General features: G+C 42.7%; 3 protein-coding genes, 1 long non-coding RNA gene and 2 other non-coding genes across 6 annotated transcripts; 5 read left to right on the top strand and 1 right to left on the bottom strand.

The window, feature by feature from the left end:
* Positions 1-17,167: 17,167 nt before the first annotated feature.
* On the top strand, positions 17,168-17,327 carry LOC120970212 (U1 spliceosomal RNA). Its single transcript, XR_005764943.2, has one exon. It is a non-coding gene; the product is annotated as a U1 spliceosomal RNA (small nuclear RNA).
* Positions 17,328-18,515: 1,188 nt separating this feature from the next.
* LOC109761754 (uncharacterized) lies at positions 18,516-20,325 on the top strand. Its single transcript, XM_020320578.4, has 2 exons — positions 18,516-18,934; positions 20,004-20,325. Exons 1-2 carry the CDS (start codon positions 18,619-18,621, stop codon positions 20,045-20,047), a joined length of 360 nt encoding a protein of 119 aa, XP_020176167.1. The 5' UTR covers positions 18,516-18,618; the 3' UTR covers positions 20,048-20,325.
* Positions 20,326-20,825: 500 nt separating this feature from the next.
* On the bottom strand, positions 20,826-20,898 carry TRNAA-AGC (transfer RNA alanine (anticodon AGC)). Its single transcript has one exon. It is a non-coding gene; the product is annotated as a tRNA-Ala (tRNA).
* A 4,383-nt stretch (positions 20,899-25,281) lies between these two features.
* Positions 25,282-30,362, top strand: LOC109761749 (methylcrotonoyl-CoA carboxylase beta chain, mitochondrial). The gene is made up of 10 exons (XM_020320573.4): positions 25,282-25,619; positions 25,700-25,819; positions 26,452-26,886; positions 26,960-27,050; positions 27,522-27,754; positions 27,842-28,006; positions 28,885-28,959; positions 29,288-29,419; positions 29,937-29,993; positions 30,071-30,362. The coding sequence occupies exons 1-10, from the start codon at positions 25,434-25,436 to the stop codon at positions 30,272-30,274; spliced, it is 1,698 nt and encodes a 565-aa protein (XP_020176162.1). The 5' UTR covers positions 25,282-25,433; the 3' UTR covers positions 30,275-30,362.
* Positions 30,363-33,508: 3,146 nt separating this feature from the next.
* LOC109761758 (cysteine synthase) lies at positions 33,509-36,093 on the top strand. The gene is made up of 7 exons (XM_020320581.4): positions 33,509-33,794; positions 33,894-34,021; positions 34,335-34,537; positions 34,704-34,829; positions 34,922-35,080; positions 35,469-35,662; positions 35,751-36,093. Exons 1-7 carry the CDS (start codon positions 33,540-33,542, stop codon positions 35,874-35,876), a joined length of 1,191 nt encoding a protein of 396 aa, XP_020176170.1. The 5' UTR covers positions 33,509-33,539; the 3' UTR covers positions 35,877-36,093.
* A 21,745-nt stretch (positions 36,094-57,838) lies between these two features.
* Positions 57,839-59,872, top strand: LOC120968842 (uncharacterized). The gene is made up of 2 exons (XR_005763193.2): positions 57,839-58,067; positions 58,181-59,872. It is a non-coding gene; the product is annotated as an uncharacterized lncRNA (long non-coding RNA).
* Positions 59,873-72,089: the final 12,217 nt, after the last annotated feature.

Genomic DNA, 72,089 nt, shown 5'->3' on the forward strand with positions numbered 1-72,089 from the left:
CTGCAAAATATTAGTCTCTTCTTGGACAGCGGAGTAGTCCTCAATATATGGTTCAATATCGGAATTGAATTCATAATTCTCATAGCAATATTTAAGGATAGCTAAATTTTCAAGTCTATAAACAGCATCATAAAGATTTTCAAACTCTTTAAACATATATTCAATTTCACAAGCACCCATAAAAGCAACAAATTCTTCTATTTGTTCCACATCATAGTAATCATATATACCATTAGCATAAGAAGATAAGGTTTTATTATCATTAAATTTGCATGAAAAGGGAAGGTGTGGAGACTTCATCCTAGAGCAACAAGTATAATCATATCTCAAGCATAGTGCCTAGCATACCACTTCAACATATGACTTTGATCCCATAATAGTTTCCCTTTTTGAGTCAAGCGATAATCCCTAAAGTATTCACGTTGATCCAATGTGTCTCCCATTACATAATTGAATGGGGTTTTCTCAGGATTATCAAAGTAGTACATAATATCTTTCACATAATGAGCATCGAGGGTTTTAGGAGGTTCCCCATCTCCATGAGTAGCAAGTACACCTAATTTTTTTTTATATTTCGTGTTCCATATCCATAACTAAAGATAAAGAACAACTAAGAACAGCAAATAAAAATTACTTAGTGATAAAGCAAACAAGCACACACGAGAATATTTACCCCACGCTATGACTCCCCGGCAACGGCGCCAGAAAAAGGTCTTGATAACCCACAAGTATAGGGGATCAATTGTAGCCTCTTTCGATAAGTAAGAGTGTCTAACCCAACGAGGAGCTAAAGGTAGACCAAATATTGCCTCAAGTTCTATCGACCACCGATACAACTCTACGCACGCTTAACGTTCGCTTTACCTAGAACAAGTATGAAACTAGAAGTACTTTGTAGGTGTTTTTGGATAGGTTTGCAAGATAATAAAGAGCGCATAAATAAAAAGTAGAGGTTGTTTAGACAAAGACACAACTAAGTTAGTTTTAGTAGAGAGCTTTTTGTCACGAGAAAGTTATTTGTCCCTAGGCAATCGATAACTGGACCGGTAATCATTATTGCAATTTTATTTGAGGGAGAGGCATAAGCTAACATACTTTCTCTACTTGGATCATATGCACTTATGATTGGAACTCTAGCAAGCATCCGCAACTACTAAAGATCATTAAGGTAAAACCCAACCATAGCATTAAAGCGTCAAGTCCTCTTTATCCCATACGCAACAACCCCCTTACTCGGGTTTGTGTTTCAGTCACTCACGCAACCCACTATAAGCGAATCATGAACGTATTGCAACACCCTACAGCGGGAATCCCTCACGCTTGCGCGACACGGAGAGCACCATAGGACAGCACCAATAATAAAACATGCAACTCAAACCAATCTTGATCATCAAATAACCCATAGGACAAAACGGATCTACTCAAACATCATAGGATAGCCATACATCATTTGGAAATAATATATAGCGTTGAGCACCATGTTTAAGTAGAGATTACAGCGGGTAAGAGAGAGGTTACACCGCTGCATAGAGGGGGGAAGAGTTGGTGATGATGGCGGTGAAGTTGTTGGTGAAGATTGCAGTGATGATGATGGCCCCCGGTGGCACTTCGGTGCCACCGGAAGCAAGGGAGAGAGAGCCCCCCTCCTTCTTCTTCTTCCTTGACCTCCTCCCTAGATGGGAGAAGGGTTTCCCCTCTGGTCCTTGGTCTCCATGGCATGGGAGGGGCGAGAGCCCCTCCGAGATTGGATCTGTCTCTCTGTCTCTCTCTGTTTCTGCGTTATGCCCGGCTGCCCTTTCACCGTTTCGTATATATATGAAGATCCGTAACTCCGATTGGACTGAAATCTTCGCCGTGATTTTTTTCCTAAAAATTAGCTTTCTTGCGGCCGAAGAAGGGCATTAACCGCCTTACGGGGGGCCCACGAGGGTCAGGGGCGCGCCCCCCTGCCTCGTGCCTCCCTCGGGCACCGTCTCGCGTGGATTTTCCTTCCCATATTCTCCGAATATTCCAAAAATAATCTCCGTCCGTTTTTATCCCGTTTGGACTCCGTTTGATATGGATATTCTGCGAAACAAAAACATGCAACAAATAGGAACTGGCACTGGGCACTGGATCAATATGTTAGTCCCCAAAAATAGTATAAAAATTTGCCAAAAATATATGAAAGTTATAGAATATTGGCATGGAACAATCAAAAATTATAGATACGACGGAGATGTATCACCCGAGACAAGGATATGTTTCGTTAGCTAGCTGAAAACGACGGCCCTCGAAAGTATGTCACTTTTGGTGATAACTCTAAGGGTAAGGTGGTTGGCCTTGGTAAGGTGGCCATCTCACATGATAGCCCCATACAAAATGTTATGCTCGTTGAATCTCTTGGCTATAATTTACTTTCCGTGTCTAGACTAGCTGATTTTGGCTTCAATGTCCTATTTACTGAAGTAGATTGCCAAGTGTTTCAAAGAGATAATCACAATATGGTCTTTACCGGTATACGTAGAGGTGATCTATACATTGTTGATTTCATTAAAAATGCTCAACCTAGAAATTACTTAATTGCTAAATCTTCTAAAGGTTGGTTGTGGCATAGAAGGTTAGGTCATGTGGGCATGCGAAATCTTGATAAGCTTATTAAAGGTGATCATATCCTTGGAGTGAAAGATGTTATATTTGACAAGGATAGATTGTGCAGTGCTTATCAAGCAGGAAAACAAGTTGGAGGAAGCCACCCTGTGAATAACATCATGACCACGAGAAGACCGCTCGAGCTACTTCATATGGATCTCTTTGGTCCAAACGCCTATAGAAGTCTCGGTGGAAACTCGTTTGATTTAGTCATAGTCGATGATTTTTCAAGATTTACATGTGGGTTCTTTCTTGATGATCAATCATAGGTCCAAAAGATCTTCAAGAACTTCTCTAGGAAGGCCCGAAATCAATTTGAAGTGAAGATCAAGAAGGTTCGCAACGACAACGGAACGGAGTTCAAGAACGCAAATGTGGATACCTTTCTTGACGAAGAAGGGATTTCACATGAGTTCTCAGCTACGTACACACCTCAGCAAAATGGAGTTGTTGAGAGGAAGAATCGGACTCTTATTGAGATGGCAAGAACGATGCTTGATGAGTACAAGATGCCAAAACACTTTTGGGCGGAAGCGGTTGAGACAGCTTGTCATGCAACAAATCTTTATATCTTCACAAGCTACTCGGCAAGACGGCATACAAGCTTCTCGCCGGTAACAAACCCCGAGTTGGATACTTTCGAGTATTCGGCTCAAAGTGCTATATTCTTGATAAGCATCGTCATTCTAAATTTGCACCTAAATCTCATGAGGGTTTCCTACTTGGTTATGGCTCAAACTCCCACACTTACCATGTTTACAACAACTAGCGGGGTAACCCGCGCATTTGCGCGGCTAGTCTCAATATATCTTGTTTAATTTAATACTTTTTGTCTTTAAGATATTTTCAATCAAATCCCGGGATATCAGATGAGCCTTTCTCACTTGGGGTGGAAAGTGGACGTGGAATGCCATCACCTAGTTAGAATATTCTTGTTTGTTGTACAACCAAGGCTTGTTTAAAGTTCCCCCACACAAAAAAGGCTTGTTTAAAGTTTGCTTTAAAAAGGGAATTATCGGTGCCGAAAAGTTCTAAGTGAATCCATGTTTTACGGTTGGCCTTCATTTGGATAAATCGAAGTAAGACATGTTTTAAATTTAGCTATCTATGTTACAAATCAGCTTCATATTTATTTAGATTTCATATCTCAATCTATCAAGGAGACTTGAACATTTCCGTGGTAATATATGTTATTTTGTTATATGTATTTTCATAAACTTATTATGTTCATTTTGATACGTCCATGGACCATCTATATACTTTTATTATTTTTATTTTCTACTTTTATCGGGCTCAGCCAATTATTTAGCCTCTCACCAATTTAACCTATCGCAATATCAACAGTAATATATCATCATAAATCTAGACTATACATCTTGATGAAACTTGATTGTACTTTGGTGGGAATCATATGCTTCTAGCGAGGAGCTTAATTACACACAAAATAGAGGATTGTAGTCTTTATTGTGCAAGCGAAACCATATAGTTTCACATTATTTTCTAGTTTCTTTCTTTAATCATACTTATTTATCCATCGGCATATATATTCAAATTAAAGAGTTGAGAATTTTTTGGTGACAAAGGAATATTAACATTGGTGGCTTATATCTGAACTTAATTTTGTGTTCCTCGACCCATCTCTGCATTTGTTATATTGTAGTTGTATTTATAGTTGATGCAAGATCCACTCTTAGATGCATGCTTCCGCACATGATCACCTTACTAATTTGGTCAATTTCTTGACCGTCAAAGACAATATGATTATTGGTGTACGTATATTCATCCAAACTTGCTATAATAGTATTTCACTCACTTTCGATATAGTTTGTCTATTTAGCGTCTACATATTGTGAAGCACAGTCAACATGACTCATTATAATTGAAATAATTTCTTGCTTCAAACCTCCATTATTGTACCCACAAAATAATTTCCCTTTCTCGCATAATGCTCACTTACACATGTAATATGTTGGCATCGGTATTTTTTTACCGGAATATCTTTCATATGATATGTACGCGGTCCTTGAAAAATAATTTTTTTTCTCAAATGACAACTTCTCCTATCGCTTCACACCATTTTGAACTCCACTATTGACAATTGATTAATGCATGCACCCACTCATATCTATTGTACTCTCATTAACTACCCTTCTTACTGTGGAATCAACATATTGACAATTATTGATGAATGCTGATTCTTTATCAGAGGTATATTAAGTTAAGAAATTTATGCCCACACTACATATCATATGCTGTCGATTTAAAGATTCATAATTCTATTTTACATTTCAATTTATATCCACTTTCAGATACGAATCTAACAACATTAACTAATTTTGGACTTCTTATAAGTATATTTTTGACTTGATATGAAAGTCATACAAATTATTATCCTAGTTCAATTTATTTTGCATCGTTTACATTATTTAGTTTTTGCTTTTATACAACCACCAAATAATAGGTTTATCTCCCAATTATATTCATTCCGGTATTATTTCAAACATTTTTTCTGATATTTAAAAAATGTTCCTATATTTTGAAAATAAATTTGATGTCATATCATATTAAAGTCAAGAATGTTTTGTTCACCGATAGCACATCTGTCGGAATTTGTCATAGTGAATCCACTAGAAACAATTTGGACCTGTGATAGAGCAAAACCAAAGAAGAAATGGAAAAAAAATCGCTGCATTTTTTTATTCTAAACGAACTCTTTTTTGCTAATATCATCAGTGAGCCAGCGTACGCAACAAAGATGGATCGAAATAGCGCATTTATTAGGGAAATATGGAATACATTACTTTTAATTTTTTCAAAGAATACATTACTTTTATTAGGAAAATATACTTCGTATACAAACCGGACTGTTTTCCTCTAGCTATGTAGACGTACTGGACATTGATTTAGGTACGTGTAGCGTACCTGTTTACAAACCGGACTGTTTTCCTATTAGAATCCAAATCGTACTTCAGCCTAAAAAAAAGAATCCAAATCGTACTTGATTACTTCTTCCTTCCTTTCATGTACAACACACGTGATGTTTCATTATAAAGTCCTCGTGCACGGGATGGTTGTTGCACTTTTTCACCACTGACCCATGTACGTGATAGATTACTAGCACAAATGCCCGGAAAAAAAATGCCTCAATCTTAAAAAGATGGTTCAAGTCCCCACGCAGGTATACGCCCACCATTTGAACACAGCGGAGAAGCACTAATAGCATAAACTGTGAATATGAAATATTAGTAAAGCTTAATTTCCCTGTTCAAGTTTAATAGTGCCAAAAAAAGAGTTACAAAGGCATGCATTGTTTTGTACATGGATTGATAGCTACACAGTATCTACTGCTAGTGTGGATTTTCTAGCTTGAATTGTACCCTTCCTGCATAGAATAAGAGATTTTTACTATGCCAAATCTCATTTCATGACATTAATAACAAAATTTCAAATATGAAAACATTATCCTACTGTAACAATTTTAAATTAAATTGATGAAATCTAACAGGCTAATATTTCTTTTAGGTGAGACCCTATATTCATTTTTTTCTTAGGAATATTCAAAATCTCATTGTTAGTTTATTTAATTTTCTAAAACAAAGTTTTATTTTTTATATGATCTTCCTTGGTCATTGTACCTGAAATATGACTATGTTTGTAGGAAATATAAAACAAAAGCTTAAATGTTAGTTAATTTTATTTTATTTAGAAATATGAGCATACATGTTTTGATTGTTTGCACCTGATTATATTTTTTGGAAAGATGTTTTGATTGTTTGCACATAATATTATTTTTTGGTAACAAAAAAAGCCTCAAATGCGTAGTTAATTTTGTCATCCGCATGAGGCAATTTTTTGAGCGTCTGTGAGTTTTATACAGTTTTTTGGTGTGTGTTTGCGTCGGCTTCCATCGCAATCAGCATATGTCCATGTCCCTGCGCCCACTCGTAGTAGTTGGCAATTGCTAACGCAAATGATGGTATGTGTGCATGGCGTGGTAGTCTTGGCGCGCACTCGCCGCCGGCCTGACAGATTGATCATGGGGTATTCTTATTCCTATCCTTTTGAAGCCAGTGTTCATTTTTTGAGAAATGGTCCGTGCGATGCAACGGGATAAAAATTCTGTCAAAAGCTGCACAGTGCCTTGGTTCCAGAGAATTGGATCTAGGGCTTTTAATCTTTGACGAATCTAGTATTTGAGAGAATTGATCAAAATGTAATGGCATCAAATAGCAAGGCCCGTGGTTGCAACGGTAGAAAATATTGACATGTATATAATTTTTTAAATAAATTTTGAAACGAGGCAAAAGATTTGCCGTTTCATTAATTAAGAGAGAGTTGTAACAGAGTTTGAGGACAACAGCCATACAATGGCAAAGATAAAGCAACTACTCACGGTGTAGAATTACATCAAGCCCTTTGGCACCTGCCAAAGCCCACAGGGCCGCCTCATCCAAGATTTTTTCCACGAGAATCATCAAAGGCGCGGAAGCGTTCCGGAAGACCCTAGCATTCCTCTCCTTACAAAGTTCCCAAGAGATAAGCATAAGGAGGGAGGCCATCCCTTTTCTGTTAGGCGAGCGTGTAAACACAATCTCAGTCCACCAATGCCTGACACTTTGCATAGCCGCCCAGTCAGTTGTGACAATATTGCTCAGTCTGGTCCTCGTCTTTACCACATTCCAAACTGCAACCGAGAATCGGCATTGGAATAGGAGATGCGCCGCTGACTCCTGGACTTGGCTACAAAGGGGACACAAACCGCAGTTTGGCCACCCTCTCCGTTGTAGCCTATCTGCCGTCCACACTCTGTTGTGAATGATCAACCAAGCGAAGAACTTGCATTTTGGTGTAGCCTAGACTTTCCAAACGGTCTTTAGAAGTGGTGTGGAGGTGCGCCCCTCGAACTGTAGCGAATAGGCCGATGAAGTGGAGTAGATACCGCGCTCTGTAAGTTTCCAAATGATCGTGTCATTCGTGGCTTGATCTAAGGTTATCCCATCCAACTTCTCCCAAAGGATGGTAAACTCCTGTATGTGCCCGGCGGAAATGCTATTTGCCATGTCAACTTGCGAAATCCATAGATCATCAGTGAGGGCCTTCCTGACAGAACAATCTTTCTTTTTGGAGATCTCAAAGATTTTAGGGGCGATGTCCATCGGCCTGAGACCATCAAGCCAGGGGACATCCAGAAGCAAGCCTTGTCTTCATTTCCAACCATGACCCTCGTTGCTGCCGCGAAAAGGTCCCTGTCAGCCTCGGTGCAAGGGGTGCATAACCCAACCCACGGCTTTGGCTGCTCCGCCCACTCGTTCCAAAGCCACCTCAAGCGAAGGGCAGTGGCAAATTTGTCAAGGCTTAGGACGCCCAGATCGCCCATAGCTTTAGGACTGCAAACTCTGTCCCAATTTATTTTACACTTGCCACCAGTGACTTTGTCGCAACTGGCCCAAAGGATGTATATAATTTTGTGGGAGTTGTATTTTCATCAACACTTTGGTTGTAGGTTCCGCACACGTCATCACACTTACTACTTCCTCTATCCATTATTTATTATTAGGTTGGGAGTAATTTAATATGCTAGTGCATAATAATCCCAAGGGCGCTACAAATATACTATTATGCACATCCTGTAAACCTATTTTAATTATAGTTGACACCACAATGATATCTCTTTGGCCAGTGCTAGGCGCCATCCGAATGTAGGAAGAAAAAAACAGAAAAACAGGGTCTGCATTCTGATCAGTCTCCCTGTAGCTGTTTTAATCGCTATCCACTTCACACACTTGTCATTTCGCATTTATCCTCATGCGCCTCGTCGCTGCAGCCAGGTCGCCGACACCGATGACCATTGCTACAACCCCTGTCGCAGTCGGCTCGCCGTTACCCGCCACGGGCATGGTAATTTCTTGGGACTTGGGAGTCTATATTTTAATTATGGCGAAATATTAATCAGTTTTATGTCAGTTTTATCTTCTCAAGAGCAAGCAGCGTATAGTTTGTACACTAAACGTTTTGACATTCAGCATGTATGTACTACAGTTTCACAAGGGCCATAACACCCAATGCATTGCGTTCGATGGACTATCTTGGTCTGTTCTCGCGGATGAGTTGCAACCAATCCCATTTTAATTCAGTGCTTAGGTATTTTATCGGTGATTAAAACATTTAGTACTACCGGTGCATAAAACCTGAGCTTTTGTATTTTGAAGGAAAAGAAGGCTAGTATGGGCCTGCTAATTCCCATCAACCAGACGTGCAGCAGGAACCACGGGCCTCGTGCCTTCGTGACGCGGACGCGCCGTTTCTCGACTCCGGTCCCTCCCCCGCCGGTGATCTGCGCCCTTGGTCATCCCCGCGCCGTTTCTCAACTCCGGTCCCTCCCCCGCCGGTGATCTGCACCAGCAGCAGCACGACCCCACCGGTGTGCAGCTCACCCCTGCTCTTGTCCCTCCCCTTGTGACCCGGTCTCCTCTCTTCCCTCCTATCTTTCCTCACCCTTTCAGCATGCCCATTGATTCCTTGTTTGACCAACTCTTTCAACGCTGCTTGTTGCTGTCAACTCGTAAACATATTTAAACTGGTGAGATTGAGTACAGGAGGACGATGTGGGACTATCTATTAACCAGAACCTTCTCCCTTTTCACAAGTTTAACAAACACCCGGCAGAAATCGCAGCGGACAGAGAAAAAACATAGTCGGGCCGAATCCTACAGAACTGGGCGTGCACACGACGTGGTTCCCCTGATTAGTACCACCTCGTGGAGTATATTTTAAATTCAAACCGAAAGCGTAAATTCACAGGAAGAAAGCGTATTGTGACGGTGAACCCAAGGAGTCAATCCGTGCTTTATTATATATTATTTGTATGTAAGGTTTACATCTTAAAATCTCAACCGTTTATATCCAAAGATAATGGTTGAGATAATTTAATCTATGTGGATGAACGTGATGACTTATTTGTCTCTTGTCTTAATTATATAATAGATAGATTTCACCTGAAAGGTTGAAGAGACGGTAGATGTGAAGTTTGATGAATCTAACGGCTCGTAAGTAGAGCACTTGCCAATTGATGTAGGAGACAAAGACCCTTCGGAAGCAATCCAAGACTTGCCTATTAGCAAGATTCGTCCAACAGAGGTGAAGGAGAGTACCTCGTCCGTCCAAGTGGAAGCTTCTACCTCACGACAAGGTGAACCAAGAGTTGACACGGAGGCATCCACAAGTGGGACACGCCAAGATGAAGAAAACGAGGAAGTACACCAAGATGAACCTCATCAACCTCCTTCTCCACCTCGACAAGAGAACGAGAACGTCAACAACGAAGAAGGCCAAGAGGAAGAACAAGATGATGAAGAAGATGTTCCACCCCGACCCAAACAAAAGCTCTCACAAGTTAGAGCAAGAGTTTCACGAGACCATCCCGTCGAACAAATCTTCAATGATATCCAAACCGGGAGAATCACTCGCTCTAGAACTCGTTTGGCTAATTTTTGTGAACATTATTCATTCATCTCTAGCATTGAACCTATGAAGGTTGAATAAGCATTGGAAGATCCGGATTGGATAAATGCCATGCACGAAGAGCTACACAACTTTGGGAGGAACCAAGTGTTGACATTGGTTGAGAAGCCCGACAACAACCACAACATCATTGGTACCAAATTGGTGTTTTGCAACAAGCAAGATGAAGATGGACAAGTCATTCGCAACAAAGCACGTCTCGTCGCCCAAGGCTACACTCAAGTTGAAGGTATGGACTATGGTGAGACATATGCCCCCATTGCTAGACTTGAGTCCATCCGCATCGTACTTGCTTATGCAAATCACCATGATATTACCTTGTACCAAATGGACATTAAAAGTGCTTTTCTAAATGGTGAAATTGAGGAGGAAGTATATGTTAAACAACCTCCCGGCCTTGTTAATCCTAAAAAACCCGGCCATGTTTACAAACTTCACAAAGCTCTCTATGGTCTTAAACAAGCTCCTAGAGCGTGGTATAAATGTTTAACCAAGTTCCTTATTGAAAAAGGCTTTGAGATTGGAAAGATAGATTCCACTTTTTTTACTAAAAGGGTTAATGGAGAATTATTTGTGTACCAAATTTATGTTGATGATATCATATTTGGTTCGACTAACCCTCATTTTAGTGAAAAGTTTGGAAGGCTAATGTCGAAGAAGTTTGAGATGTCTATGATGTGTGAACTCAAGTTCTTTCTTGGTTTGCAAATCAAGCAAACTAAGGAGGGAACCTTTGTTTCTCAAACAAAGTATACCAAGGACTTATTCAAGAAGTTCAACATGCAAGAAAGCAAAGGTATGAAAACACCCATGCCTACTAGTGGACATCTTGACTTGACCAAGGATGGCAAATCGGTTGACCAAAAGGTTTACCGCTCTATGATTGATTCATTGTTATATCTATGTGCCTCTCGTCCCGATATTATGCTAAGTGTGTGCATGTGTGCACGATATCAAGCGGCCCTCAAAGAATGTCATTTAAGGCTGTGAAAAGGATAGTGAGATACTTAATTCATACACCAAATTTTGGCATTTGGTATCCTAAGAGGTCCTCTTTTGATCTTGTTGGCTACTCCGACTCGGACTATGCTGGTGACAAGGTTGATAGAAAGTCCACTTCGGATACTTGTCAATTTCTTGGTAGATCACTTGTGTCTTGGTCCTCCAAGAAACAAAACTCGGTATCCTTATCCACCGCCGAAGCGGAATACATTGCCGCTGGTTCATGTTGTGCTCAATACTTTGGATGACCCAAACTCTTAAAGATTATGGGATCTATGTGAAACATGTTCCATTGCTTTATGACAAGAGAGTGCTATTAAGATTGCTCATAATCCCGTGCAACATTCTCGAACTAAGCATATTGAAGTTCGTCATCATTTCATTCGAGATCATGTTGCTAAAGGAGATATTGATCTTAAGCATGTTCGTACCGATAAGCAATTGGCGGATATATTCACCAAACCGCTTGATGAGAAAGTATTTTGCCGTTTGAGAGGTGAATTGAACATTATTGATGCCTCAAACTTGGAGTAGAAACTCCATTTGGATACATGCAAGGCATGAGCCTTTGACTAATCCCTGATATTTCTCTTATGATGATGATCATATGTCTTGGATATTTCTCTTATTGTTGCTGAACTATGATTTGTTTGAACTACGCAGGTTCCCAGGGGAATTTAGGAGCTCAAATTTCAGTGATGTCAAGGTATATTATCTACTCCTACTTCATGTTTGTACCGTGATTTTGTTTTTTCATTTATACACATGTTGTTGTGATGGTTTATTATGCATCAATGCTCTGAATAATTGAAAGCACAAGTGCTCCCTGGGTGATTTTGGTAATTAATGCCAACATATCTCTTGTTGGACTAATACTTTTATCAAGTATATTTCAGATGAGTTCAACAGTGGAGTGGCATGGACAAGAGGATGTGGAACCCCTTCAATATGCTAAGGACAAAGATTGGCTAAAGCTCAAGGCTACTCATTTTCATTTTAGTGATCCAAGATCACATTGAGTCCATAGGAAAGCCAATACTATTAAAAGGGGATGAGGTGTTGCTTAATGGCTTGCTTGCTCAAAGTGCTTAGTGATATGCTCCAAAGCCCTCAACCACCTTCTCATATCCACATATGTCCCAAACCTAAAGTCAAACTCGGCCCCACCGATTTAATCTATCCGGCGCCACCGAGTTCACTTGACATAGCCACTGCCAGAAACCCTAATCAGTTCGGTCTCACCGATGTGATCTCAGTCTCACCGAGATGGGCTTGCAAACTCTCTGTTGCCTGTTGCAATTATCTCGGTCTCACCGAGATATGCAGTCGGTCCCACCGAGTTTGCTTGACCAGCTTTGTTTTGCTTATTACCAAAATCGGTCTCACCGAGTTTGTGTAATCGGTCAAACCGAGTTGAGGTTTTACCCTAACCCTAGCACATCGGTCCCACCGAGTTGATCATATCGGTCCCACCAAAAACTCTAACGTTCACATTTTGAACCAAATCGGTCTAACCGAGTTTCTCGATTCGGTCCCACCGAGTTTGGTGAATTGTGTGTAAAGACTAGATTTTGTGTGGAGGTTATATATACCCCTCCACCCTTCCTCCATTCGTGGAGAGAGCCATCAGAACGTGCCTACACTTCCAGGCAGCATTCATTTTCTGAGAGAGAACCACCTACTCATGTGTTGAGACCAAGATATTCCAATCCAACCACAAGAATCTTGATCTCTAGCCTTCCCCAAGTTGCTTTCCACTCAAATCATCTTTCCACCAAATCTAAATATGTGAGAGAGAGTTGAGTGTTGGGGAGACTATCATTTGAAGCACAAGAGCATGGAGTTCATCATCAACACACCATCTATTACCATTTGGAGAGTGGCGTCTCCTAGATTGGTTAGGTGTCACTTGGGAGCCACCGTCAAGATTGTGGAGTTGAACCAAGGAGTTTGTACGGGCAAGGAGATCGCCTACTTCGTGAAGATCTACCCTAGTGAGCCAAGTCCTTCGTGGGCGATGGCCATGATGGGATATACAAGGTTGCTTCTTCGTGGACCCTTCGTGGGTGGAGCCCTCCGTGGACTCGCGCAACTGTTACTCTTCGTGGATTGAAGTCTCCATCAACGTGGATGTACGATAGCACCACCTATCGGAACCACGCCAAAAATCTTCGTGTCTCCAATTGCGTTTGCACACTCCAATCTCATCCCTTTACTTTCTTGCAACTTGCATGCTTTACTTTCCGCTGCTCATATACTCTTGCCATGCTTGCTTGGAATGTATTGTGAATGTTTAAACTTGTGCTAAAACTCCACCTTAACTTGAAGAATTTAAAAATTGCTAATTTTCTTTGTTGAGGATCTAATCACCCCCCCTCTAGACACCTCTTCTTCGATCCTTTCAATAATTCATGGATAAATGGTGTGTGCATTGTAGCTTTTTTCATCATGTCCCAACAAGAGTTGGTTGCCTACATTACTGAAGAGAACAAAAGAAGAAAAAGAAAGAGGATATTGTTGACGAAGCAGTATTTTGAAATATCATGTCTAGCATTTTCTTATCTTAGTTCTCAGAGGGCACCGAGGAAACTCGGATGCTTCGATGATGATGAGGAAAAGGTTGCATATCGGAAGTATATATTGAAACAAACTTACGAGGGGTCCGAGACAACTTGCTATGATAAGCTACACTTAACTAAAAGAAACTTCCATGATCTTTGTGCTATCTTGCGTGAGAAGTGTGGTCTCAAAGATAGCACGTTTGTGATAGTAGAAGAAAATTTTGCTATGTTCTTACAAGTTGTTGGACATGGACATAAAATGAGGATGTTGGGTGGCACGTACCAGCATTCTGTAGAGACTATTAGTAGGCATTTCTCTAGTGTGTTACTAGCCATCCTCTCTCTAACTGGGGAGTTTATAAAGCTTCCCGATCCTTCTATCACCCCTCTTGATGATTACAAGTGAAAGTGGTTTCCTAATGCACTTGGAGCACTAGATGGGTGTCATATTCCGGTGTTTGTTAATGCTGCTGACAAAGGGAGGTATAGGAATAGGCACCAAGATATCGCCACTAACATGCTAGGTGTGGTTGATTGGAACATGAAATTTCTCTATGTTCTACCTGGTTGGGAGGGTTCAGCATCGGACTCGAGAGTGCTAAAAATGAGAATCGATCGCGAAGATGAATTTGTTGTACCATAGGGTATGACTCTTTCTCTTTGTGTTTCATTTCTCATATTTAGTTGTTAGCTAACTTACATACTTGTCAATAGGAAAGTACTATCTTGTTTATGCTGGCTGTACCAATGGACCTGGATTTCTATCTCCATTCAGACCCACTCGGTACCACTTGAAAGAGTGGGTTGCAAGTCAACAACAACCCCAAAATGAAAGAGAGTTGTATAACTTGCACCATGCTCATGCTAGAAATGTTGTGGAGATAACCTTTGGCTTGTTGAAGAAAAAATGGGTCATCTTACGTTCTTGTTCTTTGACACAGAGGACCAAGTAACACATGTCCATTTGATTGTTCATATGGGCCATCCTGTGTTCCTTCTTTGACGATAAACTAAATATTTACAGATTTGTCTTATTAATGCGTGTTGTGTGTTACACAACTATGGAAGGGATAGGCAACATATGAGAGATAATTTGTTGCTTCCGGAAGTCAAAGCTGAGCTAGCGACTATGACTCCTGAACCTGCAGATGATGCTACTTTCATTAGAAGTGTCCAGCAAACAAATGCATGGTCTAATTTTAGGCAGCAATTTGCGGATGAGATGTATGATGAGTACCTTGTGGCGCATGGAGAACTAGAGATCGAGTAGATAAGTAGCGATGGATTAGATAGCTAGCTGATGGTGCCTTTTTTGTGCTAGCTTGGTGATGGTGCCATTTTTTGTGTGGGAGCATGCTGGCTGTGATGGTGCCTTGTGTGTGATATGTTGTAAATGCTTCATCTTTTGTTCGCACTAATATATATGTTTTACCTTACTCGTACTTGCTCTTTTGTTCTTACTTTTATGCACATTCATTTATTTTACTTGTAGAAGCATGGTCGAAACAAAAGGAAAAAAGGTAGAGTTTACCTTACATGGACTCCTGAGATGGACACTGCATTGTTGGCCGTCCTTGTTGAGAATAGCAACAATGGTGACCATGCTCAAAATGGTTGGAAGCCACATGTGTATAATGCTTGCATTAAGCATGTCAAGGATACATGTAATGTTGACATTACGAAGGAAAACATAACAGGAAGAATCAAAACATTTGACAAGCAGTATGAGATCATTACCAAGATGCTTGCTCAGAGTGGCTTTGGATGGGATTGGGTAAAGAACATGGTGTCGGTTGATAGTCACGAAGTGTGGTCTCAATATGTGGAGGTACTTAACACCAAACTTATTTTGTGGTTATTTTTGCAACTTCAATATCATCTCCAAATATTTGTGTGTTTTGTGTAGGCTAACAAGGACACACGTGCCTATAGGAACAAGGTAGTGCTCAATTGGGAGTCTATCAATACCATATATTCAAAAGATCATGCGACCGGTGCAGGTGCTAGGACAGGAGTTGAATGTGTTCAAGAACCACAAGACAACCCGTTGTTGGAGAAGCTCCTGAGGTGCCTTTAAGAGGCAACGCACTGGGGATGCTATCTTGTGCATGATGGGAAAGATGAAGATGTCTTTTGATGATGCTTTGAAGACAACCGAGCCACTTCCTATGCCAAAGGTGACTCCTCCAACAGAAATCCTTGCTGCACTAAAGAAGGTACCAGATTTGGAGGATAGTGATATGCTGAGAGCTTATGGAAAATTGATCGTCAATGAGCGTTTGTTTGAAGCACTCATGGCGCTACCCGAGGACTTAAGGAAGCCATGGCTCTTAACCTTTGATTGTTTGTTACTATCCTGTTTAGTTGATGGATGGACTACTATGTACTTTGTTGTTTGCGAACTGTCTATTTGTGCTATGTGTAAGAGACATAAAACTATCCACTTTTGCTATGTGTAAGAGACATAAACTATCAAAATTATTATCCGTGTTGTGTTCTTGGTACTTTAAACTATTTTCTGTCATGCTTCCATTTTCCATATTTATTTCTACTTGTGTTAATTGTTTTGACCTTATTTAGAACATGTAATGTTATTATGTGTGTAAAATAATATATATATATATATATATATATTCAAATATACACATAATACTTTTTTTCATATATGTACAGAAGTTTATATTGTCCAAACTCAAAAAACATCCAATTCCATGGTTTGTATATCCAAACAACAATTGGAATTGAGTGCTACCCTGTGATTCCAACAATAAATTTCATGCACAACCAAACAATAGAATTCGAATTGGAGCCCATCTCCTTTCCATCTTGGATTTGGAATTTCCAGTCCAATTCAATTCCAAGCAATTTTTCCTACATCCAAACACAGCGCAAGGTTCATTTTCATGGCAGAAGTAAACTAATTTAGCTAGTGTCAAAAACGCTCATCAGATTAGTACGATGCACCTGCATAGCCACGTTCTTTTGTTAGCACTTTCAAGTTTCAAATCGGCCGGCCCGGTGAAGCAGTCAGCAACATGCCAACATGGGCACTTATGTCAGCTCTACAGGCCACGACTTCCCCTGTGTGATCTCTGCCATCGATCGTGTCAACATGGGCACTTCTATTTGAGCAGCAGTACCAGAGAGAACACGCGAGCAATACGAGCACAAAGTCTTTCTTTCTTTTTTTTTTGATTGAGGGAACGAACACCCGGCACCAGGCCGTCCGCCTGATCTCGAGGCCCAAAGTCTGTGTATCGCTCGTCCTTCCAGCAGGCCCAGATAGAGCGAACGCTGGCCCACCGAAACCAGCGTCCTGCACCGCGCTCCCGTTGCGGTTGCGCTCGCACGCGGCTGCTGCGCTTCGGTGGTTTTAGTCCCACCTCGCCCAGCGGAGGGGCGTCGGGCGGGAGAGCTGGCTATAAAAGCAGAGGCAGGTGCAACGTTGTTCCATACTTACCTGGACGGGGTCGACGGGCGATCAACAAGGCCCGTGGCCTAAGCCAATGGCCCACATTGCACTTGGTGGGCGCGTTGACTTATCATCTCCCCAAGTGGGAGAGTGAACGTCGTAATTTGTGGTAGAGGGGGTACGCGTTCGCGCGGCCCCTGCCAATTCTTGAAAATTAAAGTTTGGTCCCTGGCCGTGCCTGCTGCCAAGCAGTACTAGTTTGATTTTGTTCTGCTCCCTGGTGGATGTGCTGCACAGTGAGATGACCCTGCAGGCTTTTCCATTCCAGTCCTTGTGCTGAGGGCGCAAAATCAGTAGGACCAAATTTAGCTTTTCACAAACTTACAAATTTCCATGACAATTTACATGCCAATGTAGGTCATTAACATTTTTCTTAATAAATGATTTTTTTGACATGGACACTTGTTTTTACCCAAAAAGGAGTTAAAAGATATATCTTTTTTTCATATCTCTGATCTATTATTACCGGCCCTTTTCTCCATCGATGGCTAATGTTTACAACTCCCCTCCAAGCACCAACAGCGAACATGTGGATTCGCCTACCGCTCCAATGGTTGATATGTTTTTTTTGCGTCTTTCTAATCAATTACCAACCCTTTTCCCTATGGATGGCTAGAGTTTATAATTCCCCTCCAAGCACTACCAGCGCCCCCGTGGATTCGCCTCCTTCTGGCCACCGCTCCAGTGGCCGATGGCGGGGTGGAGAATCCCTTGTGCCTCTGCTTTGGCTAGTAATTTAGGTTAGGGTTTTTAGTCCTCGCAAGGCGGCGTTCGGGTGAACGGCGACACTCCTTTAGTTCGTCCATCTGGACGAAATCGACAGAGCTTCGGCGTACATTCCTCCCGTCTCTTTGGGGCATGATGTTAGGGTTCCTCGTCATGCGTGGGTGACAGCGAGTTATGGTGTCAGGCACTTTAGGTCGATTCAAGGGTTTAACGACGATGATTGCGGCTCCAGGGCACTGTCCTTAAGACCACGCGCATGAAGACTTACCGACTGTTATGGGCAAGGTCAGCCGGCTCCGGTAGGTGAGCGGCGACAGCGGCCAGTCGGCAGCTTGTCCTAGCAGGTATTGGTTGTTTGGTGGTCTAAGTATCTCGATGTATTTTTTTATTATGTTTGGGATGTTTGTCTGATGAACTGTTATAAGAGATACGGATGCTTTTTCGGAAACAAAATGAAATAAATATTTTTTAGGCAGGGTTTTTTTGAGACAAAGTTTTTTTAGGGCATTTTTTGGACAAAGTGATTTTTTTGAGGTACGAATTTAACGCAACGCAAACGCCGACTACCAGTCTACGGCCCAGCAAGGAAAAAAGGGCCGGGCTTAGGGTCGCGGCGGCCGGTCCAACCCAATCGTGCCATTGGTGCTGCGGCGGAGTCGGCTACTGGGCGGCGCAGACGAGAGCCACCGAGCGAGGGATCGAGCGATGGCGGCGGCGGCGGCGCTGCGGGGGATCGGCGCGAAGCTGTCGGCGAACCCGGAGAAGGTGACGAGCGCGCTGCTGCTGGGCTCGTTCGTGGCGCTGGCGTTCCGGTCGTCGGAGCAGCAGGGCGAGATCGACGAGCTGGAGGCCCGCAAGTCCTCCCTCCGCGCCGCCAACTCCGCCATGTCCTCCACCATGTGGGCCTGGAGGGAGGAGCTCGTCAAGCTCGCCGCCATGCCCTCCCCGCCCATCACTGCCGCCCGCCTCCGCCACATCTACGGCGAGGAGGACCTCGCCGTCCCGGCGCCCAAGCCGTCAGGTATGCACCTCCCTGCTTTACCGCGATTCTGCCGCAGTGATATACCGGTTCTCGCTGCCGTAGCTACAGATTTGTCATTTCTCGAAGAAAAAACTTCATATTTATGGTTACATTTATTGGGGCTGATGCTAATCTGAACCTGAAGTCAAAGCTGAAGCCATGTTTTAGCTTGTACTCCCTCTGTAAACTAATATAAGAGCGTTTAGATCACTACTTTAATGTTCTAAATGCTCTTATATTAGTTTACGGAGGGAGTAGATCGTTAATCAGCCAATCCTTTGTTCACATTGATTCTGAAGCATGTTAGACCTGCATTTATCCGTATACTGGATAGTGTATTTACAGAGATTGAGCCATTGCACTGCACATTTGGAGGTGCTGTGTGGTAGGCATCAAAATGGGTTTTAGTATTGGAGGTGATGTGTTCATTTTAGGAGGGCAGGGGGATAACAAATCAATGATGTACTGGAACTGTAACTGTGTAGGGTTTTCTTTTGTCCATGTTATTATTTGGCTGGAATTTCATGTTGGTTTTGACTTCATAGTCCTTCTAGGCTTCATTTTCCATCATGAAACAGTAGTAGCTCGAAATGCTAGAGGAGATGCTTCACTGTATGCAATGCGTAGCTTATGTCCTAATATACAAAATGAACTGTTTGAACTTATATTTTCGGGCCTATTCGGTGTTTGTCATGCATTATATTATGTCCAAGTTTGCATGTCTTTGTTTAATCTGATGATGGACAAAAGAAAAGGGTAGGATCACAGGATTTACATATTGATTCTTGGCATCAGTTGTGGATATTGTTGGACCCACTGTTGAAATTGAGCTGATCCCCAAAGCATGCCATAATTTGCATATAAGGTCACAGCATTCGCCTTCTTGAACTGTTGGATTATATTTGGCCAACAACCTCAAGGCATCACAGCACATCGATGCACATTGCTGGCAGCAAAAGCATCGGGAGAACAAACAGTTCGCTGTGTAGTTTTCGTCGAGCAGTTCTACATATTGTAAATTTATTGATGCACCATGGCAGGACATAACATTTGCCTTTTCAATCTGCAGGCCCGGATGCCGAGGAGGAACATGTTCCCCTAAAAATAACATGAACTCTTCCCCAATGCTTGCTGTCAAATTGCAGAACTGGTCCAGAGTAGCTTTGCACTGAGTTGCAAATATGATTTCCATTGACCTAATATAAAGAACCATGCCTCCTTGTGGCGCTGTTTTATACGCAGCTAATGAACAGTGCTGAGGTAGTCTTGTGTAGAAGCTCAGATGTTGTTGTCCTTGCACTTATATCTTCTGCCTGAATATCCTTCACATACAAACAATTATGAGATGTATAGCTCTCGTTTGAGCTCAGATAGGGCTTTGGTTGTGCCGATTGCTCTCGTCTCTTTTTCTGTTCTGTTGTGTTTCTTCTGGGCTCTCAGCATTGGAGACAAAAACCGAGCTAGAGCTCCTGAAGAAATGGAAATCATTTGGTTGGGTAACTCAGTTGGATGCTGATGATGTTTAGCTTTTTCTCACGCCAAATGGCACGTTGCAGTGCCCTGTGGTGTTACCATAGTTTGCTCCACTTGCTTGCTTGTGAGGGGAGCCCTTCTCTGGTCTGATTTTGCCATAGTTCACTTGGTTGAGAACTAGAAGTTGCTTTACTAGAGATGGTGACATTTGCTGAAGCACAGGATCGCTCTGGTCTGAATTTTTTTGTACTGTGGAAGCAGCCCAACATTGATCCGTTCGTTTGGGGTTGTCCAACATTTCAGGAACTGCATTCACTGGTGGAGAATTTGGGTTTAAAAAATCATTCGTTTGGGGATGACCAACATTCCAGGAACTGCATTCACTGATGTTTTTCAGATCTGAAAAAAAAAAGATAATTGGAGAAGTGGGGTATCGATCCCCATACCTCTCGCATGCTAAGCGAGCGCTCTACCATCTGAGCTACATCCCCTTGGTGATAGCTATCGTTAATCTACGTTAATAATCTCATTATGCAGGAACTCGGGTGCTTGTTCACGACGAGCTTGACGGGCGACGGCTTCTTCCGCGTCCATAACTTTCCATGCCCACTCGAGGAGAGCCTTTACCGAGTGCGGCCGGGCCTTGGCTAGGTCAGTGACGCACACAGTGGAGGCTAAACCCCCTCTAAAAGCTCGGATAACCAAGTAGCCTCTGATCCTTGGGATGATGTTGTGACACATGATGGAGTATTGAAGCGGCTCGCCGCTCCCTTGCTGGATGCTCATCAGTTCGTCCACGGCACCAGGTCTTGCGACAGACTAGTTCAAGAGGATGGACCGAGGGAGGTGAGTCCACAATTATCGGGCGGTCCCCTTGAGGGTGGCTACTAGGTATTTGTCCATGACACGATCATTTCCGCCAACGGCCTCTACGGTTGTGACATGTGTAGGGATTCTTTGGGAGCTGTGGCCCCGTCGAAACACTCAACGGAGTGGGCTCCGATGCCCCTCGCCCATGGAGCGGTTCAAAGTTCTTCTGGCGGCGCTAGACAAACATAAATTCGTCGCTTCAAGGAGCAACCTCGTCGGCATGAGTTGAAGTTGCATGAGCTTCCTACGGATCTATGCGATGACGAGAATGGCCGTCGCCTCTTTTGGTTGGTCAACTTGCCCCTTAGGTAATAAGGGCTCCGGTCTCCCGAATGCGGCCAGCTCGAGGAGTCAGGGACTCACAGAATTGTCTTGCATACTGTGGGGGTGTGACGATCATTGGTACACACAACCTTCACCTTTGCTTTCAACTACTGGATGAAGGGCCAAGCTTCTTGAAGGAGGCAGGAATACGCTCTTCCAGTGCTTTGTCATGCACAAACAAAGTCTGAGATACTTGGGTCACGACGGCTTCCCGATGCTCTTTCTCTACTCACACCTCCTTCTCCAACTACTCCAAATTCTCCTTCGGGGATGATGACTTATTTCCATATGCCACCGCCCTATCCGATGCAGATTGCCCCAATCGTTTCTTCTTGTTACTTGGTTCTGGCCTTCTTTGCTACGAAGACTATCCCACATAAAGGGTCATCTAAGGCATAGAAAGATCATCAGGGCATTCAGAGTTAGTCCTATCTACCGAATCCAAGGTGGTGAGTTTCCCAGCAAGCTGCCCAACATCTCCATAAAGATGATTGTGGGCAATGTCGAGCAAAGTTGTAGTTATCTTCATGGACTTGTTCTGTTGGGCCCCATGGTTGGTATCAAATGTCGACGATTAATCCAGCAGCGATCTCATGATCAATATGTAGTCATGTCTGAAATTAGATAGATAGGTGATACCTGAATGGGAATTACTTACCGATGAAGGTGACACATTCATTTTACCTAAGTTCAGCCGCCGAATGGAAAGAGACCTGCATTGTGCATAACTAATGTTATTAACCGATGTAAGATTAGAATGATCAAGAATTGCTGAGTTGTGTTACATGACTCTTTTCTTAGAGCACATAATACATCTATCGTCTGCATTGAATATACTTTGGATCCATGATTAAATCTCCATGTACAGTCGAAGGAGCCGCGAGGTTGAGGAAATATTAAGAACACAATAGTTTTAACACCCCCCCTGGCGGAAGCGACGATATGGGTCATACCTGCATATGGTCATATTATCTGGTCTGTTAGATGGACCGAGCCATGGAAATTGGCGCATATCAGGAGAAAAGCACGGTGCACGTATAGTATGGCGTATGTATATCACCTTGGTGGTTGGGGTAGACTCACACGAAGCGAGGGGATGTCGTTGCGTTCTGGTGTTGGACCGGTGGTCCTCTTGCAACCTCGTAATTGGACCATGATCCAGAAGTTTTCTCAAAAGATACCCGACGAATCAGTAGACATAAACCAACCCCACGATGAGGACACACATGCCCAACAACATAAGAAAACCCATCAGATTCGTGGCCTTGAGAACGATCCTTGACAGTTCTCAGTTGGAAGTGGATCTCGCTGGGGCCTGTTGGTATGCATACTCGGGGGATGAGTAGGAGCGCTGATGGGGCCAGGTGCATCTTGCCGTCAGTTCTGCTGGCTACTGTTGATATCCTACAAAAGCAGGGGACAAGAAAGCAAGCGGGAGGCGGTCGCGGACGAAATCCATCACAGCGGAGTAGGTGTCCTGCCATTCAAAGAATGTGCACTGTCGAGACTGCGAGAAAATCGAACAAACAACAGAAAGAGTAGCAATTAGAACAAGGGAATGAAACCATGACACAGATCGAGGAATTTTATTCAAGCTCTTAGACTCCAAAAGGATGATTTCCAGGTCTCTTCCCATCGATGGATATGACGCTCAGCACCTCCTAGACGCATATAGGGCAAGGGAGTATAGGGAGGAGACAAATTGCTCAGATAATGGTACCATATGGTAGTATGAGCCATATTGAATTTTCGCCCCTACAAACTCCAGTAGCATCACAAAAATATTCGATGCATTGGTGAAGATCATGGGCACTCTAAGACATTACATAGCCGAGAATGATTAAAATAAATATAATTTGTACAAATCTTTTATACTTTTTTTAGTGATGCTACGCTCTTAATGAGTAAGCTTAGTTTCACACATAAACATTATTGCTAAATATTAGTTATATTGTGCTTTGTTATGCATTTGTAATGTAATACATGTTTTGTGCGAAATAGAAGTTGTATTTTGTAATAAAAATGCTCCTTGAACTATTTTCGACAATCGCATCAATTACACAGTGCATATGTTGTTGTGTGTGATAGTGTATACATTAATATTATTAAATATCATAGTAGAGATCCCTTGAGCGTATGCTTAAACAAATATCTTAATAACAATCTTAGTGTATGATTAGGTAATCAAATTTACAGAAACTTCGACATTCATTCTTGGTATTTTGGTGGTCAAATGTGTCTTACAAATTATGATGTGTTCAATGTTATTTTAACATTGTATGCATGCTATGCATTTTGTGTTGAAATATTATTGTTTATAGTAATTATCGACGAACATATGGATACTGTCGATTCTACTACTTCTACATACAAATGATCTGATCATTTGATACGCTCACATGCAATGCACTTGGTATCATATGGTGTATACAGGTGCTTGTTGATGATTAATGCACTACCGATATTATGATAGATATGTAGTCACGTATGAAAGTAGAGAGAGTGGTGGTGCAGAAGGGAACTTAGTCGGCGACAAAGTTGACACGATTGGTTTTACCCAGGTTCATGACCCCGGTTGGGAATAAGCCATACATTTTGCCCATCGAACTTTATTAGTTGATGCTACGATTACAATAGTGTAGAATTGGTATTTTGTTCTAGGTTACGAGGCTCTCCTCACTCAATGAGATGTCCCTCTAGCGAGGCCTTGTCCTTCCTTTATGTAGGTAGGCCAGGGTCGATAATCCGGTAGTTGCCTTTAGCGGGCACGATGCGAATCATGTGATCTTGTGATTGAGGGCAAATATCTCCGTAACCATAAGATCTCTAACATAGCGCACACGTCCTTATTCCCTTGGAATGCCTACTCTAGCGTAGCGGGACACAAGATGAAGGGATCTTGTCAGGTGAATGACGTATGGGCACACCCCCAAGGTATCATATTTCGACTAGGTACTTGGACTCACCAAGAGTGGTCATGATTGATTATGGAAAATCATAGATGAATAAACAATGGAATTTAGTCACCATGCATAAGAAAAGATCCACATAACCATGCAAATGGGGAAAAGCTTTCTATTATATTATGCTATCTATATTCAATATTTTTTTACAACAAATCCTATATAAATAACTAGTTAATCTCCACCAATCTCTTTTTTTCTCACCATGCGAAGATGCCACCTTAAATATGCAATCATTCATGAAAAAAATGCACTGTCAAATGACATACAATTCATCATTTGCATTTCCAGCTTCAGCTATCATATTATTAAGCCGAACATCCATGTTCCATAAAACCAAGCCTCACTAAAATGAATTGCGACAGATTCTCGGAGCAACACATCAATCTTCTGGATAGTACATGCGGCGGAATGTGATGGAGCAAATAGAGATTATCCAGCAGCCAATACTACTCGGATTCGCCAACTCGCAACGATCCATCTAACGGTCAATGTCCAAAGTCATTCATGCGGTGGTGTAATTGTAATGGCACAGAAAAGAAACGTAAACTATGAAATTTGGAAGAAAACAATATTTAAGAATTCAATAAATTGGAAACCAAGTGCATTACGCTCACTGCCATCATGGTTGCCAATCAAGTCTGCAGGAGTCCTTATCCACACCTGTCTGCCAACACAGCATGGCATCAGAGCAGACGAGCACGAGACTCCCGTGGAAAAAACCACTCTGTAGATCGATCGATATCCGATCGAGCTTCCGTGCGGGAGTGTTCCTCCGTCCGTCAGTATACAGAGAGGCATCGCACACTCTGACAGAGACTGCTCACTCCACTCCCCACCAGCCCATCCATCGTCATCGTCTGCCGGAGATGCTCAGTCGATTGGCCGCGCGGCGGCCCCGCCCAGGCAGCGCCCGGGCCGCTGCCTACCGCTCCTCGGCGGCAGCCTCCTCCTCGGTCCTGCCCGACGCGCTCGACCGGAGCTCCGACGCCTACGCCCGCAACGCCGCCGCCGTCGGCGGCCTCCTCTCCGACCTGCGCTCCCGCGTCTCCCAGGTGCGTGCCTGCGTGCCGCCGGCCTCTCCCTTCCTCGGCCCGACCCCTTCCCTCTCCTGACGAAACGGAGGGCGCTGCAGGTGCTGGGCGGCGGAGGCGCGGGGGCGGTGAAGCGGAACGAGGGGCGGGGGAAGCTGCTCCCCAGGGACCGCATCGACCGCCTGCTCGACCCCGGGGCCTCCTTCCTCGAGCTCTCTCAGGTCAGCCATCACTCATCAGTGACAGTGAGACAGACCCCTTTTCCTCCCGGTGACCAGTTTTATCAAGCAACGGCGTTAAGGAAATTGTACTCCATGTTGGTCTGCTTATCCTAGTTATCATCGCTAGTTTGGCAATTGGACTGGCTCACATTTTGATTCCCGAAAAATGGGACTGAATTTTTCACCCTGCAGCTCTGAAGTGTATATCTTCTTAGTAGTTGCCATTTTCGCTTGAGAAGAATGGGTCCGAGTTTTTCACCCTGCGGCTTTAAAAAGGCATGCCCATTTCACTAATTTTTAGAGTAATCCGGCAACCTCTGTTTTGTACATGCATCCTGATTTTCTAAATACCTTCCTAATTAAATAGAGAAGCATGGATTCCACGGACGCACTAACTAGTAATACATCAGAAAAGACACTGGATGCAAGTTTCGGTAGGCTATGCGACTTTGTGACATAATTGACGGAAACACCATTGTCTTCCAATGCATATCTGTATCCTGCAGCCCACTGCCCCTAATTATTCAGACATGCCATTATCTGGTAGATGGTTCAGAATAGAAACAAATGTCTTCATAGTTGTCCATCTTGTTGTGGACTACGAGCTGCTGATGGTACTTTTCACAATAAAGCTTGCAGGATCTGATGTTTATGAGGAAGCATTACCATCAGGGGGAATAATTACTGGCATTGGACCTGTTCATGGACGACTATGTATGTTTGTGGCCAATGACCCAACTACGAAGGGGGGTACATACTATCCTATCACCGTCAAAAAGCACCTGCGGGCGCAGGAAATAGCTTCTGAATGTAAATTGCCCTGCATATATCTTGTTGACAGTGGAGGCGCTAATCTCCCCAAGCAGGCAGAGGTTTTCCCCGACCGTGATAATTTTGGTCGAATATTCTACAACCAAGCTAAGATGTCTGCAGATGGTATTCCTCAGATTGCAGTAGTTTTAGGTTCTTGTACCGCTGGCGGGGCTTATATCCCTGCAATGGCTGATGAAAGTATAATAGTTAAGGGAAATGGAACGATATTTCTAGCTGGTCCACCCCTTGTAAAGGTTAGTATTTTCTGCCCACAATCTTGACAAATATCTAAATTACATGTCCAAGTCTAAATGATCAGTTCTGCAGGCTGCTACAGGGGAGGAGATATCTGCTGAGGACCTTGGTGGAGCATCAGTGCATTGTAAAGTATCAGGAGTCTCTGATCATTTTGCACAAGGTATATTTTAACATAAATTGCTGTGTAATACGACTCGATTGCTGCTCTTTCAGATATAACGAATGGAGGATCGTCTGCTTAATTTCTTAAAAGATGCATTTCCGGCAAGCTTTTAGTGTAAAAGTTCTGCTTCTTTCTGTTATTATTTCTTTTTCCATGTTCTACATCCAACGGTGGTACACGTCCAGCTTGGCGGTTCCAAAAAACGAAGTATTAACAAGTACCTTATTAGATGTCGTCTCTGAGCATTCTATGGAGATTGGAGAGTACCGTTTGTTTCTTCCCTGATATATTTGATCATGCAAATAGTTTCCAGACCCTTGTTTGTTTCTGCCCTGATATATTTGATCATGCAAATAGTTTCCATCTTAAACCATAGATGGCCCTTTTATGTATCTTTTTTTTTCTAGACATATTAGTTGGATGTTGTTGCGACATCTTAGACATCTTTTGCACTGTAAATTGCAATAGATGAACGTCATGGTCTTGCGCTGGGAAGGAACATTGTGAAGAACCTCCATTTGGCCGCTAAAGAAACAAGTATACACAATTCTGCTTGTGATTACCAAGAACCATTGTATGATGTACAGGAACTTCGCTCAATTGCACCAGCTGATACGAAGCAATCTTTTGATATTCGCTCAATAATAGCTCGTATAGTCGATGGAAGTGAATTTGATGAATTCAAAAAATTGTACGGAACAGTAAGGATTTCTCTTATGCTTGATTATCCTTTGCATTCTGTATTGTGCGTTGTGCAACTCAAATCTGTTTCATTTGCATTTACGTAGACACTAGTGACCGGTTTTGCAAGGATATGCGGGCAGCCAGTTGGAATTATTGGAAACAATGGCATTTTATTTACCGAGTCGGCACTAAAGGGTACCCACTTCATTGAGTTGTGTGCTCAACGCAATATTCCTCTGATATTCCTTCAAAATATTTCTGGATTCATGGTATGGCATCTTCTTTACTTTTCAGTCATTCTTTCATTTCAATTCATGTTCAAAATATTGTCCTTTCCCGCCTCCTATTCATCTACAAAACTTTGCATTTCCGTCATTTCAATGGAAAGTGGTTTAGCCTGGTTAAAATAAAATAAAATAAATTCATGGTCATAAATAAAGTGACCTAATTGAGATCGCGAACACCCCTCGTCTCACAAATTGGCTTTTGACGGTGAAAAGACCCTTTATGACCCAACAGTTGTTATGAAAGCATGGTTCCAACAACAACAACGAAAAGCATGGTTCCAACAGCAACAACAAAAAGCATGGTTCCAGCATATCTGGCATGATGGAGTCTAGTGTTTGAAGTCCTAATGGACCGTGGGCGCCTGAGGGACCATCCATGTATTTTGAAGGGACCGTCCATGTATTTTGAAGGGGCATGTCAGCCACATACAGTGGCGGCTACACACAGTTTGTGATGTCAACTAACATCACAACTGGTGGAAAACACTCATAATTTTTTGTATTCATCACATAACTCATGCAATCATCAAGAGTTTGGTTGGTTGACATCACAAGGTCATAAGTCTAGCACTGCCACTGCACAGAGACCGCCCATCTACAGTAAAGGGGCAGATTGGGGCACAATTGAGTGAAGGGACAGATTGTTGGGATAGTCCGACATTGGTTGTACAGGGGAAAGACCCCTAAGAACTCTAACCTCACAAGCTAGCTTCTGGGGATGAGAGAATCTTTTACAGTCCAACAATATGAACTGCATACATACTAAATAGTTGGTCGGGGATACTAAAGTTTGAACATAACAGTTGGTTTTATTTTGGAGTACGAGCCTTCTAACCTTTTGCAGTGACAATGTTTAATAGGTTGGTTCGAAATCTGAAGCAAGTGGAATTGCGAAAGCTGGAGCAAAAATGGTTATGGCAGTTTCCTGTTCAAAGGTCAGACATTTCTACTGTTTCCCATTCTTGGTCTTAGTAAACTAGTGTCCTAGTCTTGCTTCCTTTCGCATTTACGCAGCATGTCACATGACATAGCATGAGTAGAGCAGAGTAGCACTTTTGTCTATTTGTTTTCTGTTCTTTTTTCTCTCTTTCGCCTTTTGGGTTTTCGTATGTTCTCGTTGGGTTTCATATCTAGCCTACCCCAACTTGCTTGTGACAAAATGCTATTATGGAATCTATAGCTAGTCCTGTATTTTTATCTACATCTAAAATTCTATAAAATTATATGAATAGCATGACCCTGTATATCTATATTTCTGCACAGGTTCCTAAAATTACCATAATTGTCGGTGGAAGTTTTGGTGCTGGGAATTATGGAATGTGTGGACGTGCATACAGCCCGAATTTTTTGTTCATGTGGCCAACTGCTAGGATATCTGTTATGGGTGGCATTCAGGTAAGACCTTTGAACCTGGCATTGGCTACAAATTGTCGTACTATTTTACTAGTATCATTACCTGGTGAAGGATGTCACAAATGTAACTCTTGGTATCAATTCCCTTGAAGCCTAGGGATATAGGTTATTAGGCAGCATTAGCAGTCCAAAATGTGAAGAATCTCAGGTGTTACTCAGCTGCAAATAAAAGCAGCCAGCATGTTACACTTTGTTGTAGAAACATTGTGCATGGTTGTTAGAAACATTTCCATGAGGCGCAACCAGGCAAAACAAAAGCAGAATGGCGGAATACCACTGTGAGAGCAAAGCATGCTTTCAGTCCATCAAAAGGCTATTTAGATTTTTGTGTCTCCTAGGCATGTGCACTGGACATTAAGAGGGAAACTGAGGTAGCACATATCAATCATGTTCTTGTACATGTGGACATCTTTGCACTGGTTTCTTATGGATATGCTTAGCCTCAAACAAGAGCCAAGCTACTACTGGTCTTAACATATCTTTCTCTTGAACCTTTCAGGCAGCTGGTGTTCTCGCCCAAATAGAGAAGAACAACAGGAAAAGGCAAGGAGTGGAGGTATAGTGCATCATTTATTGGATTCAGTAAACATAAGACAAATGCTAGTAGAAGATGAGACTTTTTTTGTTATGCAGTGGACCAAAGATGACGAAGAAGCCTTCAAAGCCAAAGTCGTCGAGGCCTATGACAAGGAAGGAAGCCCGTATTACTCGACCGCTAGGCTTTGGGACGACGGGATCATAGATCCCGCAGATACCAGGCGGGTTCTAAGCCTTTGCCTTTCTGCTTCGGCCAAGCCGGTTCCAGAAGACACGAAATATGGCGTGTTCCGAATGTAAATCATGCATGTATAGTGCACATCCCTGTAAAATAAAACTCTGCTTCGATGCTTCCAATATATGGATTGAAATGAGGCGCTTATTCAAAGCTTGTTTCTCTGGGGAAACTTTGCTAGCCCTGATGTATTGATTTTGTCCATGTTCTTTTCTAGTGCTTGGAAGGGGCTAAAAGGCGACTTGATCGAAAACGAACTTTACATTGTGCTGTGTCAAAAGAAACCAGCGCGTGCAGATGTTGGTTACCATGTGTGCACTAGAAAATTTATTTGCAACATAAATAGATTTTGGTGCAAATTGTATAACTTACCATCCTTGTGTTGATTTCACATGACACGTATGTACATTTTCTCGTCCAAACTCCAAGTGTCCACTTTTCACATTTTTTTCAAGTGTCCATAGTATTGGAAAATCTAGATAAATCAATGTAATCGAGAACCACCTAGATTGAATGTTTAATTCATAAGACGCTAGTACAAATATGAGTATTGGAGGTGTTAAAAATCTCTTATCCACCTGAGGCTGGTTTCGTCGAGAAGCTGCCTCCTAGATGAGTAATCTGTAGCGAATATAAACCCTCGGAAACCAAACCCTCACACTGTCCCTTCTTCACTCCCCCTTTCTCTCCCACATCACAGCCATTGTATTTCTCCACCATCAGCTAGTTGGTAAACGGGCGCGGCGGGGTTCCCTGCCAGTCAAGGGTGAGGGCATGATTGGCGGTGCATATGCTAGCACCGCCTGAGGAGAGAGGGCTTCCCCTCGGGCTGCCATGAATGTCGGACCGTGGCCCCTTACGGTGCGGTTATGTCGTGACACTCCTCCTGCCCCGCCACCACCGTCCCCGTAACGGGCGAGGGTGAGGGGTTTGGTGCGGGCTTTGCCACTACCACCTCTAACCCAAAGAAGGAGGGCCTTGTCAGGCCGCCATAACCGCATTGAGGAAGTGAGGTGGAGCGACCCATTACGCTGGGTATTCGACCCCTCGCCAGAGGATCTTGCGAGAGGTGAGAAAGCCATGACCATATCAATAGAAGTTGCCTCTTGATAGAGGTCAAGAAGATACATCAGCAACATCGACACAATGTAGAGTCATTGTTGTCAAGAGTCTTCTATCAACTGGCACAATTGGTCGATAGAATCCAATTTCTTTTGTTTGCTCAATACATTTTTTAGATTTTAGAACATTCTTGCATATGTTCCTTGTAGACATTTGAAAATATATGAATGTATTATGAAATGCAATGCACCTATGATATGAATTTGGATGTGTATATCATAAGTCATGAATGTGTGGTGGATGTTTGCTATGAATTTTTCATGAAATTGGATTTGGAATCAAGGCTGGTTGAAAAATAAAAATTAAATTTTAGCCCTGAAAGATCAATATAGGCGATTCTGAAGGAGAAATCACTTTTCGGTACTTAAGTATTGGAGGCGGTTATGCAGAAAACCGTCTATAATACTTAGGCATTGGCGCTGTTTCCGCCTATAAACCACTTTGCTAGGTAAAGTATTGCAGCAGCTTTTGAACCACCTCTAATACTAAAAGTATTTCACGGTTACCCTATTATGTACCAGTAGGAATGCAATGTCCAAAAACATCAATGTGTTTGAATACAAGTGCTTCATTATAGTAGTTAGTAGTTGATACCCCCAATGCTAACAGAGACATGCATGTGCTTAAATTAGGGCATATTTGGTTGGCCTCCACACTTGGCCACAATTTTGTGCCACAAGTGTGGCATGCCATAGTTTTTGTGGTGGTCAAATTGGTCGCTACACTTGTGTCAAAAGTTGACTAGCAACTGAGTCTATAACAACTAGGATATGTGAGTTAAAAGTGTGGCATGCCACAACTATGGTTGCAACCAAAGGGTTGCCACAGTTTGCCTAGCACAAAACTATGACAAAGTGTGGATGACAACCAAACTTCCCCTAAGGCTCAGAGGAGCTTATGAAAGTGTGGATGGCAACCAAACATACCCTAAGTTTGCATTGCACAAAATTGTAACCAAACTATGGCTGTTGGGGTGTTCTCTCCTCACACAGGCTAAGGGGCTTTTTGGGCTGAGCCCGTGCATGTTGAGGAGACCTCGTGTAGGCTACCAAACAGTGAAAAGTAGGTCGAACATGGAACATATAAGGAACATGTAGGCTTGTGCAGGCTATCCAACATACCCTAAGACTCAAGGCCGATTATGAAAAAAGTTGTTGAGTGAAGGGTTGACGAGGACAGATTGGGGGTGGGGTTATGTTTTTAAGCTGCAAAACAAAACTGAGCCTAAATTATCGAACCGTCCATTGAAAGTAGCACCCACTCAAGCATTTGTTGATCCCGAGATTGACACCACGCGATCGCCCCACAACAAAGATTATTGTTCATGATATGTGTGAGAACCATGTCACCAGTTTCATCACGGTCACTACCGGTGAATTCTCGCCTGCCATCCTTGCCGAGGCTAGATAGGGTCAGTCGGAGAAGACTACGATCACATCCTCGCATTGTTCTTATCATGTCAAAGATAATCTGACGAGGTTGGTCTATCACTTTCGTAGCAATGATTAATTTCATAACTATGAATTAAACTTAAACAGCTCAGGACTAGCAGTCAATGATACCAAATTTCCAAGAACATTGGTGGTTCACCCATTGAAAAATATTATTCACACCTTTCAGATGCGTGAACCCTTGAATTTCAGTTTAAATTTGAACACCAATTTGACTAATGAAATATGAGTTATATGAAGGCTGGATTTTTTTTGTGCATGTTGCATTGATCCACCCAGTGGTGAATAAGGATAAAAATGAAAGGTGGTTCAAAGAACTAATATACATTATATGGACCAGTTCATTACCAACTCACATTAATTTGCCTCACAAAAAAAGTTAAACTAGTGGAGAAGCCAAAGGAAAACATGGACGAAACTATTATCTATGTTGATTTTTTTTTTGAAATGACACATTAGATTTCAAACTGTAACTTTTCACCACCTAAGTAAAATTAATTATAGAAGATCTAACATGTTTTTGGGGTTGGATAAGTTGATATTTGAAGTTAGCTTTCATACATCCAAGTTATTTGACGTCTCAAGTGAAAAGTTACGTATTTTTCAGACTTGTTTAGCAATTAATTACAGCGCGAGGCTCTATAAATTTGCTCATGCTACAACTTATGACTCATAAATTAATCATTTATTTTAAAGGTAGGAAGTACTCCTCGGCTGTTCCACGCAAAAAGACGCGTTCTTGATTAAACTAACAGCCATGGGTCGGAGCTGGGGCGCGCAGCCACTCAAGCTCCAAAAAAATACAAAAACAAATAGCAATTTGACAACTTGCAGGGCAGATTCATCAGCCGTCGCCGCGCTAGCTACCCTGTCTCTCCTCCAGCGAGAAGAGCATCCATCCATGCCGCCGGGGGCGGAGGAGGCGGAGCGGGCTGGCCGCAGAGGGGTCCCTTCCCTGCTCGCCGGCGGCGGAACCGGGCAGGAGGAGCACATCGCCTCCGACGTCACCCAGGCAAACCTCTCCCTCCTCTCGGAGCAGATTCACCGAGATTGACTTGCATTGGGATTTAGGAGAGGGGGAGGCTCATGTGGAGCGGTTCATTTGGTTCAGCTGATAGGGTGGACGCCGCTGATCGAGCTGAAGCGGGTCGCCGGGAAGGAGGGGGTGGGTGCCCGCATCGTCGGCAAGATCGAGGCCTACCAGCCCCTCTGCTCCGTCAAGGACCGCAGCGCTCTCAGGTATATAAACTTTCACAAATCTTGGGATGAGATTAGATTGGAGCGCTAGTTTTGTTAGTGTCGACTGAGCAAATGAGCTGGATGATACTGTTGAACTGAACCACTAACTTTCAGTAAGCCACCCTTCCTACTGTTTACAGTTGCCTAGAACACCAAAACATCTGTAAGAAGACTTTTTTTTTACAAGAAAATAGTAACTTCAGCTTCTGGTCAGGTACATAGTCTTGCTGTTGCTAGAACACCAAAACATCTGGTAAGTATTAGGAATTATGTATGGACTTATGATATGTCTGCTTCTTTATGTTTCCTTCAGGATGATAGAAGACGCCGAAGAGAAAGGGTTGATTTCACCTGGTGTCACGACTCTAGTCGAGCCGACAAGTGGTAATTTGGGGTTAGGACTGGTGCTCATTGCTCTGAGCAAAGGGTACAGGTTTGTCGCGGTGATGCCGGGCCAGTATTCGCTGGATAAGCAGATCTTGTTGAGATACATGGGTGCTGAGTTGTTCATAACCGGTAAGATTAAGATAGATAGCATCTTAATTTATTCCTGTCCAAAAAAAACAGAATCTTAATTGCTTGCTTAGTTCTGATTTTCCTTGCATACCTTTGTTTACAATGGCCAATTACTATGATTTGTATTGGTTAAGACTTGTTCCATTTGGTGTGACTAAATTGGCAGATCCAGCACTTGGGTTTCCAGGGCAAGTTGAAAAGGTCGAACAGCTCAAGAAAGAATTGCCCAATGTACATGTTCTTGATCAGTTCTCGAATCCAGCAAACCCCGAGGCACACATTCGATGGACTGGTACCGTCTCAAAATGACTTGACACATGATGTTCATAAGGAAGGACACCTATTTTGCAAGTTAGTAGCTTTTAAAACGTGCCCAATTTTCAGGACCCGAGATTTGGAAGGATACTGCTGGAAAGGTGGATATATTTGTTGCAGGTTCAGGCTCAGGAGGGACGGTATCTGGTGTTGGGAAGTATTTGAAGATGCAAAATCCAAATGTAAAGATCATTTGTGTGGAACCTGCAGAGAGTCCAGTTATTTCAGGTAAATCAATGGTGATGTTATGGTCATATAAATTTCTTCTATAGTGCCTCTATGCTTCATATAATTAAACCATCATAATACTGTGTGAAATGATATTTATCTCTCATCAGTTGTAACTATGCTTGTTGTTTACTTGTCAGTCCGTTAGTTTCATTCACCATCTTGTTCTTTTAGAAAATATTTCATTTGTTAGGCAGCAGATAAGTGTCAATAAATTATGCTTCGTTGTATCTACTTGATTGAAACCTGTGGTGGTCCAGATAATTATATGGGTCCACATTTGCTTCAGATTGTGTGGTGCGAGTTACTAAAATCACCTGAACAACATCAAAATAGTACCTTCCGTGACAGTGACACTGACACTACTGCCTTGCTTGTTGTTGTTCAGGTGGGGAGCGAGGCAAACATAAAATCCAGGGAATAGGGCCGGGATTCGTCCCTGAAATCTTGGACAGCTCGGTCATCGATGAGGTGCTTACCGTGACCACCGAGGAAGCAATGGTGAACGCAAGGAGGTTGGCAATGGAAGAGGGCCTACTTGTGGGCATATCTTCGGGTGGAAACTTGGCGGCTTGCTTGAAGGTTCTTACATCACCCAGAACCAGTCTCGGGCAAACTTTGTTTGAGTTATCTTAAGACTTCACTTCCTGATCTTTAGTAACCCTTTTAGGTCGCGGCAAGAGAAGAGAACAAGGGGAAGATGATTGTGACCATGTTCCCGAGCGGGGGCGAGAGATACATGAACTCTGACCTCTTTGCAGCTGTAAGAGAGGAGTGTATCGCCATGACCTTTTGACCACACATGATACAGATTTACAAGAGTTGTATGTAAGGTAGATTCAGCTGGTTACTGTATTGTGTTGCACGACCTTTCTACGGAGTTCATCAACAGACGACCTTGCTACGGAGTTTATCTACAAGGGATCATGAATTGTTGTTAGTCATTGAATGCATGTATTACCATATCATCTGATGCCACAGCGGCACCAAAACAGAACATCTATTTTGTGACTTGGTTCTTGGTGTACGCAGAAATTTGTTTTTTGTTTTTTTAGAAAATCGAATATAAGAGTGACATTAGCATGTGCATATAGAAAGGAGGGAAGGAAGTGTTCGGCACTATTCCTAGAAATAGAGGACCCCAATACGCAGGGCACGTCATATTTTTAGGGCTACCAGCGAACACCCTCAAAGTCGAATGGATGGCAATTTTCCTGTGCAACGTGGCAATTTTTCTATGTGCTACATGGCAACTTTCGACTCTGATCATGGCAAATTTATTGAAGTTGTCATGAGAACTTCAATTGGTACGACATGGCCAGTTTGGGGCGTTCGCTGGGATAATGCTCCCAGGAAAAGTTCGGCAGATAACGTTTCCCAAAACAAAATAGTCTCCAGTTAGCCTGGTTCTTAAAAAATAGTTATAACTAAAAATATATTTTATATAATAATTCATATCCAATATTAATTGGACAAAATATTTCTTTTTATTTGGTAAAAGTAAAATAAAATAAAGCTTTTCAGGCCAAGAATTGAACCTAGGAACTACCCATGAGACCTGCACAAAATATCCACAAAGCATATGAACTGCTACAATATTATATCACAAGGCATATTTGCACATGAAAATTCCGCCCATTTGATACCGCCATAGGTTGGGGTGGTAACCACAAGGTCGGGCCGTCATGATGCATTTTGAGCTCAATGCAAAATAAATTAGAAGGCCCCTGCTCGGCAACGCTTTCTCTTTTGAATGGATGAGAAACTTAAACTAAATAGAATTTATACTTTTTTGCTTACTTTTATTAAAATAATTTCGTACCTATTATATTTTTAGTTTACTTAGTTTGCATAATCTGTAGTGTTTTTTGTTACACTCTTTGAAATGTATGTAAATCTGCACTTGTTGTAAAAAAAAGGTTATATTAGCCTTTCGAGACATTGCCCTTAACAAATATTTACGTAGAACCTGCTTAATGCAAAAAAGAATGAAATGAATAAATAAATGATGCTGTGACTTTGAAGATTAATCTTGATACTCTCATGAAGATAGTGTATGTATATATTCGAGTGTGTATGTGTGTTCTTCTCTATATATTAGTATTCTTAAAAAGTGTACCGTGGTTTTTACTGTATGGTTAGGAAAGCACAATAACAGAAACATCTAGAATACAAGTTTCTTATGAGGAGTTTATCATCGATTGTTAGCATGCTTCTTTACCAAATTTTGTGTTGTCATATGTTACAATGGATTAAGTACTCGGTTGAAAATATGTGCTTGGATTATACTTGTATTAAAATATCATCACTTATAACAATCACCAATGAATATAAAAATATTATGGATTTTTCAACTATTACATACATATGATTTGATATACTTGTCGGAATGCACTTGGTCTCATCTAGTGCGTACAAATGCTCCTACGAGTTACACAAATAAAATTCATCTTAAGTACCTACGTAAAATTAAACATATCAATCTAGTTAAGAGGGCCTTTGTAAAGGATAGTGTATGATCGACAAGAGGGGGTTAGTAGAAGATTTAACCCCTTTCTTAGCGGGGTTCGCAAATGTAACTGGATAAACTACTATTTGCCTAATAGCTCCCTACAAATGCAATTTTACAATTGAGAACTTCAAGAAAAGTAGATTGCACAAAGCAGAGAGAGTGAAGGGGAGAACCCGATGAAGGCGGCGTGTTCACGGTGGAGGACCCCGATTGCTATTGTAGTGTTAGGGATGGTGTTGCTGCGCTCAGCGCCTATGTATCCCGCCTTGAGTGTGTGCGTGTGTTGCCGTGGGGTGCGTTTGTACTTGGGCTATGGCTGATCATTGCTTTATATATAAAGCGGGGCAAAAGCCTTTTTGGTAATACATAAACAAGGATGTAGTTCTCCAAGTTCGGATAGTTTGCATGATGACTTCACTTAGAGAGGCTTGAATACCAATTTGTAAGATCACCAAGGTCTCGTCTACCCAGGACAGTTGCATCTCCTTGAGATAGGATACTATGGGGACCCGATTTCGCAAACTAAATAAACGTTTGATTACATGCAGTATTCCTATGATTGGTAGGTAGTGTTTCATATTCAGCTTCATTAGCATACCAAATAACAATGAAACATTAATATAGATAGGCCCCTGAGGCCATGTACTTGCATACAAGCTTAATTAGCTTGGAAGAGAACATAGAGTAACACCTCCAACGGGTTGAACTGGTAAATCTTGAGATTGACGAAATCATCAGGAGACACATCGTACTCGACGGGAACTGCGTCTACCACTGACCACACACATCGAGAGAATGCCTAAATACAAGGAAATGTGAACACCATTGAATCTAAGGGACTGGCTGAAACCAGTTTTCTAAAGCACCTGGGTGTCATGCCGGTTTAAAATAGGAGCACTTTGATCCATGGGAGGCAGCAAATAAACTCCACTTTAGATACATGTCAGCTGACTGAGTTTTAAGTTTTGGGTCAGTCGATTTTTTTGACCGTTGATTGCTGCTCCAAGATGCGTGCTAATTGTTTTTTTCTTGTTGTGTGCTCTGTCATGTATTGGGCTGTTTGTTTTTTGATTGACCCTATTTTGAAGGAAATATGCCCTAGAGGCAATAATAAAGTTTTTATTTTGTATTTCCTTATTCATGATAAAGGTTTATTATTCATGCTATAATTGTATTAAGCGGAAACTTAAATACATGTGCGAATACATAAACAAATACCGTGTCCCTAGTAAGCCTCTACTAGACTAGCCCGTTGATCAAAGATGGTTAAGGTTTCCTAACCATAGACATGTGTTGTCATTTGATAACGGGATCACATCATTAGGAGAATGGTGTGATGGACAAGACCCATCCATTAGCTTAGCATAATGATCGTTCAGTTTATTGTTATTGCTTTCTTCATGTCAAATACATATTCCTTCGACTATGAGATTATGCAACTTCCGGATACCGGAGGAATACCTTGTGTGCTATCAAACGTCACAACGTAACTGGGTGATAATAAAGATGCTCTACAGGTATCTTCGAAGGTGTTTGTTGAGTTGGCATAGATCAAGATTAGGATTTGTCACTCCGCGTATCGGAGAGGTATCTCTGGGCCCTCTCGGTAATACACATCATAAGCCAGGTGATGTATTACAGAACGAGTAAAGAGATTACCGGTAACGAGATTGAACTAGGTATAAAGATACCGATGATTGAATCTCGGGCAAGTAACATACCGATGGACAAAGGGAATTACGTATGTTTTCATAACGGTTCGACCGATAAAGATCTTCGTAGAATATGTAGGAGCCAATTGAAGGAAATATGCCCTAGAGGCAATAATAAAGTTGTTATTTTATATTTCCTTATTCATGATAAAGGTTTATTATTCATGCTAGATTTATATTGATTGGAAACTTAAATACATGTGTGAATACATAAACAAATACCGTGTCCCTAGTATGCCTCTACTAGACTAGCTTGTTGATCAAAGATGGTTAAGGTTTCCTAACCATAGACATGTGTTGTCATTTGATAACGGGATCACATCATTAGGAGAATGATGTGATGGACAAGACCCATCCGTTAGCTTAGCATAATGATCGTTCAGTTTATTGCTATTGCTTTCTTCATGTCAAATACTTACTCCTTCGACTATGAGATTATGCAACTCCCGGATACCGGAGGAATAACTTGTTTGCTATCAAATGTCACAACGTAACTGGGCGATCATAAAGATGCTCTACAGTTATCTCCGAAGGTGTTTGTTGAGTTGGCATAGATCGAGATTAGGATTTGTCACTCCGAGTATCGAAGAGGTATCTCTGGCCCTCTCGGTAATACACATCATAAGCTTGCAAGCAAATTATTAAGGAGTTAGTCACGAGGTGATGTATTACGGAACGAGTAAAGAGACTTGCCCGTAACGAGATTGAACTAGGTATGAAGATACTGACGATCGAATCTCGGGCAAGTGACATACCGATGGACAAAGGGAATTACGTATGTTGTCATAACGGTTCGACCGATAAAGATCTTTGTAGAATATGTAGGAACCAATATGGGCATCCAGGTTCCGCTATTGGTTATTGACCGGAGAGGTGTCTCGGTCATGTCTACATAGTTCTCGAACCCGTAGGGTCCGCACGCTTAATGTTCGATGACGATATAATATTATATGAGTTATATGATTTGGTGACCGAATGTTGTTCAGAGTCCCGGATGAGATCACTGACATGACGAGGAGTCTCAAAATGATCGAGAGGTAAAGATTGATATATAGGACGATAGTATTCGGACACCAGAAGTGTTTCGGGGGTACCGGGTGCTTATCGGATTACCGGAAAGGAGTTTCGTGCCCCAGCAAAGTTATGGGCCTTATGGGCCAAAAGAGGGAATACACCAGCCCACAAGGGGCTGGTGCGCCCCCATAGCAGGCCAGCCTATGAGGAGGAGAAGGAAAGAGGGGAGGTCAAGGAAAGTGTGGAGTAGGACTCCCCCTTCCTTCCCTCTCCCACCTCTTTCCTTCCCCCTTCTTCATACAAGATAAGGGGGGGGGGGGGCAGGAGCCCTAGGGCCGGCGGCCAGCCCCTTGGGGTGCGCCCTGGCTTCCCTAGGCTGCCTCCTCCCCCCTCCCACCTATATATATGTGGGGAGGGGGCGCCACACAAGGATACAACATAGTCTTAGCCGTGTGTGGCGCCCCCGTCCACCGTTTACTCCCTCGGTCATATTCTCGTAGTGCTTAGGCGAAGCCCTGCGGAGATCACATCACCATCACTGTCGCCACGCCATCGTGCTATCGGAACTCATCTACTACCTCGCCGTCTTGCTGGATCAAGAAGGCGGAGGACGTCATCTAGCTGAACATGTGCAGAACACGGAGGTGACGTGCGTTCGGTGCTAGATCGGTTGGAGCGCAAAGAAAGTTTGACTACATCAACCGCATTGTGAAATGCTTCCGCTTACGGTCTACAAGGTACATAGACACACTCTCCCCCTCTCATTGCTATGCATCTCCATGGATTGATATTGTGTGTGCGTAGAATTTTTTTTGTTTTCCATGCAACGTTTCCCAACAGTGGCATCATGAGACAGGTCTATGCATAGATGATATGCACGAGTAGAACACAAAGAGTTCTGGGCGGTGATGTTCATACTGCTTACCACCAACGTCTTATTTTGATTCGGCGGCATTGTGGGATTGAGCGGCCCGGACCAACCTTACATGTCCACGTACATGAGGCCGGTTCCACCGACTGACATGCAACTAGTTTTGCGTAAAGGTGGTTGTCGGGTGTCTATTTCTCCTACTTTAGTTGAATCAAATTTGACTACGGCCGGTCCTTGAAGATGGTTAAAACAGCAAACTTGATAATTCACTGTTGTGGTTTTTGCCATAGGTAAGAACGGTTCTTGCTAGAAGCCCGTAGCAGCCACGTAAAACATGCAACAACAAAGTAGAGGACATCAAACTTGTTTTTGCAGGGCCTGTTGTGATGTGATATGGTCAAGAGACATGATGTGATATACGTTGTTGTATGAGATGATCATGTTTTGTAAGTTATCGGCAACCGGCATGAGCCCTATGGTTGTCTCTTTATTGTATGAAATGCAAACTGAAGGAAATATGCCCTAGAGGCAATAATAAAGTTGTTATTTATATTTCCTTATATCATGATAAATGTTTATTATTCATGCTAGAATTGTATTAACCGGAAACTTAGTACATGTGTGAATACATAGACAAAACAGTGTGTCCCTAGTATGCCTCTACTTGACTAGTTCGTTAATCAAAGATGGTTAAGTTTCCTAACCATAGACATGTGTTGTCATTTGATGAACGGGATCACATCATTAGAGAATGATGTGATGGACAAGACCCATCTGTTAGCTTAGCATTACGATCGTTTAGTTTTATTGCTATTGTTTTCTTCATGACTTATACATGTTCCTCTGACTATGAGATTATGCAACTCCCAAATACCGGAGGAACACCTTGTGTGCTATCAAACGTCACAACGTGACTGGGTGATTATAAAGATGCTCTACAGGTGTCTCCGATGGTGTTTGTTGAGTTGGCATAGATCGAGATTAGGATTTGTCACTCCGAGTATCGGAGAGGTATCTCTGGGCCCTCTCGGTAATGCACATCACTATGAGCCTTGCAAGCAATGTGACTAATGAGTTAGTTGTAGATGATGCATTACGGAACAAGTAAAGAGACCTGCTGGTAACGAGATTGAACTAGGTATGGTGATACCGACAATCGAATCTCGGGCAAGTAACATACCGATGACAAAGGGAATGACGTATGTTGTTGTGCGGTTTGACCGATAAAGATCTTCGTAGAATATGTAGGAGCCAATATGAGCATCCAGGTTCCGCTATTGGTTATTGACCTGAGATGTGTCTCGGTCATGTCTACATAGTTCTTGGACCCGTAGGGTCCGCACGCTTAACGTTCGATGACGATTTGTATTATGAGTTATGTGTTTTTGATGACCGAAGTTTGTTCGGAGTCCCAGATGAGATCACTGACATGACGAGGAGTCTCGAAATGTTCGATATGTAAAGATTGATATATTGGACGAAGGTATTTGGACACCGGAATGGTTTCGGAGTGGTTCGGATATTTTTCGGGGTACCGACGGGTTACCGGAACCCCCCGGGGAAGTATTGGCCTTCATGGGCCTTAGTGGAAAGGAGAGAAGGGCTGCAAGGGGTGGCCGCGCTCCCCCATGGCAAGTCCGAATTGGACTAGGGAGGGGGCGGCACCCCCTCTTTCCTTCTCCCTCTCCTCCTCCTTCCCTCTATCCCCCTCTTGGAAAAGGAAGGGGAGTTCAACTAGGATTGGGAATCCTAGTTGGACTCCCCCTATGGCGCGCCCCTCCTTGGCCGCCGGCCTCCTCCTCCCCTCCTTTATATACGTGGCCAGGGGCACCCCAAAAGCACAACAGTTGTCTCTTAGCCGTGTGCGGTGCCCCCCTCCACAGTTTATCACCTCGGTCATATTGTCGTAGTGCTTAGGCGAAGCCCTGCGCGGATCACATCACCAACACCGTCGCCACGCCATCGTGCTGACGAAACTCTCCCTCGACCCTCTACTGGATCAAGAGCTCGAGGGACGTCATCGTGCTGAACGTGTGCTGAACACGGAGGTGCCGTACGTTCGGTACTTGGATCGGTTGGATCGTGAAGACGTTCGACTACATCAACCGCGTTACTAAACGCTTCTGCTTTTGGTCTAGGAGGGTACGTGGACACACTCTCCCCGCTCGTTGATATGCTTCTCCTAGATAGATTTTGCGTGATCGTAGGAAATTTTTGAATTACTATGTTCCCCAACAGTGGCATCCGAGCCATGTCTATGCGTAGATGATATGCACGAGTAGAACACAATGAGTTGTGGGCGATAATAGTCATACTACTTACCACCAACGTCTTACTTTGATTCGGCGGTATTGTTGGATGAAGCGGCCCGGACCGACATGACATGACCGCGTTCATGAGACTGGTTCTACTGACGTGCTTCGCACACATGTGGCTGGCAGATGTCTGTTTCTCCAACTTTAGTTGAATCGAGTTTGACTACGACCAGTCCTTGTTGAAGGTTAAAACATCACACTTGATGAAAAATCGTTGTGGTTTTGATGCGTAGGTAAGAACGGTTCTTGCTAGAAGCCCATAGCAGCCACGTAAAACTTGCGACAACAAAGTAGAGGACGTCTAATTTGTTTTGCAGGGCATGTTGTGATGTGATATGGTCAAGACGTGATGAGATATAAATTGTTGTATGAGATGATTATGTTTTGTAACCGTTATCGGCAACTAGCAGGAGCCTTATGGTTGTCGCTTTATTGTATGAAATGCAATCGCCATGTAATTGCTTTACTTTATCACTAAGCAGTAGCGATATTCGTAGAAGCAATAGTTGGCGAGACGACAACGATGCTACGATGGAGATCAAGGTGTCAAGCCGGTGATGATGGAGATCATGACGGTGCTTTGGAGATGGAGATCAAAGGCAAAAGATGATGATGGCCATATCATGTCACATATTTTGATTGCATGTGATGTTTGTCTTTTATGCATCTTATTTTGCTTAGTACGGCGGTAGCATTATAAGATGACCCCTCACTAAATTTCAAGGTATAAGTGTTCTCCGTGAGTATGCACCGTTGCTACAGTTCATCGTGCCGAGACACCACGTGAAGATCGGGTGTGATAAGCTCTACGTTCACATACAACGGTGCAAGCCAGTTTTGCACGTGCAGAATACTCGGGTTAAACTTGACGAGACTAGCATTGATACGTCTCCAATGTATCTATAATTTTTGATGTATTCATGCCATCTTTGTAATATGTTTACATGATTTTGGTATGATTTGGTTATAACTAACCCGGACTGACGCTGTTTTTAGCAGAACTACCGTGGTGTTGTTTTTGTGCAGAAATAAAAGTTCTCGGAATGCGCTAAAATCAACGGAGATTTTTTCTGAAAAATATAAAAAATACTGGAACGAAGAGTTACCGGAGGGGAGTCCCGTGGGCCCCACAAGGGTGGAGGGCACGCCCCTGTTCCTCGTGGACTCTCCGTGGGCCCCCCTGAGTTGTTCTCGGCGCCAACCTCTCCTATAAGTCCCCAAACCTCCAGAAAATAACCTAGACGGGAGTGTTGGGGAACGTAGTAATTTCAAAAAAATTCCTACGCACACGCAGGATCATGGTGATGCATAGCAATGAGAGGGGAGAGTGTTGTCCACGTACCCTCATAGACCGATAGCGGAAGCGTTATCACAACGCGGTTGATGTAGTCGTACGTCTTCACGATCCGACCGATCAAGTACCGAACGCACGGCACCTCCGAGTTCTACACACGTTCAGCTCGATGACGTCCCTCGAACTCCGATCCAGTCGAGTGTGGAGGGAGAGTTTCGTCAGCACGACGGCGTGGTGACGATGATGATGTTCTACCGACGCAGGGCTTCGCCTAAGCTCCGCAACGATATTATCGAGGTGTAATTTGGTGGAGGGGGGCACCGCACACGGCTAAAAGATCTCAAGGATCAATTGTTGTGTCTCTGGGGTGCCCCCCTGCCCCCGTATATAAAGGAGCAAGGGGGAGGCAGCCGGCCAAGGGGAGAGGCGCGCCAAAGGGGGGAGTCCTACTCCCACCGGGAGTAGGACTCCTCCTTTCCTTGTGGGAGTAGGAGAAGGGAAGGGGGAAGGAGAAAGAAGGAAGGGGGCGCCCCCCTCCCTAGTCCAATTCGGACTAGCCCATGGGGAGGGGTGCGGCCACCCTTTGGGGTCTTTCTCTCCTTTCCCGTATGGCCCATTAAGGCCCAATACGAATTCCTGTAACTCACCGGTACTCCGAAAAATACCCGAATCACTCGGAACCTTTCCGAAGTCCGAATATAGTCGTCCAATATATCGATCTTTACGTCTCGACCATTTCGAGACTCCTCGTCATGTCCCCGATCTCATCCGGGACTCCGAACTCCTTTGGTACATCAAAACTCAATAAAACTGTCATCGTAACGTTAAGCGTGCGGACCCTTCGGGTTCGAGAACTATGTAGACATGACCGAGACACCTCTCCGGTCAATAACCAATAGCGGGACCTGGATGCCCATATTGGCTCCCACATATTCTACGAAGATCTTTATCGGTCAGACCGCATAACAACATACGTTGTTCCCTTTGTCATCGGTATGTTACTTGCCCGAGATTCGATCGTCGGTATCTCGATACCTAGTTCAATCTCGTTACCGGCAAGTCTCTTTACTCGTTCCGTAATACATCATCCCGCAACTAACTCATTAGTCACAATGCTTGCAAGGCTTATAGTGATGTGCATTACCGAGTGGGCCCAGAGATACCTCTCCGACAATCGGAGTGAAAAATCCTAATCTCGAAATACGCCAACCCAACAAGTACCATTGGAGACACCTGTAGAGCACCTTTATAATCACCCATTTACGTTGTGACGTTTGGTAGCACACAAAGTGTTCCTCCGGTAAATGGGAGTTGCATAATCTCATAGTCATAGGAACATGTATAAATCATGAACGAAAGCAATAGCAACATACTAAACGATCGAGTGCTAAGCTAACGGAATGGGTCAAGTCAATCACGTCATTCTCCTAATGAGGTGATCCCGTTAATCAAATGACAACTCATGTCTATGGCTAGGAAACATAACCATCTTTGATTTAACGAGCTAGTCAAGTAGAGGCATACTAGTGACACTCTGTTTGTCTATGTATTCACACATGTATTATGTTTCCGGTTAATACAATTCTAGCATGAATAATAAACATTTATCATGATACAAGGAAATATATAATACTTTATTATTGCCTCTAGGGCATATTTCCTTCAGGGAGTTCCGCCGCCGCAAGCCTCTGTAGCCACCAAAAACCAATCGGGACCCTGTTCCGGCACCCAGCCGGAGGGGGGAATCCCTCACCGGTGGCCATCTTCATCATCCCTGTGCTCTCCATGACGAGGAGGGAGTAGTTCACCCTCGGGGCTGAGGGTATGTACTAGTAGCTATGTGTTTGATCTCTCTCTCTCTCTCTCTCTCTCTCGTGTTCTTGATTTGGCACGATCTTGATGTATCGAGAGCTTTGCTATTATAGTTGGATCTTATGATGTTTCTCCCCCTCTACTCTCTTGTAATGGATTGAGTTTTCCCTTTGAAGTTATCTTATCGGATTGAGTCTTTAAGAATTTGAAAACACTTGATGTATGTCTTGCATGTGCTTATCTGTGGTGACAATGGGATATTCACGTGATCTACTTGATGTATGTTTTGGTGATCAACTTGCGGGTTCAGTGAGCTTGTGAACTTATGCATAGGGGTTGGCACACGTTTTTGTCTTGAATCTCCGGTAGAAACTTTGGGGCACTCTTTGAAGTACTTTGTGTTGGTTTGAATAGATGAATCTGAGATTGTGTGATGCATATCGTATAATCATACCCACGGATACTTGAGGTGACATTGGAGTATCTAGGTGACATTCGGGTTTTGGTTGATTTGTGTCTTAAGGTGTTATTCTAGTACAAACTCTAGGATAGATCGAACGGAAAGAATAGCTTCGTGTTATTTTACTACGGACTCTTGAATTGATCGATCAGAAAGGATAACTTTGAGGTGGTTTCGTACCCTACAATAATCTCTTCGTTTGTTCTCCTATATTAGTGACTTTGGAGTGACTCATTGTTGCATGTTGAGGGATTGTTATATGATCTAATTATGGTATTATTGTTGAGAGAACTTGCACTAGTGAAAGTATGAACCCCGGGCCTTGTTTCCTAGCATTGCAATACCATTTACGCTCACTTTTACCACTTGCTAACTTGCTGTTTTTATATTTTCATATTACAAAAACCTATATCTACCATCCATATTGCACTTGTATCACCATCTCTTCGTCGAACTAGTGCACCTATACAATTTACCATTGTATTGGGTGTGTTGGGGACACAAGAGACTCTTTGTTATTTGGTTGCAGGGTTGCTTGAGAGTGATCATCTTCATCCTACGCCTCCCATGGATTGATAAACCTTAGGTCATCCACTTGAGGGAAATTTGCTACTATCCTACAAACCTTTGCACTTGGAGGCCCAACAACGTCTACAAGAAGAAGGTTGTGTAGTAGACATCAAGCTCTTTCCTGGCGCCGTTGCCGGGGAGGCTAGGTAAGCGGTACTAACACCCCGTCAACTAAGCTCTTTTCTGGCACCTTTGCCGGAGAGGTTAGTGCTTGAAGGTATATCTTTAGATCTTGCAATCGAATCTTTTTGTTTCTTGTTTTATCACTAGTTTAGTTTATAAAAGAAAACTACAAAAAATGGAATTGAGGATGCCTCATATGCTTCATCTTTTTAATGTCTTTCATGAAAATAAGAATTCCGATAATTGTGCTCAAGTGCTAGAAGAAGAATGCATTAGAATGTTTGGCACTAAATATTTGAATGATGAGCATGATTGCAATGTTGTTAGTATGAATGATGCTAATGATATGCAAAGCCACAAGCTTGGGGAAGCTATGTTTGACGAAGATGATATTTTTTGCCCCCCAAGTTTTGATGAGCAAATTTATTATGATGAAAGCATGCCTCCTATTTATGATGATGAAAGTGGATTTGGAGAGGTCATGACTTTATTTAGTGATGAATCCACTATTTCGGAAGAGGTTCCAATTGATTATGAGAACAAAGTTGCTATCTATGATGATTATTGTGATGACATGTATGCTATAAAGAATAATGATAACCATGAAACTTGTCATCATGATTTTAATTTACAATTGGATTATGCCTCACATGATCGTTATTTTGTTGAGTTTGCTCCCACTACTATTCACGAGAAGAAGTTTGCTTATGTGGAGAGTAATAAAAATTCTATGCTTGTGGCTCATGAAAAGAATGCTTTATATGATAGTTATATTGTTGAATTCATTCATGATGCTACTGAAAATTATTATGAGGGAGGAATATATGCTTGTAGGAATTGCAATAATATCAAGTTTCCTCTCTATGTGCTTAAAGTTTTAAAGTTATGCTTGTTTTGCCTTCCTATGCTAGTTGATTAATGTTCCCATAAGTTGTTTGCTAACAAAATCCCTATGGATAGGAAGTGGGTTAGACTTAAATGTGTTAGTGATATGCTTCATGATGCTCTTTTTATGTTTCAATTCTTATCTTTTATGCGAGCATCATTGAAATCATCATGCCTAGCTAAAAGGCATTAAAGAAAAGCTCTTGTTGGGAGACAACCCAATATTTAACCCTACTGTTTTTGTGTGTTCACATGATTAAGTTACTGTAGTAATCATGTTTATAGCTTTTGTTTCAATAAAGTGCCAAGTAGAACCTTTGGGAAGACTTGGGTGAAAGTTAATGCGATCTTGCTGTAAAAAACAGAAACTTTGCGCTCACGAGATTAGCTGTCATTTTTTACAGAAGAGTGCTTTTACGTTGGTTCTTTTTGAAGAAGATTGATAGACAAATTCCTCATGTCCACCAATTTATTCAGAATTTTTGGAGTTACAGAAGTATTCGAATGATACAGATTACTACAGACTGTTCTGTTTTTGACAGATTCTGTTTTCTATGTGTCGTTTGCTTATTTTGATGAATCTATGAGTAATATCGGAGGGTATGAACCATAGAGAAGTTGGAATACAGTAGGTTTAACACCAATTAAATAAAGAATGAGTTCATTACAGTACCTTAAAGTGGTGGTTTATTTTCTTATACTAACGGAGCTCATGAGATTTTCTGTTGAAGTTTTGTGTTGTGAAGTTTTCAAGTTTTGGGTAAAGATTTGATGGATTTTGGAATAAGGAGTGGCAAGAGCCTAAGCTTGGGGATGCCCAAGGCACCCCAAGGTAAAATTAAAGGACAACCAAAAGCCTAAGCTTGGGGATGCCCCGGAAGGCATCCCCTCTTTCGTCTACGTATATCGGTAACTTTACTTGAGGCTATATTTTTATTCACCACATGATATGTGTTTTGCTTGGAGCATCATTTTATTTTATTTTGTTTTGCTTGATGTTTGAATAAAATCCCAAGATCTGAAATTCTTAAATTTTAGAGAGTCTTCACATAGTTACATAATTATTCAACTACTCGTTGATCTTCACTTATATCTTTTGGAGTAGTTTGTCGTTTGCTCTAGTGCTTCACTTATATCTTTTAGAGCATGACGGTAGTTTTATTTTGAAGAAATAGATGAACTCTCATGCTTCACTTATATTATTTTGAGAGTATTTTAGAACAGCATGGTAATTTGCTTTGGTTATAAAACTAGTCCTAGTATGATGGGCATCCAAGATGGGTATAATAAAAACTTTCATATAAAGTGCATTGAATACTATGAGAAGTTTGATGCTTGATGATTGTTTTGAGATATGAAGATGGTGATATTAGGGTCATGCTAGTTGAGTAATTATGAATTTGAGAAATACTTGTGTTGAGGTTTGCAAGTCCCGTAGCATGCATGTATGGTAACCGTTGTGTAACAAATTTGAAGCATGAGGTGTTTCTTTGATTGTATTCCTTATGAGTGGCGGTCGGGGACGAGCGATGGTCTTTCCTAGCAATCTATCCCCCTAGGAGCATGCGCGTAGTACTTGGTTTTGATGAATTGTAGATTTTTGTAATAAGTATGTGAGTTCTTTATGACTAATGTTGAGTCCATGGATTATACGCACTCTCACCCTTCCACCATTGCTAGCCTCTCTAGTACCGCGCAACTTTCGCTGGTACCATAAACCCACCATTTGCCTTCCTTAAAACAGCCACCATACCTACCTATTATGGCATTTCCATAGCCATTCCGAGATATATTGCCATGCAACTTTCCACCGTTCCGTTTATTATGACACGCTTCATCATTGTCATATTGCCTTACATGATCATGTAGTTGACACCGTATTTGTGGCAAGGCCACCATTCATAATTTTTCATACATGTCACTCTTGATTCATTGCCCATCCCGGTACACCGCCGGAGGCACTCATATAGAGTCATATTTTGTTCTAGTATCGAGTTGTAATCCTTGAGTTGTAAAGAAATACAAGTGTGATGATCATCATTATTAGAGCATTGTCTTGTGTGAGGAAAAATAAAGAGAAAGGACAAAAAATAGAAGGCCCAAAAAATGAGAGAAAAAGAGAGAAGGGGCAATGCTACTATCCTTTTTTCACACTTGTGCTTCAAAGTAGCACCATGGTCTTCATGATAGAGAGTCTCTTATTTTGTCACTTTCATATACTAGTGGGAATTTTCGTTATAGAACTTGGCTTATATATTCCAACAATGGGCTTCCTCGAAATGCCCTAGGTCTTCATGAGCAAGCAAGTTGGATGCACACCCACTTAGTTTCTTTTGTTGAACTTTCATACATTTATAGCTCTAGTGCATCCGTTACATGGCAATCCCTACTAACTCACATTGATATTTATTGATGGGCATCTCCATAGCCCATTAATACGCCTAGTTGATGTGAGACCATCTTCCTCTTTTTGTCTTCTCCACAACCACCATTCTATTCCACCTATAGTGCTATGTCCATGGCTCACGCTCATGTATTGCGTGAAAGTTGAAAAAGTTTGAGAATACTAAAGTATGAAACAATTGCTTGGCTTGTCATCGGGGTTGTGCATGATTTGAACATTTTGTGTGACGAAGATGGAGCATAGCCAAACTATATGATTTTGTAGGGATGAACTTTCTTTGGCCATGTTATTTTGAGAAGACATGATTACTTTGTTAGTATGCTTGAAGTATTATTATTTTTATGTCAATATTAAACTTTTGTCTTGAATCTTTCGAATCTAAACATTCATGCCACAATAAAGAAGATTACATTGATAAATATGTTAGGTAGCATTCCACATCGAAAATTCTGTTTTTATCATTTACCTACTCGAGGACGAGCAGGAATTAAGCTTGGCGATGCTGATACGTCTCCAACGTATCTATAATTTTTGATGTATTCATGCCATGTTTATAATATTTTTACATGATTTTGGTATGATTTGGTTATAACTAACCCGGACTGACGCTGTTTTCAGCAGAACTACCATGGTGTTGTTTTTGTGCAGAAATAAAAGTTCTCGAAATGCGCTGAAAATCAACGGAGATTTTTTCTGGAAAATATAAAAAATACTGGAACGAAGAGTTACCGGAGGGGAGTCCCGTGGGCCCCACGAGGGTGGAGGGCGCACCCACCCCCCTAGGGTGCGCCCCTGTGCCTCGTGGACTCTCCGTGGGCCCCCCTGACTTGTTCTCGACGCCAACCTCTCTTATAAATCCCCAAACCTCCAGAAAATAACCTAGACCGGGAGTTCCGCCGCTGCAAGCCTATGTAGCCACCAAAAACCAATCGGGAACCTATTTCGGCACCCTGCCGGAGGGGGGAATCCCTCACCGGTGGCCATCTTCATCATCCCGGCGCTCTCCATGACGAGGAGGGAGTAGTTCACCCTCGAGGCTGAGGGTATGTACTAGTAGCGATGTGTTTGATCTCTCTCTCTCTCTCTCTCTCTCTCGTGTTCTTGATTTGGCACGATCTTGATGTATCGTGAGCTTTGCTATTATAGTTGGATCTTATGATGTTTCTCCCCCTCTACTCTCTTGTAATGGATTGATTTTTCCCTTTGAAGTTATCTTATCGGATTGAGTCTTTAAGGATTTGAGAACACTTGATGTATGTCTTGCATGTGCTTATGTGTGGTGACAATGGGATATTCACGTGATCTACTTGATGTATGTTTTGGTGATCAACTTGCGGGTTCAGTGACCTTGTGAACTTATGCATAGGGGTTGGCACACGTTTTCGTCTTGAATCTCCGGTAGAAACTTTGGGGCACTCTTTGAAGTACTTTGTGTTGGTTTGAATAGATGAATCTGAGATTGTGTGATGCATATCGTATAATCATACCCACGGATACTTGAGGTGACATTGGAGTATCTAGGTGACATTAGGGTTTTGGTTGATTTGTGTCTTAAGGTGTTATTCTAGTACGAACTCTAGGATAGATCGAACGGAAAGAATAGCTTCATGTTATTTTACTACGGACTCTTGAATAGATCGATCAGAAAGGATAACTTTGAGGTGGTTTCGTACCCTACAATACTCTCTTCGTATGTTCTCCTCTATTAGTGACTTTGGAGTGACTCTTTGTTGCATGTTGAGGGATTGTTATATGATCTAATCATGCTATTATAGTTGAGAGAACTTGCACTAGTGAAAGTATGAACCCTAGGCCTCTTTTCCTAGCATTGAAATACCATTTACGCTCACTTTTACCACTTGCTACCTTCCTGTTTTTATATTTTCATATGATGAAAACCTATATCTACCATCCATATTGCACTTGTATCACCATCTCTTCGCCGAACTAGTGCACCTATACAATTTACCATTGTATTGGGTGTGTTGGGGACACAAGAGACTCTTTGTTATTTGGTTGCAGGGTTGCTTGAGAGAGACCATCTTCATCCTACGCCTCCCACAGATTGATAAACCTTAGGTCATCCACTTGAGGGAAATTTGCTACTGTCCTACAAACCTCTGCACTTGGAGGCCCAACAACATCTACAAGAAGAAGGTTGTGTAGTAGACATCAAGCATGTGTAGATATGGCCTCGGAACACTGAGACCGAAAGGTCGAACGTGAATCATATAGTAGATATGATCAACATAGAGATGTTCACCATTAAAAACTACTCCATCTCACGTGATGATCGGACATGGTTTAGTTGATATGGATCACGTGATCATTTAGATGACTAGAGGGATGTCTATCTAAGTGGGAGTTCTTAAGTAATATGATTAATTGAACTTTAATTTATCATGAACTTAGTACCTGATAGTTTTTGCATATGTATGTTGTTGTATATCAATGGCCCGTGCTACCGTTCCCTTGAATTTTAATGTGTTCTTAGATAAAGCTAAGTTGAAAGATGATGGTAGCAACTACACGGGCTGGGTCCGTAACTTGAGGATTATCCTCATTGCTGCATAGAAGAATTATGTCCTGGAACCACCGCTAGGTGCAAGACCCGCTGCAGGAGCAACTCCGGACGTTATGAACGCCTGGCAAAGCAAAGCACATGACTACTTGATAGTTCAGTGTGCCATGCTTTACGGCTTAGAATTGGGACTTCAAAGACGTTTTGAACGTCATGGAGCATATGAGATGTTCCAGGAGTTGAAGTTAATATTTCAAGAAAATGCCCGAGTTGAGAGATATGAAGTCTCCAACAAGTTCTATAGCTGCAAGATGGAGGAGAATAGTTTTGTCAGTGAACACATACTCATAATGTCTGGGTACCATAACCACTTGACTCAGCTGGGAGTTAATCTTCCTGATGATAGTGTCATTGATAAAGTTCTTCAATCACTGCCACCAAGCTATAAAAGCTTCTGGATGAACTATAATATGCAAGGGATGGAAAAGACAATTCCCGAGCTCTTCGCGATGCTAAAGGCTGCGGAGGTAGAAATCAAGAAGGAGCATCAAGTGTTGATGGTCAAGAAGACCACTAGTTTCAAGAAAAAGGGCAAAGGGAAGAAGGGGAACTTCAAGAAGAATAGCAAGCAAGTTGCTACTCTTGGGAAGAAGCCCAAGTCTGGACCTAAGCCTGAAACTGAGTGCTTCTACTGCAAAAGGACTGGTCACTGGAAGTAGAACTGCCCCAAGTATTTGGTGGATAAGAAGGATGGCAAAGTGAAAGGTATATTTGATATACATGTTGTTGATGTGTACCTTACTAATGCTCGTAGTAGCGCTTGGGTATTTGATACTGGTTCTATTGCTCCTATTTGCAACTCGAAACAGGGGCTACGGATTAAAGATTGGCTAAGGACGAGGTGACGATGCGCGTGGGAAATGGTTCCAAAGTCGATGTGATCGCCGTCGGCACGCTACCTCTACATCTACCTTCGGGATTAGTTTAGACCTGAATAATTGTTATTTGGTGCCAGCGTCAAGCATGAACATTATATCTGGATCTTGTTTGACGCGAGACAGTTATTCATTTAAATCAGAGAATAATGGTTGTTCTATTTATATGAGTAATACTTTTATGGTCATGCACCCTTGATGAGTGGTCCATTTTTGTTGATTCCCGATTGTAGTGATACACATATTCATAATATTGAAGCCAAAAGATGCAAAGTTAATAATGATAGTGCAACTTATTTGTGGCGCTGCCATTTAGGTCATATTGGTGTAAAGCGCATGAAGAAACTCCATGCTGATGGGCTTTTGGAATCACTTGATTATGAATCACTTGATACTTGCGAACCATGCCTCATGGGCAAGATGACTAAGACTCTGTTCTCCGGAACAATGGAGCGAGCAACTGACTTGTTGGAAATAATACATACTGAGTATGCGGTCCGATGAGTGTTGAGGCTCGCGGCGGGTATCGTTATTTTCTGACCTTCACACATGATTTGAGCCGATATGGGTATATCTACTTAATGAAACATAAGTCTAAAACATTTGAAAAGTTCAAAGAATTTCAGAGTGAAGTGGAAAATCATCGTAACAAGAAAATAAAATTTCTACGATCTGATCGTGGAGGTGAATATTTAAGTTATGAGTTTGGTCTTCATTTGAAACAATGTGGAATAGTTTCGCAACTCACGCCACCTGAAACACCACAGCGTAATGGTGTGTCCGAACGTTGTAACCGTACTTTATTAGATATGGTGCGGTCTATGATGTCTCTTACCGATTTACCGCTATCATTTTGGGTTATGCTTTAGAGACGGTTGCATTCACGTTAAATAGGGCACCATCTAAATCCGTTAAGACGACACCACATGAACTATGGTTTGGCAAGAAACCTAAGCTGTCGTTTCTTAAAGTTTGGAGCCGCGATGCTTACGTGAAAAAGCATCAACCTGATAAGAAAGCACATGCATATTATATTCATCAAAATCATCATGTGCAACGGTAAAAGGCAACCCATCAATATAATCCTTAACAAGGGCAAACTTCTCCAATATAGTGTAGTTGGAAGAATTCAAAAAGATAATAGGACTATCATGTGTGGGTGCAATAGCAACGATTTCATTCTTAATATAAGGAACTATAGCAAGTTCATCTCCATAAGCATAATTCATATTGGCATCTTAGCCACAAGCATAGCAAGCATCATCAAAAAGGGATATTTCAAATGAATCAACGGGATCATAGCAATTATCATAGCAATCATCCTTCGGTGAGAACGAAGGGACATTAAATAATGTATGAGTTGGAGGGTTACTCTCATTAGAAGGCGGGCACGGGTAGCTAATCCATTCTTCCTCCTTTTGTTCTTCGCTCTCCTCATCATCTTTTTCATCCAATGAGCTCACAGTTTCATCAATTCCTTCTTCCATAGACTCCTGCAAAATATTAGTTTCTTCTTGGACAGCGGAGACTTTCTCAATAAATTCATCAATATCGGAATTATATTTATAATTATCATAGCAATATTTAAGGATGGCAAAATTTTCAGGTCTATAAACATCATCATCAAAAGCTTCATATTTTTCAAACAAAGATTCAATTTCATAAGCACCCTTAAAAGCAACAAATTCTTCTATTTGTTCCACATCATAATAATCATATATACCATTGGCATAAGAAGCCAAGGTTTCATTATCATTAAATTCACATGAAAAGGGAAGATGTGGAGTGTTCATCCTAGAGCAACAAGTATAATCATATCTCAAGCATAGCTCCCGAGCATACCAATGCAACATATGAATTTGATGCCATAACAATTTTCCCTTATGAGTCAAGCGATAATCCCTAAAGTATTCACGTTGATCTAACGTTACTCCCATTATATAGTTGAATGAGGTTTTCTCAGGATTATCAAAGTAGTGCATAATATCTTTTGCATAACGAGCATCGAGGGTTTTAGGAGGTTCTCCATCTCCATGAGTAGCAAGTACATCTAATTTTTTTGGTGTTTCTTGTTCCATATCCATAACTAAAGATAGAGAACAACTTAGAACAGGAAACAAAAACTACTTAGTGATAAAGCAAACAAGCACACACGAGAATATTCACCCCACGCTATTGCTCCCCGGCAACGGCGCTAGAAAAAGGGTCTTGATTACCCACAGGTATAGGGGATCGTTTGTAGCCTTCTTCGATAAATAAGAGTGTAGAATCCAACGAGGAGCTAAAGGTAGAACAAATATTCCCTCAAGTTCTATCGACCACCGATACAACTCTACGCACGCTTGACGTTCGCTTTACCTAGAACAAGTATGAAACTAGAAGTACTTTGTAGGTGTGATAGGATAGGTTTGCAAGATAATAAAAAGCATGTAAATAAAATCTAGGGGTTGTTTAGATAAAAACACAACTAAGTTAGTTTTAGTAGAGAGTTTTTGTCAACAAGAAAGTTATTTGTCCCTAGGCGATCGAACAAGTACCGGTAATCATTCTTGTAATTTTATATAAGGGAGAGGCATGAGCTAACATACTTTCTCTACTTGGATCATATGCACTTATGATTGGACCCCTAGCAAGCATCTGCAACTACTAAAGATCATTAAGGTCGTGAAACCCAACCATAGCATTAAGTATCAAGTCATCTTTACTTCCATACGCCATAACCCACCTATCCGCGTTTGGGCTGCTGTCATCCCCCGCAACACTGACAATAAGCAAACCATGAACATATTGCAACACCCTACAGCGGGGGGCCCTCACGTTTGCGCGAGACGGAGGGCACCGTAGGACAGCACCATAAATTAAGGATAGTAAAACTGAGCCTAAACCGAGCTCTCTCAGGGTAGCGTTTTCGGCCGTCCGTTTTCATGATCTCGGAGTTTCTGGCCGTCACATCTCGTGTGAAAAACGTTTTGTCCCGCAATGTCTGTAATCGGGCCCAGCTATCCTGTGGGCTGCTCCTCCAGAAGCCGAAACGAAGCCTATGGTAGTTTGGGCCGTCCGCGAGCGGCAAGCCCATTTGAGCGCTAAAATATACAACCCATTTAACGAAGGCCTCTGGTGGTTTGGGTCTCCTTGTCCCTACAAAAACTTCTCAGTCCAGACTCTAGAGGGATGCGAGGGAGGGAGGGACGCGGAGAGAGGAGATGTGCGAGGGGATCCAGCGCCACCGAGCCAGCCGAGGCGCGCGAGGGCCGAGGGGAGCCGACGCGAGCGACCGGATCCACGTCGGCGCGCGGGGGGGGGGGGGGGGGGGGGGGGTGGTCACGGAGAGAAGAGGCGCGCGAGGGGATCCAGCGCCGTGGGCGATAATGATCGGCGCCTCATCTGTCGGAAACTGCTCGCAATCATACCTCAGATTCTTAGCGCGCATTCATGCCGATTGATGTGCCAATCCTTTCCGCTGCCGAGCGGTACCTGTATATATGCTACCTTCCTCCTCTGGTACTTTTCACTCTCCCTCTCTACGCCGGCAGCAAAACATCTTTCAAGATCATGCCGGGTAGGGTTCCCTATATCTCCTTGTATTGCTTTTCAGTTCATGTATGATTCATTATTGCACGAAGCAATTACATTTTCCTGGTGTCCTCTCATACCAAAAATTTGTGCGTACAGGTGATGTTCATGCTAGCGGTGCTGGATTGATTTCATTTTGGAGCTTCGTACTGGAATTTTTTGGTGTTGGTAATCTCAAATCTTTTGGACAGTTAACACCAATATTTTTATGCCGCACGATTGCTTACATTACATCTTCCCTGTTGATGCTCCACTACTTTTAGTTTCACTGGAGATTTCCATGCTCTTTGTACTTGCGCCTCTTGAAGATGGGGCATATCCTTCCTTTTGTTTAGACAAAGTGTCAGTATGTGTTTTCCTTTTGATGTTCAGAAGCAGAGGCCGATTGTGCTTCTGAACTAGCAGTGTCTAAGGCCAATATGTCGCTGTTACATACAGACCTACCAGGTTCATTGGAGTTCTGCTTGATGGAACTTTCTGTTTGCTTCCACTTTTTCACTATTATCTTTTGTGCGTGGGTTTTCTGAAGCTCCCAGAAAAGTGACACCACTAGCCTTTCGTGCAATAATTTTTCTTATAATCTTGCCATATTTTGGAGGCAGAGGTTTTCCCTTACTATACATTACACATGTTGGGAAATACCAATCTGCATTAGACATGCCTTCATTCCCATCCGGCTGAAGGCAATTTAAGTGTATACCTCTCTTGCAAGCATCACAACAGTGGTGAATGTTTTACATGTTTGACAGTCCAGCCGAGCATGCATATACTCACTTGATGGTAGCATCCAGCTAGGATGATTGGCAGTTGAACGAGAAGCAGTATTTCTGTTGAACAAATGTTGCTGCTCCCGGTGGAACTTCATCTCCTATAATAGTGTTTCCGTTGACAGGTTGAGTCATAGGTGCCTTCTTTTCCTGAGACTTCAGTGTTACTCTGTTGCTTGTTCTTAAAAAAAAGATTCCTGGCGTTCCTTCCATCACATTAGAGTACACATGCTCTCGCTCCGTGGCCAGTCATGTAGAACTGGCCTCACCACTGTAAGATCTATGTCACAAGTTACAAGCGAGTTTGTATGTTCTCTCCATTATTGCTTTATCCTGGTTTACATTATCAGCATCCTCACTTCTCTTCTTGTCTTTGTCCTTCTTAAAAAATGTCTTCAGCATGATTAATTGAAGCGTGTAAAATATATAAAATTATCGTCCGCACAATAAAAATTGTTCTTTGTCAGCAAAATGTTTAAAAGGGTGGTTTCAGTTTGATATAAAAGTTCATGCCTCATCTTACATGGAATTTTGTCATGGTGATTTAACCAATAAACTTAATATATGTACTAATTTATGTTATGCTTTATGTAGTTTGGTTGCATTTTGCTATGATAGACCTTGACTTCGGGTGGACGTAATGGAAAATGCCCAACTATCTTACTGCTTAATAAATACATCCACAAGTTTATGGAGAATTAAGCTAATAGACATGTCAGTGTTTATCTGCCGTAACTTTCTTTGGTGTCGTGGGTTGCATTGAAACTTTGCTACTGCTTGTGGTGTAGGTATTTCTCTATATTTCAGAATCATGCTTGAAGCTCCATAGAGGTAGATGAAAGAACGTCTATTCATCTTGAGAGTTTCCGGCAACCCAAATATACTAGAAGGCAGAATCATTTATGTAAAATGAGTTCATTATGTAGTCGATTAGGATTAGGAGTGGAACATTGCGTGCACAAACAATTATATTGTATATTTTCATTATCTTGTTTGACTTCCAGGTATGGAGGTGAGCACACGACATTTTCCTATGGCTTGTTGGCTTTCGCTTCGTGATTTTTTTCATCCGCTGCTGACCATATCCATTTATTGAGAGCTTGGAAACATCAGATCATGTACTTTTCCATTTCCACTATTCACCCAGTAAATTATTTCTTACACCGAGGATTCTGTAATCAAACACAACTAATCATATCGCACTTGATGAACTGAGCCCTGCCATTTGGTTGAATGCAAACACATATCTTAAATACCTATGGTGCAGGCTTATGATGGATTATGGTACTGGCCACGCCATTTTGGTGAATGGCAAAAGTGGAGTTGGAATACATAAAGATGTAAAGAAAGGTGCCAATGCAAAAAAATAAAATTAGAAATACTTATGCACTATCTTGCTTCTATGTGGCTGGGCAAAGCTGAATGTGTCGATGATAATTGAACAAGTGCTGGAGGCGAGCATGTTTCATTACTACTTTTGTGTCACCAGTTACTTTTTCATTTTTCTTCCACCAGCGTTGAAATAGTGGATATGTGGACTATGGACTATCTTCTGGGAATATACTCCCTCTGTATCATCACAAGATACGACGTGTTTTGACACTATCATTGTGTAAAAAAATGTCTTATATTTTAATACAGAGAAATATTAACGAACTTAGCACTCTTCCAGACTGGCTTAAATTAGATAGTATGGTATGCTTTACATTTGGTTTTAGAAATTAGTGTGTGTCTATATAACTTAATACTCACATATTGGATTGCTATTCTAGCATCATACGAGACAAAGGGAAGTGATGTTTTATATGCAAAGAAAGTTGAACGATGGATATCAATTCGGGCAAAAGAATGTTTATTCTTATGCCTTTTGAGATGGAGATCTATCTATAGCATCTTCTCCATTAATTACCAGTTCCTTAAAATTCAAGAAACTTGGTTACTATATTTCATCCCACCAATAACAATCATTCTATTGAAAAAATGGACGGGCGCAGCAACGCGCGCCATCAACGATCTAGTAAAATATACAATCATACCAACCAAGATCACGATTAACCCATAGGACAAAACGGATCTACTTAAACATCATAGGATAACCATAGATCATTGGGAAATAATATATGGAGTTGAGCACCATGTTTAAGTAGAGATTACAGCGGGGGGAAGAGGTTTTACACCACTGCATAGAGGGGGAGAAAGTTGGTGTTGACGGTAGCAAGATTGTTGATGTAGATCGCCGTCCCGATCGTTGCCCCGGTGGCAATCCGGCGCCACCGGAAGCGAGGGGGAGAGAGCCCCCCTACTTCTTCTTCTCCATCCTTGGCCTCCCCCCTAGATGGGGATGAGAGTTCCCCCTCTGGTCCTTGGTCTCCATGGCGCCGGAGGGGAGGGAGCCCCTCCGAGATTGGATCTCCCTCTCTGTTCTCTTCTGTTTCGCGCTCCCCTGATCTGGCCGAAAACCGTTTCTTATATTCCGGGAGATCCGTAACTCCGATTGCGCTGATATTTTAACACGAATTTTTTTTCCGGATATAAGCTTCCTTGCGCCCGAAGTAGAGCTCCAACCGACGTTCAAGGAGGGCACAATCCACCACCGCGCGCCAGGGGCCTCTGGCGTGCCCTGGTGTCTTGTGGGGCTGTGTGGGCCTCCGTTTGCGGTGATTCCAACTCCCAAAAATCAGAAATATTCCAAAATAATTCTCCGTGAAATTTTATTGCATTTGGACTTCGTTTGTTATGGATACTCTGCGATACAAAAAACATGCAGAAAACAGGAACTGGCACTAGGCACTAGATCAATAGGTTAGTCCAATAAATCATATATAAAGTTGCCAAAACATGTGAAAGTTGAATAATATTGGCATGAAACAATCAAAAATTATAGATACGACGGAGACGTATCACTAACCATAGACATGTGTTCTCATTTGATAACGGGGTCACATCATTAGGAGAATGATGTGATGGACAAGACCCACCCGTCAGCTTAGCATAATGAGTGTTCAGTTTAATGCTATTGCTTTCTTCATGTCAAATACTTACTCCTTCGACTATGAGATTATGCAACTCCCGGATACCGGAGGAATACCTTGTGTGCTATCAAACATCACAACGTAACTGGGTGATCATAAAGATGCTCTACAGGTATCTTCGAAGGTGTTTGTTGAGTTGGCATAGATCGAGATTAGGATTTTTGTCACTCCGAGTATCGGAGAGGTATCTCTGGGCCCTCTCGGTAATACACATCATAAGCTTGCAAGCAAATGACTAAGGAGTTAGTCACGAGGTGATGTATTACGGAACGAGTAAAGAGACTTTCTGGTAACGAGATTGAACTAGGTATGAAGATAACGACGATCGAATCTCGGGCAAGTGACATACCGATGGACAATGGGAATTACGTATATTGTCATAACGGTTCGACCGATAAAGATCTTCATAGAATATGTAGAAATCAATATGGGCATCCAGGTTCCACTGTTGGTTATTGACAGGAGAGGTGTCTCAGTCATGTCTACATAGTTCTCGAACCTGTAGGGTCTGCACGCTTAATGTTCGATGACGATATAGTATTATATGAGTTATATGATTTGGTGACCGAATGTTGTTCGGAGTCCCGAATGATATCACGGACATGACGAGGAGTTTCGAGATGGTCAAGAGGTAAAGATTGATATATAGGACGATAGTATTCGGACATCGGAAGTGTTTCGGGGGTACCGGGTGCTTATCGGATCACCGCAAAGGAGTTTCGGGCACCCCCGACAAAGTTATGGGCCAAAAGAGGGAACACACCAGCCCACAAGGGGCTGGTGCGCCCCCATAGCAGGCCGGCATATGAGGAGGAGAAGGAAAGAGGGGAGGGCAAGGAAAGTGTGGAGTAGGACTCCCCCTTCCTTCCCTCTCCCCCATCTTTCCTTCCCCCTTCTTTATACAAGGAAAGGGGGGCGGCGCAAAAAGCCAGGAGCCCTAGGGCTGGTGGCCAGCCCCTTGGAGCGCGCCTTGGATGCCTCCTCCCCCTCCCACCTATATATATGTGGGGAGGGGCGGATACAACATAGTCTTAGCCGTGTGCGGCCCCCCCGTCCACTATTTACTCCCTCGGTCATATTCTCATAGTGCTTAGGCGAAGCCCTGTGGAGATCACATAACATCACCATCACCATGCCGTTGTGCTATCGAAACTCATCTGCTACCTCGCCGTCTTGTTGGATCAAGAAGGCAGAGGACGTCACCGAGCTGAACGTGTGCAGAACACGGAGGTGCCGTGCGTTCGGTGCTAGATCTGTTGGAGCGCAAAGAAAGTTCGACTACATCAACCATGTTGTGAAACGCTTCCGCTTACGGTCTACGAGGGTACATAGACACACTCCCCCCCCCTCGTTGCTATGCATCTCCATGGATAGATATTGCATGTGCGTAGATTTTTTTCATGCAACATTTCCCAACACCAATATGGGCATCCAGGTTCCGCTATTGGTTATTGACCGGGGAGGTGTCTCGGTCATGTCTACATAGTTCTCGAACCCGTAGGGTCTGCACGCTTAACGTTTGATGACGATATAGTATTATATGAGTTATGTGATTTGGTGACCGAATGTTGTTCGGAGTCCCGGATAAGATCACACACATGACGAGGAGTCTCGAAATGGTCGAGAGGTAAGTATTGATATATAGGACGAGGGTATTTGGACACCGGAAGTGTTTCGGATAATACCAGGTTATCGGGTCATCGGAAGGTGTTCCAGGCACCCCCTCCCCCCCGACAAAGTTATGGGCCTTATGGGCCAAGTGAGGGAACACACCAGCCCACAAGGGGCTGGTGCGCCCCCATAGCTGGCCGGCCTAGGGGATAAGGAAAGTGGAGACTAGGTCTCCCCTTTCCTTCCCTCTCTTCCTCCTTCCTTTTCCCTTTGGGAAATATGGCAAGGGGGCGCAGGGCAAGGCAGGGGCCCTAGGGGCCGGCAGCCAGCCCTAGGGCGCGCCTGGCTGCCTTCCCTCCCCCCCCCCCCCCCCACACACACGAGGGGGCGCCACACAAAGGACACAACATTGTCTTAGCCGTGTGCGGCGCCCCCGTCCACCGTTTACTCCCTCTGTCATATTTTCGTAGTGCTTAGGCAAAACCTGTTGGGAACGTAGCATGCAATTTCAAAAAAATTCCTACGATCACGCAAGATCTATCTAGGAGATGCATAGCAACGAGCGGGGGAGAGTGTGTCCATGTACCCTCGTAGACCGAAAGCGGAAGCGTTAGTTTAACGCGGTTGATGTAGTTGAACGTCTTCGCAATCCAACCGATCAAGTACTGAACGTACGGCACCTCCGAGTTCAGCACACGTTCAGCTCGATGACGTCCCTCGAACTCTTGATCCAGCAGAGGGTCGAGGGAGAGTTTCATCAGCATGACGGCATGGTGAGGGTGATGGTGATGTGATCCGCGCAGGGCTTCGCCTAAGCACTACGTGAATATGACCGGAGGAGTAAACTATGGAAGAGAGATGCCGCACAAGGCTTGGACAATTGGTGTGTCTCCAAGGGGGTGCCCTGCCCACGTATATAAAGGAGGAGAGGGGAGGAGGCTGGGCGTGCCAAGAGAGGGGAGTCCTACTAGGACTCCTAGTCCTAGTAGGATTCGGCCCCCTCCCCTCCTATTCCTTCTCATGGAGGGGAAAAGAGGGAAGGAGAGGGAGAGGGGGAAGGAAAGGGGGGCCGCGCCCCCTTCCCCTTGTCCAATTTGGACAACCCATGGGGGAGGGGCGCGCCACCCCTTGTGGGCTCCCCTCTCTCTCCCCTATGGCCCATAGTGGCCCATTACTTTCCCCTGGGGGTTCCGGTAACCTCTCGGTACTCCGAAAAATACCTGAAACGACCCGGAACCATTTCGGTGTCCGAATATCATCGTCCAATATATTAATCTTTACCTCTTGACCATTTCAAGACTCCTCGTCATGTCCGTGATCTCATCCGGGACTCCGAACAATCTTCGGTCACCAAAACACATAACTCATAATACAAATTGTCATCGAACGTTAAGCATGCGGACCCTACGGGTTCGAGAACTGTGTAGACATGACCGAGGCACATCTCCAATTAATAACCAACAGCGGAACCTGGATGCTCATATTGGTTCCTACATATTCTACAAAGATCTTTATCAGTCAAAACGTAATGACAACATACGTCATTCCCTTTGTCATCGGTATGGTACTTGCCCGAGATTCGATCGTCGGTATCCTCATACCTAGTTCAATCTCGTTACTGGCAAGTCTCTTTACTCATTCCGTAATGCATCATCCCGCAACTAACTCATTGGTCACATTGCTTGCAAGGGCTTATCATGATGTGCATTACCGAGAGGGCCCAGAGATACCTCTCTGATATTCGGAGTGACAAATCCTAATCTCGATCTATGCCAACCCAACAAACACCTTCGGAGACACCTGTAGAGCATCTTTATAATCACCCAGTTACGTTGTGATGTTTGATAGCACACAAGGTGTTCCTCCGGTATTCGGGAGTTGCATAATCTCATAGTATAAGGAATATGTATAAGTCATGAAGAAAGCAATAGCAATAAAACTTAACCATCAGTATGCTAAGCTAACGGATGGGTCTTGTCCATCACATCATTCTCCTAATGATGTGATCCCGTTCATCAAATGGCAGCACATGTCTATGGTCAGGACACTTAAACATCTTTGATTAACGAGCTAGTCAAGTAGAGGCATACTAGGGACACTTTGTTTTGTCTATGTATTCACACATGTATCAAGTTTCTGGTTAATACAATTCTAGCATGAATAATAAACATTGATCATGACATAAGGAAATATAAATAACAACTTTATTAGTGCCTCTAGGGCATATTTCCTTCAGTCTCCCACTTGCACTAGAGTCAATAATCTAGTTCACATCGCCATGTGATTTAACACCAATAGTTCACATCACCATGTGATTAACACCCATAGTTCACATCGCCATGCGACAAACACTCAAAGGGTTTACTAGAGTCAGTAACCTAGTTCACATCGCTATGTGATTAACACCCAAAGAGTACTAAGGTGTGATCATGTTTTCCTTGTGAGAGAGGTTTAGTCAAAGGGTCTGCCACATTCAAATCCGTATGTATTTTATAAATTTCTATGTCTAGAATGCTCTGCATGGAGCTACTCTAGCTAATTGCTCCCACTTTCAATATGCATCCAGATTGAGACTCGGAGCCATCCGGATTAGTGCCGAAGCTTGCATCGACATAACCCTTTACGACGAACTCTTTGTCACTTCCATAATTGAGAAAACATTTCCTTAGTCTTCTAAGGATAATTTTGACCGCTTTCCAGTGATCTACTGCTGGATCACTATTGTTCCCCTTTGCCAAACTCATGGCAAGGTACACAATAGGTCTGGTATACAGCATGGCATACTTTATAGAACCTATGGCTGAGGCATAGGGAATGACTTTCATTCTCTCTCTATCTTCTGCAGTGGTCGGGCATTGAGTCTGACTCAACTTCATACCTTACAACTCAGGCAAGAAATCCTTCTTTCACCGATCCATTTTGAACTCCTTCAAAATCTCATCAAGGTATGTACTCATCGAAAGTCTTATCAAGCGTCTTGATCTATCTCTATAGATCTTGATGCCCAGTATGTAAGCAGCTTCACCGAGGTCTTTCTTTGAAAAAATCCTTTCAAACACTCCTTTATGCTTTCCAGAAAATTCTACATCATTTCCGATCAACAATATGTCATTCACATATACTTATCAGAAAGATTGTAGTGCTCCCACTCACTTTCTTGTAAATACAGGCTTCACCACAAGTCTGTATAAAACCATATGCTTTGATCACACTATCAAAGCGTATATTCCAACTCCGAGAGGCTTGCACCAGTCCATAAATGGATTGCTGGAGCTTGCACACTTTGTTAGCACCTTTAGGATCAACAAAACCTTCTGGTTGCATCATATACAACTCTTCTTTAAGAAATCCATTGAGGAATGCAGTTTTGACATCCATTTGCCAGATTTCATAAAATGCGACAATTTGCCAACATGATTCAGACAGACTTAAGCATCGCTACGAGTGAGAAAATCTCATCGTAGTGAACACTTTGAACTTGTCGAAACCTTTCGCAACAAGTCGAGCTTTGTAGACAGTAACATTACCGTTAGCGTCAGCCTTCTTCTTGAAGATCCATTTTATTTTCTATGGCTTGCCGATCACCGGGCAAGTCAACCGAAGTCCATACTTTGTTCTCATACATGGATCCCATCTCTTTTCATGGCCTCAAGCCATTTTGCGGAACCTGAGCACATCATCGCTTCCTCATAGTTCGTAGGTTCGTCATGGTCAAGTAACATGACCTCCAGAACAGGATTACCGTACCACTCTGGTGCGGACCATACTTTGGTTGACCTACGAGGTTCGGTAGTAACTTGATCTGAAGTTTCATGATCATCATCATTAGCTTCCTCACTAATTGGTGTAGGAATCACTGGAACTGGTTTCTATGATGAACTACTTTCCAATTCGGGAGAAGGTACAATTACCTCATCAAGTTCTACTTTCCTCCGACTCACTTCTTTCGAGAGAAACTCCTTCTCTAGAAAGGATCCATTCTTAGCAACGAATATCTTGCCTTTTGATCTGTGATAGAAGGTGTACCCAACAGTCTCCTTTGGGTATCCGATGAAGACACATTTCTCCGATTTGGGTTCGAGCTTATCAGGCTAAAGCTTTTTCACATAAGCAACGCAACCCCAAACTTTAAGAAACGACAGCTTAGGTTTCTTGCCAAACCATAGTTCATATGGTGTCGTCTCAACGGATTTAGATAGTGCCCTATTGAACGTGAATGCAGTTGTCTCTAATGCATAACCCCAAAACGATAGTGGTAAATCGGTAAGAGACATCATAGATCGCACCATATCTAATAAAGTATGGTTAAGACATTCGGACACACCATTACGTTGTGGTCTTCCAGGTGGCGTGAGTTGTGAAACTATTCCACATTTGTTTTAAATCAAGGCCAAACTCGTAACTCTAATATTCGCCTCTGCGATCAGATCGTAGAAACTTTATTTTCTTATGACGATGATTCTCCACTTCACTCTGAAATTCTTTGAACTTTTCAAATGTTTCAGACTTGTGTTTCATTAAGTAGATATATCCATATCTGCTCAAATCATCTGTGAAGGTCAGAAAATAACGATACTCGCCGCGAGCCTCAACACTCATCGGACCGCATACATCGGTATGTATTATTTCCAATAAGTCATTGGCTCGCTCCATTGTTCCGAAGAACGGAGTTTTAGTCATCTTGCCCATGAGGAATGGTTCGCAAGTATCAAATGATTCATAATCAAGTGATTCCAAAAATCCATCCATATGGAGTTTCTTCATGCGCTTTACGCCAATATGACCTAAATAGCAGTGCCACAAATATGTTGCACTATCATTATCAACTTTGCATCTTTTGGCATCAATATTATGAATATGTGTATCACTACGATCGAGATTCAATAAACCATTCACATTGGGTGTAAGACCATTGAAGGTTTTATTCATGTGAACAGAATAACAATTATTCTCTGACTTAAATGAATAACCGTATTGCAATAAACGTGATCTAATCATATTCATGCTCAACGCAAACACCAAATAACATTTATTTAGGTTCAACACTAATCTCGAAGGTAGAGGGAGTGTGCGATGGTGATCATATCAACCTTGCAATCACTTCCAACACACATCGTCACTTCGCCCATAGCTAGTCTTTGTTCATTCTGCAACTACTGTTTTGAGTTACTAACCTTAGCAACTGAACCGGTATCAAATACCCAGGGGTTACTATGAACACTAGTAAAGTACACATCAATAACATGTATATCACATATACCTTTGTTCACTATGCCATCCTTCTTATCCGCCAAGTATTTGGGGTAGTTCCGCTTCCAGTAACCATTTCCTTTGCAGTAGAAGCACTCAGTTTCAGGCTTGGGTTCAGCTTTGGGCTTCTTCACGGAAGTGGCAACTTTCTTGCCATTCTTCTTGAAGTTCCCTTTCTTTCCCTTTGCCCTTTTTCTTGAAACTAGTGGTCTTGTTAACCATCAACACTTGATGCTCTTTCTTGATTTCTACCTTCGCCGATTTCAACATCGTGAAGAGCTCATGAATCATTTTCGTCATCCCTTGCATATTATAGTTCATCACAAAGTTCCAGTAACTTGGTGATAGTGACTAGAGAACTCTGTCAATCACTATCTTATCTGGAAGATTAACTCCCACTTGATTCAAGCGATTGTAGTACTCAGACATTCTGAGCACATGCTCATTGGTTGAGCTATTCTCCTCCATCTTGTAGGCAAAGTACTTGTCAAAGGTCTCATACCTCTCGACACGGGCATGAGACTGAAATACCAATTTCATCTCTTGGAACATCTCATATGCTCTGTGGCGTTCAATTTTTTTTGAAGTCCCGGTTCTAAGCCGTAAAGCAGGGTGCACTAAACTATCAAGTAGTCATCATACCGAGCTTTGTCAAACGTTCATAACATCTGCATCTGCTCCCGCAATAGGTCTGTCACCTAGCGGTGCATTAAGGACATAATTGTTCTGTGCAGCAATGAGGATAATCCTCAGATCACGGACCAAGTCCTCATCATTGCTACTATCATCTTTCAACTTATTTTTCTCTAGGAACATATCAAAAATAAACGGGGAGCTACATCGCGAGCTATTGATCTACAACATAATTTGCAAATACTATCAAGACTAAGTTCATGATAAATTAAAGTTCAATTAATCATATTACTTAAGAACTCCCACTTAGATAGACATCCCTCGAGTCATCTAAATGATAAGGTGATCCAAATCAACTAAACCATGTCCGATCATCACGTGAGATGGAGTAGTTTTCAATGGTGAACATCTCTATGTTGATCATATCTACTATATGATTCACGCTCGACCTTTCAGTCTCCAGTGTTCCGAGGCCATGTCTGTACATGCTAGGCTCGCCAAGTTTAACCTGAGTATTCCACACGTGCAAAACTGTCTTGCACCCGTTGTATGTGAACGTAGAGCTTATCACACCCGATCATCACATGGTGTCGCGGCACGACGAACTGTCGCAACGGTGCATACTCAGGGAGAACACTTATACCTTGAAATTTTAGTGAGGGGTCATCTTATAATGCTACCGCTGTATTAAGCAAAATAATATGCATAAAAGATAAACATCACATGCAATAAAAATATGTGACATGATATGGCCATCATCATCTTGTGCCTTTGATCTCCATCTCCAAAGCACCGTCATGATTTCCATCGTCACCGGCTTGACACCTTGATCTCCATCATAGCGTCATTGTCGTCTCGCCAACTATTGCTTCTACAACTATCGCTAACGCATAGTGATAAAGTAAAGCAATTACATGGTGTTTGCATTTCATACAATAAAGCGACAACCATAAGGCTCCCGCCAGTTGCCGATAACTTTTACAAAACATGATCATCTCATACAATAACGTATATCACATCATGTCTTGACCATATCATATCACAACATGCCCTGCAAAAACAAGTTAGACATCCTCTACTTTGTTGTTGCAAGTTTTACGTGGCTGCTACGGGCTTCTAGTAAGAACCGTTCTTACCTACGCATCACAACAAGGACCGGCCGTAGTCAAATTCGATTCAACTAAAGTTGGAGAAACAGACACCCGCCAGCCACCTTTATGCAAAACGAGTTGCATGTATGTCGGTGGAACCGGTCTCATGAACGTGGTCATGTAAGGTTGGTCCGGGCTGCTTCATCCAAAAATACCGTCGAATCAAAATAAGACGTTGGTGGTATGCAGTATGACTATCACCACCCACAACTCTTTGTCTTCTACTCGTGCAAATCATCTACGCATAGAACTGGCTCGGATGCCACTGTTGCGAAAGTAGCATGTGATTTCAAAAAAATTCCTACGATCACGCAAGATCTATCTAGGAGATGCATAGCAACGAGAGGGGGATAGTGTGTCCAAGTACCCTTGTAGACTGAAAGCGGAAGCGTTAGTTTAATGCGGTTGATGTAGTCGAACGTCTTCGCAATCCAACCGATCAAGTACCGAACGTACGACACCTCCGAGTTCAGCACACATTCAGCTCGATGACGTCCCTCGAACTCTTGATCCAGCAGAGGGTCGAGGGAGAGTTTCTTCAGCATGACGGCATGGTGACTGTGATGGTGATGTGATCCGTGCAGGGCTTCGCCTAAGCACTACGTGAATATGACCGGAGGAGTAAACTGTGGAGAGAGACACCGCACACGGCTTGGAACAATTGGTGTGTCTCCAAGGGGTGCCCTGCCCACGTATATAAAGGAGGACAGGGGAGGAGGCTGGCCCTAGGGGGCGCGCCAAGAGAGGGGAGTCCTACTAGGACTCCTTGTCCTAGTAGGATTCGGCCCCCCCTCCTATTCCTTCTCATGGAGGGGAAAAGAGGGAAGGAGAGGGACATGGGGAAGGAAAGGGGTGCCGCGCCCCCTTCCCCTTGTCCAATACGGACAGCCCATGGGGGGCGCGTGCCACCCCTTGTGGGCTCCCCTCTCTCTCCCCTATGGCCCATAGTGACCCATTACTTTCCTCGGGGGGCTCCGGTAACCTCCCGGTACTCTGAAAAATACCCGAAACAATCCGGAACCATTCCGGTGTCCGAATATCATCGTCCAATATATCAATCTTTACCTCTTGACCATTTCGAGACTCCTCGTCATGTCTGTGATCTTATCCGAGACTCTGAACAATCTTCGGTCACCAAAACACATAACTCATAATACAAATCGTCATTGAACGTTAAGCGTGCGGACCCTACGGGTTCGAGAACTATGTAGACATGACCGAGACACATCTTCGATCAATAACCAACAGCGGAACCTGGATGCTCATATTGGTTCCTACATATTCTACGAACATCTTTATCGGTCAAACCGCAATGACAACATACGTCATTCCCTTTGTCATCGGTATGTTACTTGCCCGAGATTCGATCGTCGGTATCCTCATACCTAGTTCAATCTCGTTACCGGCAAGTCTCTTTACTTGTTCCGTAATGCATCATCCCGCAACTAACTCATTAGCCAAGGCTTATCATGATGTGCATTACCGAGAGGGCCCAGAGATACCTCTCCGATACTCGGAGTGACAAATCCTAATCTCGATCTATGCCAACCCAACAAACACCTTC

This window comes from Aegilops tauschii, chromosome 7, assembly GCF_002575655.3.
Source record: "Aegilops tauschii subsp. strangulata cultivar AL8/78 chromosome 7, Aet v6.0, whole genome shotgun sequence".
Classification (NCBI taxonomy): domain Eukaryota; kingdom Viridiplantae; phylum Streptophyta; class Magnoliopsida; order Poales; family Poaceae; genus Aegilops; species Aegilops tauschii.

Bases quoted from the DNA above. Each gene is read 5' to 3' on its own strand.
- LOC109761749 (XM_020320573.4), top strand. From the start codon at position 25,434: ATGCTCAGTCGATTGGCCGCGCGGCGGCCCCGCCCAGGCAGCGCCCGG. The intron at 26,887-26,959 runs GTTAGTATTTTC...TCAGTTCTGCAG, and splicing joins CTGGTCCACCCCTTGTAAAG to GCTGCTACAGGGGAGGAGAT. The intron at 28,007-28,884 runs GTATGGCATCTT...AATGTTTAATAG, and splicing joins AAAATATTTCTGGATTCATG to GTTGGTTCGAAATCTGAAGC.
- LOC109761758 (XM_020320581.4), top strand. From the start codon at position 33,540: ATGGGTCGGAGCTGGGGCGCGCAGCCACTCAAGCTCCAAAAAAATACA. The intron at 33,795-33,893 runs GCAAACCTCTCC...CATTTGGTTCAG, and splicing joins TCGCCTCCGACGTCACCCAG to CTGATAGGGTGGACGCCGCT. The intron at 35,081-35,468 runs GTAAATCAATGG...GTTGTTGTTCAG, and splicing joins AGAGAGTCCAGTTATTTCAG to GTGGGGAGCGAGGCAAACAT.
- LOC109761754 (XM_020320578.4), top strand. From the start codon at position 18,619: ATGGCGGCGGCGGCGGCGCTGCGGGGGATCGGCGCGAAGCTGTCGGCG. The intron at 18,935-20,003 runs GTATGCACCTCC...TTCAATCTGCAG, and splicing joins CCCGGCGCCCAAGCCGTCAG to GCCCGGATGCCGAGGAGGAA.